At 35.3% G+C, this 65268-nt stretch overlaps 2 protein-coding genes, 1 non-coding gene and 2 pseudogenes across 5 annotated transcripts; 3 read left to right on the plus strand and 2 right to left on the minus strand.

Annotated features, from left to right (window-relative positions):
- Positions 4133 to 5080, minus strand: OR11K2P (olfactory receptor family 11 subfamily K member 2 pseudogene; annotated as a pseudogene).
- OR4Q3 (olfactory receptor family 4 subfamily Q member 3) lies at positions 14359 to 23122 on the plus strand (the record flags this gene model as incomplete). 3 transcript variants are annotated; one of them, XM_024449618.1, is made up of 4 exons in its annotated part: positions 15528 to 15602; positions 17123 to 17214; positions 18194 to 19124; positions 23114 to 23122. In XM_024449618.1, coding segments are annotated over exons 1-4 (1107 nt in total), but the record flags the coding sequence as incomplete, so codon positions are not given. The 3 variants fall into 3 exon arrangements, with proteins under 3 accessions (NP_001392892.1, XP_024305386.1, NP_751944.1); NM_001405963.1 differs by lacking the exons at positions 15528 to 15602; positions 17123 to 17214; positions 23114 to 23122 and adding an exon at positions 14359 to 14459 and having other exon boundaries at positions 18194 to 20257; NM_172194.1 differs by lacking the exons at positions 15528 to 15602; positions 17123 to 17214; positions 23114 to 23122 and having other exon boundaries at positions 18216 to 19157.
- OR4H12P (olfactory receptor family 4 subfamily H member 12 pseudogene) lies at positions 30698 to 31576 on the plus strand (annotated as a pseudogene).
- LOC124903431 (small nucleolar RNA U13) lies at positions 34695 to 34795 on the minus strand. The gene has a single exon (XR_007064412.1). It is a non-coding gene; the product is annotated as a small nucleolar RNA U13 (small nucleolar RNA).
- Positions 34796 to 44291: 9496 nt separating this feature from the next.
- On the plus strand, positions 44292 to 54484 carry OR4M1 (olfactory receptor family 4 subfamily M member 1). Its single transcript, NM_001005500.2, has 2 exons — positions 44292 to 44381; positions 51082 to 54484. Exon 2 carries the CDS (start codon positions 51111 to 51113, stop codon positions 52050 to 52052), a length of 942 nt encoding a protein of 313 aa, NP_001005500.1. The 5' UTR covers positions 44292 to 44381; positions 51082 to 51110; the 3' UTR covers positions 52053 to 54484.
- The last annotated feature ends 10784 nt before the right edge of the window (positions 54485 to 65268 follow it).

Consider the following 65268-nt stretch of genomic DNA (forward strand, 5'->3'; position numbering starts at 1 on the left):
ACAATCCTTGTGTTCTTGCACTGGTGTCTGTTCATTTGAGGAGGCAGCTACCTCTTTTTATAGGTATTAGTTGGCAGGGATAGACTTTCATTATTTAGTCTAGCCTTTGATTCTAGATTGGCCAGCTGATACCAACCCTAGGAAAGCAGATCTTTCTTTCTGCTTTCAGGTTCTCCAGATGGCTCAGCTTTTGTCTTTGCTCTGAGTTCAGCTGGGACTACTGGCTGGGTTCTGATTTTTGGTAAAACCACTAAATGAGCTCTGCACTCAGACAAAATTGCTTGCTTGGATGGTGATTGCCTCTGACTGGGCCAGGCCACAGGATGTATTTCCTGGCTAGATGGTACCACTATTTGAGTTCTGCAGTTGTATGGGGTTGCAGGCTTACTCACAAAGTTAAGTGGGGACACTGCTCAGGATGGAGAGAACAGCTAATATACTTGGTGGGAATGCACATTTGATGTTTGCCTTCTGCCTGGGTGGGACCTTGGGGTGGGCTTTGAGATTGAGCCAAATCACTGTTTGGATTCCTTGTTGGGGTATATATAGCCCTTTCACTTTGCCAAAATGCACCGCAGCAGGTATCTCCCTCTCCCAGTGGGCTTTGGGGATGATTTTGAGGCTGAGTTCAGCCACTGTTCAAGTCCCCAGGTAAGGCAGTTCTAGACCCTACACTGTGCTAAAAATGGGCTGTGGTATGCATTTCCCTGCCTGGCTGGGTCCCCGTTGTGGGTTTTGAGACTAAGCCAAACCACTGTTTGGGCTTCTGAGTGGGGCAGGTCTAGCCCTTGTATTTTACCAAAATGTGCTGTGGTCATCTCCCCCTCTGGGCAGGGCTTTGTGGTGGGATCTGGGGCTGGCATGGAGGCTGATTGTCTAGGGATTCAAGCCAGGTAGAACTTCCTATTTCCAGGGGCAACCAGCTTGACTTTGTTGGTTTGTTATACTTTTGGCTAATACCCCTAATCACATACCACTGCTGGCAGTTACATAGAGCTACCACCAAGATCTGCATGTTTGTCACTATGAGCTCTGCCTTCCTCCTCTGTTTCTACCTGATCACAGGTAGTCTAGCCATGATATTACCCCTATGCTCCTTGCAAGGTGAGACCAGAGTAGGCTTCCTGGGAAGTATCTTGGAATGCAGGGAACGTGAATGTCCACCTCTAGTTCTCTTTTCCTACTGTAGAAACTGTGGGCCTAGAAAAATTCTAAGTGGTGTTGTGCTGACTTGAGAGAAAGGGAGAGGTGATGTGGTCAGAGTGAGACTATTCTTTTTACCCTTTTCATGTGGCATTTTGTTTGGTTCTTTAGTTTACACAGGTTTCTCGGGCTTAATCCTGAGTTTTGAAGTGTTCACATAGGAGTTTTTGTCTGTGTACAGTTGTTAATTGAACATTCTATGAAGGGTAGGGAAAACTGGGACCTCCTATTCTTCAATCCTCCTGATGTCACAGAGAGCCTGCATTTTGAAAAGATCCATAGGTGATGGTGATTGATATGGACATTAAAGTTGAGAACTACTAGGTTAAACATCTATTTCATGTGAAATATGAAAAATAAGCTAGATTTTGAGTTGCAGTTATAGGGTAATACACATTTTTCAACTTTTTTGTCTTTACTCTTGTCCATAAGAGGCTGCAACTGATCCAAAAACAACTTATTCCCAGGTTATAGCAAAGGTTTTCAAACTCAAACAATGTAGAATTACAAAATGTAGAGTTCACATCTTCTCTGGTTAAGATAATGTTGACTAATGAAAATAATGGTAGATTGGAAAATCTATTTGAGTTACTATACTTTCTTGTACCTAAGATAAAATACCCATATGATGATTATTGTTAATCCTCTACAGAAACATGATGAAAAGAAGTTTTAGTCAAGCAGAGGAGATAGAAAGCAAGATCACAGGGGGTTGGGGAGTGAATATGAAATGAAGAAGTAGGGGTTGACTATACTCTTTCATGTCACTTGGCACCCTCCAAAGTAAAAGGAATTTGATGTAATCAATTTGCCACCCATTGCTGGCTGGTTTTCTCAAAGATTGGTGCCATATTGAGGGCTTAGCATTGGTTTCTCATCGAGGCTGCATCTTCAGTGGCTCAGTGATTTGTCACCAACCTTGGTAAGATAATGCCTGTATTTTTTGGCTTGTGGATATTTTCCATTTATACAACTTTCTTTGTATTCCCTTTTATAAGCTCTGAGGTGAATGAAATCAGAGCTGACTGACATTTTTAGATGACTTATTCTTTTCACCTAGGTATTGAGTGCCTCCACTCTGGAGGATACTCTCTAATGGGCACAGAGTTGAGAAACAAAGATCTGCATACTTTGTGCTTATTCTCATAGGCCCATACATAGGCCTCCACCTCAAATTTCATTAAATCTGATTTTTCTGTATTTTGGGGGGGCTTTGCTTAGTGAAGTTTTTTTACAACAATCATTATTCTACACATATCCTTATCTTGCATAGCAAGCTATTTTTCCCAACATTCAAAGTGGACAACTAAGTATATTGCTACCAAATCATTGGTTTATGAGGATTTCCTCCACCACTACATTCTATGGCTACCCTGGAGAGGCGTTAAGCTGCAGCATTAGTCAGTTTTTATCTTGTCTAAGTGTAGATTCAGACAATCCATTTGTGAGCCAAGCCTGAGGCTGTTTCTTCCTTTATTAGCTGGTTGTGTGAAATACCATGAAGCCATAGGTATGAACTGAGGAAGAGATATTGTCACAATGAAGGCATGTTTGTATCTTACGGAAATGCTTTTTACTGTATCAAATAGTTTTCAATTCTTTCTATCAAGTGCCAGCAAGCTCAATATGAGATAGAATTTAATATTGGTAAGATAAGATTGGTTAATGATCAACTTGAAGATAATTACAAATATGGGCACTGTGCACATTTATAACAGTTGAGATTATATTTTATTAAGAATTTCTATCATTTTTTCTCATATAATTAAGAAATATAAACAAAACTGGCATGGACAGGTGAAACTCAGTGCTAAATTTATCAGCACTTTAAAGAGAGCCCACCGTTGAAGTCAGTTTGAACGAAGTTCTAAATTGTTTGTATTTTCTTCCTATATAAAAGAGTTTTTCAGGCAAGTATTTAGCTACTTAATTTACATTTCACATGCGAAGTATAATAAAACAACCACTCTTTTCCCCAGAACTCACATAAATCCTTCCTTTCAAACCCAGAAAATATTCTCAACTCAGCTTCCTTGTGACACAAAAACTAATTGCAGTAGCACCTCATTTTGTGGAGCAAATAGCTATGAAGTCTTACAAATTAAAATTCTGTAAACTACATTTCATATTGTGATTCCTTTTTATTAAGTTTTTGAGAGTTGTATTTGAAAAAATGGCATAGAACAAAAGTCAAAATTAAAGCAAGATATTAGTCAAATATTTTATAAAATGGATTTTAAGAGTTTTGTTTTAGTACTGTCCAGCAGTACTCAAATAAGTCACACAGTATTAATACTAAATTAGTTATGATATCAAATCCTGTGTTTAAAGTGGGTTTACAACAAAGCAAGCTATATCCTGAGTAATGCTCACCTTTTTGTTTAGGTCTTTGCTGCACTATATTCCAGGTAACAAATCTGCTTTAAATTCCTAATTCTTGGTTGTGTACTCTCTGAAAAAACACTGAATATCAAACTAAGGCTATTAGTCTATTTACATAATGTAAAGACCACTTGCTACATTTTGACAAGCTGGACTTCTTAAAACTTGGCTCTTTTTCAGCCAGTATCTCCTAGTGGATAATGATTGGATTATAGTGTTAATTGTGAGAGCAGTCTATGATATCTGTCACATGTGTTATCAATTGCTTTAGCTCAGTAATACAAAAAGGATGTCTGTATTCTTTTTGAAAAGTTGAATTACATATACAGGTTCTGATTTTACATACTTATTATTCACTTCAACAGAAAATCTAGTTCACTGTTGAAACATACTTAAATAAGACCACAGTAATGCAGATTGTGGTGAGTGGTATTTAAGATGTTAATGGCTCATTATTATAGCAGTTGTTAAATAAAACAATAAATTTGTAGACAAATATTCATGTATAATAAAGTTACATTTGATAAATGAAAATTGTCTCTTATTTATATTTTATTAACATCTTTTCCAGTCCTGAAGATTTTCCTCAGAGAATCTTTCATCTCTTTGCTCCTGAGACTATATATTAGAGGATTACAGAGTGGTGTTATCACAGAATAGAACAAGGTAATGATTTTTTGCATTTTTACTGGGTGTGCTGATCCAGGACTAACATACATCACCATGATAGAGCCATAAAACAAGGTGACAACTGCCAAATGAGAGGCACAAGTGGAGAAAGCCTTTCGTTTGCCAGCCTCTGAAGGCATCTGTATTACAGCCAGAATCACCAGAGCATAGGAACAAAGGATAAAGAGAAAGGTGCCAATCATGAAGATAGAATTGAATGTGGAGTAAATGAGCTAGGTGATGATTATGTCTGCAGAACAGGACAGCATCACCAATGGTACAGGATCACAAACAAAATGGTTGATAATATTTGGGCCACAGTAGGATATCTGTGAAATGAGAATCAACAGAATTAGGAAGATTACAAAGACACATGACCATGCAAAGATGATAAGGCCAGTGCATACTTGCTTATTCATAATGCATGGATAACGTAGAGGGCGGCAGATGGCAAGATACCTGTCAAAGGCCATGATGCAAAGGAAGAAGCCCTCATCATACCCCAAAGATAAGAAGAAGTAGAACTGTGCAAAACAACTCATGAATGAGATGGACTTGCTTGTGGAGAGGAAGTTGGCCAGCAGTTTAGGAACAGTTGTAATAACATAACATATTTCCAGGAGAGAGAAATTTCCCAAGAGGGTGTACATGGGAGTGTGAAGGTGCTGGTCCCACCACACAGCACAGACAATGGATGCATTTCCCATCAGGGTGAGAGTATAGGCTAATGAGAAGAGACCAAAGTAGAGGAGCTGCATTTCTGGGCTTGAGGGAAAGCCCATGAGGATAAAGTAGCTAACAAAATTAATCGTTTCCATGCTGGACATATTCATTAGTCTGGAAGACATGGAGATGGCAGAGGTAATTGAAACATGAAATGGAGCATGCTGTTTCTTCTTGGAAACAACCAAAATTCTTTATCATGTATATTATAAAGTAGTAAACAGTTAGACTTTTGCTTAAACAACAATACTGTGACTTTCATGACTCAATTCCTACATATATTTATTTTGATAAATCACAACAATAGAAAGGAGGGAAAATATGAATTGTGGAGAGTTTTTTTTCTTGCTAAGAACACTAGACTTGAAACCAAGAATGCAAACTTTTGTGATTCCAATAAATTACCTATACACAATGAGTCTATTCTTTCTTCTGTTTACCTGCATTATTGATACTATATTTATCTGGGTATGTAATTCTTTCAACAGTACTATGAATACATGATTCATTATTATTTATTAGTGATATAAAAATAAAATACAAAACCAAGATATTTAAAAATACTCTTTCTCAATATAGTGCCATGCCAAGGCACAAATTCATATTTACTTTCAATTTCAGCTACTCCAGGTTACTTGTAGTGTTTTAAAGTGGAAATAAGAAAGAACTCTGTCATTAGAGGATATATGGTCTTTTATGCTGTTTCATGTATCTGTACCAATGTTTAGCATAAAAAATACATTCTTTTATTTTTAGGCAGCTGCATACACTATATGATATGAGGAAGTGTGCCATACTTTGTCTCTTAAATTGCTCTGACTAAATATTTTTATATGCTTCCGGGTGAATGTATGAACTTCATATGCCCATTATGACATTGACCTTAGGGAGAACAGCTGGTCTGCATGACTGTGGCCAAGTTCAATGTGCTTGTTATTTGTTAACCATGGTCAAGTCAGCTGCAGGAAAATAAGAAAGGCAGATAGAATTTATATTACAAAAGTTTCCATGTTTTTTATTCACTGCTTTCTTCCACATGTTCCTTTTCTTCCTTTGACCTTTGGTGTTATTTTGCATCTCACTGCGGTTGTTCTCTGAGGCCTTTCCTATCTAGGCAAATGTGAAACATGAAACTTTTCCCTTCATTACTCTCTGCTTAACTTCTAGCCCAAATAACAACAAAAACAAAAAAAAGTCATATGAGCTGAAGATTTTTGTTTCTTAAATAATAACTAATTTGTATAATACCAAGTCTTATTAATGTAATGGAACTGAAAATCAGTATTTGGGCTTGAGAAAGAAAATATTGCTGGAGAGAGAAATATGCCATATTTCTTCTGCTCACCAAATAACAAAAATTACCAAAATATACCCTTCTCCAGTAATTCATCAGTTAATGTACATCTTCACTTGAAATACTATTCTTTTTGTCTATATGGCGATTCATGTTTTAAAGGGATATGAACCATAATTGAAAAATATTTTCCAGAATTCAGGGAAACAAGAAGAAAAACTTATATTTTTCAGCTTCATTCTTTGCCAGCATTTCATTCTGAGATACATTTTTAGTTTTCTCAGAGACAAGAAAAAAACATTTTCTATGATTTTTGCAAAAAAACTGGGTGACTTACATGTTATATACTTCCCACTCACTCTTTGAGTGAATGCTGAGAAGGTCAGGGACAGGAGACAAAATATTATTCCACAGAGCCAAAGACATGTGAAGAACTTCCAAGAAATTGCATGATCCTGTTTGTTATCTCTCATGGGTTGCAAAAAGTAAACCCTAAAAGATTTTCCCCACCTTCAAAGCATATATTAATGGTCAAAATGCAAGCTCAAGTGAGTGTATTATATATATATCTATTTACTTGCATCATACCCTTTTGGGACTTGGAGCTCTGTCTCTCTTGGGATATTTTGATAGTGTTTGTTTAAAAGAAGATAACAATTTGAATTTTCACAGTCAAAAGCCAGTTCTTACTATCCCCTAAAGAATAGTGAAAATGTAGAAGCAGATCTTATCTTTTCTTTTTTCTTTCGTGTTCATGTATTGTCAAAGCTTCCTGAGGAATAATTAAGTAGTAAAAGGGATTGTCATTTAAGCTACAGTGGTAAGCTTTACCATAATACTCTCTAGATCTATTTTGAAGAAAAAGAAATCATTCTCTGGTCATCAAATATTTGTACCTGCAGAGTTATTAGAGATATTTGAGTTGAATTTTATGTAGAGCACAAGAAATTTAATTGGCATTTAGTTATTCCACAAATATTTACTGAATGCCTACTGTATACTTAAACATATACTATATATATTTTTAATTTTTTGAGGAACCTCCATATGGTTTTTCATAATGACTGTACAAATTTACATTACCACCAACAGTGTATAAACGTTCCCTTTTCTCTGCATTCTCACTAACTATTGCCATCTTTTGTCTGTTTGATCATGAACATTCCGATTGGGCTGAGGTGCTATCTCATTGTGGTTTGATTTGCATTTACCTGATGATCAGTGATGCTGAGGATTTTTTCATATGCTTTTTGGTCATTTGCACATCATATTTTAAAAAATATCTAGTCAGGTTTTTTGCCCACTTTTAAATTGAATTATTTGGTGGTTGTGTTGTTTTTTGCTATTGAGTTGCTTGAGTTCCTTATATATTTTGAATATTAACCCCTTATCAGATGTATAATTTGCAAAAATTTCCTCCTATTCTGTAGGTCATTTTTGGTTCTGTTGTTTCTTTTGAGCAGAAGCTTTTTATTTTTTTTCATTTTTTTTTCAAATACAATTTTATTTTTATTTTTTTTAGCTATTATTAACTTTTATGAACATGAATTCCAAAATTTTTATTTTATTTTTATTTATTTTTTTTTAATTTTTTTTTTAATTATACTTTAAGTTTTAGGGTACATGTGCACATTGTGCAGGTTAGTTACATATGTATACATGTGCCATGCTGGTGCGCTGCACCCACTAACGTGTCATCTAGCATTAGGTATATCTCCCAATGCTATCCCTCCCCCATCCCCCGACCCCACCACAGTCCCCAGAGTGTGATATTCCCCTTCCTGTGTCCATGTGATCTCATTGTTCAATTCCCACCTATGAGTGAGAATATGCGGTGTTTGGTTTTTTGTTCTTGCGATAGTTTACTGAGAATGATGGTTTCCAATTTCATCCATGTTGGTGGGACTGTAAACTAGTTCAACCATTGTGGAAGTCAGTGTGGCAATTCCTCAGGGATCTAGAACTAGAAATACCATTTGACCCAGCCATCCCAATACTGGGTATATACCCAAATGACTATAAATCATGCTGCTATAAAGACACATGCACACGTATGTTTATTGCGGCTCTATTCACAATAGCAAAGACTTGGAACCAACCCAAATGTCCAACAATGATAGACTGGATTAAGAAGCTTTTTATTTTGATGTAACCTCATTTGTCTATTTTTGTTTTTCTTGCCTTAGCTTTTGCCTACATCAATGTTGTGTAGTTTTTCCCTTATGTTTTCCTTTCTAGTAGTTTTACAGCTTTAGGTCTTATGTTTCAGTGTTTAAACTATTTTTAGTTGATTTTTTGTATATGGTATGAAGTAAGGGTATAAGTTCATTCTTCTGCATATAGATACCCAGTTTTCCCAATACCATTTGTTGAAAAGACTGTCCTTTCCCCATTGTGTGTTCTTGGCAGCTTCGTCAAAATATTAGGTGACTGTGTATCACCTGCGGATTTGTTTCTGGGCTCTGTATTCTATTCCATTGGTTTATGCATCTGTTTTTATGCCAGTATCATGCTGTTTTGGTTACTATAACTTTACAGTATACTTTGAGGTCAGGTAGTATGATGCCTCCAACTTTGTTCTTTTGGGTCAAGACTGCTTTGGCTATTCCAGGTCTTTTGTAGTTTCCATACGTATTTTAGGATTGTTTTTTCTATTTCTCTGAAGGATGTCATTGTTATTTTGATAAATCCATAGCTTGTTTTGGGTAGTGTGAACATTTTAACAATATTAATTATTTGAATCCACGAATGCAGGATTATCTTTCCATTTATTTCTGTCTTCAAATTTTTTCATAAATGTTTTATGGCTTCATTGTAGATATCTTCCACATCCTTGGTTAAATTAATTCTTAAGAATTATATTTTTTTATTTTGGAGCTATCATAAATAAGATTGTTATCTTGAATTCTTTTCAGACAGTTGATTATTACCACATAAAAGTGCTGCTGATTTTTGTATGCTGATTTTGTATTCTGCAACCTTACTGAATTCACTTATCACTTCTAAGAGTTGTCTTGATAATGTTTTTATGTTTTTCTCTATATAAGATCATGTCATCTGCAATGAGAAACAATTTGACTTCTTCTTTCCCAATTCAAATGCCTTTTATTTCTTTCTCTTGCTGATTCTCTGGCCAAAACTTCCAGTACTATATTAAATAGGTGTTGTGAAAGTGAGAATCCTTGTCTTTTTTCAGTTCTTAGAAGAAGGATTTTCTGTTTGTCGTATGTCAGTATGATTTTCACTGTGAGTTTCTGATATATGGCCTTTATTATGTTGAGGTATGCTCCTTCTATGCCTAAATGTGTTTAATTTTTATCATGAAGCAATGATAAATTTTATCAGATGCTTTTTTTTTGCATCTATTGAAATGATCATATACTTTTTGTCTTTTATTCTATTAGTGTAATGTATCAAACTTTTTGATTCATTTATACTGAATAACCCTTGAATTCCTGGAATAAAACCCACTTGGGTGTGGCAAACTGTCTTTTTAATGTGTTGTTGGATTCAGTTTGCTAGTATTTTGTTAAGAATTTTTGCATCTATGATCATGTTATTGCCTTGTAATTTCTCTTTCCTTCCTTCCTTCCTTCCTTCCTTCCTTCCTTCCTTCCTTCCTTTCTTTCTTTCTTTCATTTCTTTTTTCTTTCTTTCTTTTCTTTTTTCTTTCTTTCTTTCTCTCTCTCTTTCCCTTCCCTTCTTTTCTTTCTTTCTTTCTTTTTCTTTCTTTCTTTCTTTCTTTCTTTCTTTTTTTCTGACAGAGTTTCACTCTTGTTGCTCAAGCTGGAGTGCAATGGTGCCATCTCAGCTCATTGCAACCTCCGCCTCCTGGGTTCAAGTGATTCTTCTGCCTCAGCCTCCCAAGTAGCTGAGATTACAGGTGCCCACCACCATGCCCAGCTATTTTTTTTTTTGTATTATTAGTAGAGACAGTGTTTCATCATGTTGACCAGGCTGGTCTTGAACTCCTGACCTCAGTTGATCCACCTGCCTCGGCCTCCCAAAGTGCTGACATTACAGGTGTGAGCCACCATGCCTGGCCTTTTCTTTTTTTTAAATTTATGTTAAACTTTGGTATGTATGTGGTAGGTGCATATATTTATTGAGTACATGAGATACTTAGATACAGGCATGCCATGCATAATAATCACATAATGGTAAATGGGGTATCCATTCCCCTCAAGCATTTTTATCCTTTGGGTTACAAGCAATTCAATTACATTCTTTTAGTTACTTTAAAATGTACAATTAAATTATGATTGACAATAGTCATCCTCTTGTGCTATTAAATACTAGATTTTATTCATTCTTTCTAACTACTTTTTGTGCCCATTAACCATCCCTACCTGCCCTCCCATCCCCCTAACCACTATCTTTCTCAGTTTCTGGTAACTTTCCTTCTACTCTATATCTCCATGAGTTCAATTGTTTTAATTTTTAGCTCCCACAAATAAATGACAACATACAAAGTAGGATTTATCCCAGGGAGGCAAGAATGGTTCAGTATATGCAAATCAATCAATATGATAAACAATCAACAGTATGAAGCAGAATAACCATATGATCATTTCAACTGATGCTGAAAAATTTGATAAAGTTCAACATCCATTCATCATAAAAATTCTAAAAAACTGGGTATAGAAGGAGCAAACTGCAACATAATAAAAGCCATATATGACAGACCCACAGATAGAATTTTGATGAATGGAGAGAAACTGAAAACCTTTAAAATCTGGAGCACAACAAGAATGCCAACTTTTACCACTTTATTGACTATAGTACTAGAAGTCCTAGCTAAAGCAGTCAGACAAGAGAAAGAAATAAAAGGCATCCAAATTGGAAAGGAAGAAGTCAAATTATCCTTGTTTGCAGATGATGTGATCTTATATTAGGAAAGACCTAAAAACTCCACCAAAACACTATTAGAACTGATAAACAAATTTAGTAAAGTTGCAGGTTACAAAATCAACATATAAAAGTCAGTAGCATCTCCATATGTCAACAGTGAACTGTCTGAAAAACAAATCAAGAAAGTAATCCCATTTACGATAGCTACAAATAAAATTAAATACCTAGGAATTAACCAAAAAAGTGAAAATCACTACAATGAAAACTATAAAACATTGATGAAAGAAACTAAAGAAGACACAAAGAAATGGAAAGATATTCCATGTTCATGAATTGAAACAGTCATTGTTAAAATGTTATGCTACCAAAAGCAATCTACAGATTCAATCTCTATCAAAATACCAATGCCATTCTTCACAGAAATAGAAAAATCAATCCTAAAATTGATATAACCAAATGACCCAGAATACCCAGAGCTATCCTGAACAAATAAACCAAAACTGGATGAATCACATTACCTGACTTTAAACTACACTATAAAGCTATGGTAACCAAAAGAACATGGTACTGGCATAAAAAACAGACCCATAGGTCAATGGAACAGAATACAGAACCCAGAAGCAAATCCGTATATCAATAGTGAACTCATTTTCTACAAAAGTGCCAAGAACATACATTGGGGAAAGAACAGTCTCTTCAATAAATGGTGCTGGGAAAACTGGATATCCATATGCAGAAGAATGAAACAAGACCCCTATCTCTTGGCATATACAAAAATCAAATTAAAATGGATTAAAGGTTTAAATCTAAGACCTCAAAAAATTAAACTACTAAAAGGAAACATTGGGGGAAACTCTCTTAGACATTGGTCTGGGCAAAGATTTCTTGAGCAATACTCCACGAACACAGGCCACCAAAGCAAAAACGGACAAGTGGGATCACATCCAGTTAAAAAGCTTCTGCACATCCAAGGAAAAACAATCAACAATGTGAAGATTCAACCCACAGAATGGGAGAAAATATTTGCAAACTGCCCATCTGACGAGGGATTAATAACCAGGAAACAACTCTATAGGAAAACAACCTAATAATCTAATTTAAAAATGGGCAAAGGATCAGAATAGCGATTTCTCAAAAGACAATACAAATAGCAAACAGATATATAAAAAGGTGCTCAACACATTGATCATCAGAGAAATGTACCTCACAGCTACAATGAGATATCATCTCACCCCATTTAAAATGGCTTTTATCCAAACACAGGCAATAACAAATGCTGGTGAGGAAGAGGAGAAGAGGGAACTCTCATACTTTGTTGGTGGGAATGTGAATTAGTACAACCACTATGGAAAACAGTTTGGAGATTCCCCCAAAAACTAAATGTAGAGCTACTTTATGATCCTGCAACCTCATTGCCAGACGTAGACCCAAAAGAAAAAATAGCGGTATAACAAAGAGTTATCTGCATTCTCATGTTTGTTTTAGCTTTGTTCACAATAGCCAAGATTTGGAAACAACCTAAGTTTCCATCAATAGATGAATGAATAATGAAAATGTGGTACATACATATACAATAGAGTACTATTCAGCCATAAAAAGAATGAGATCATTTGCAACAACATGGACGGAAATGGGGATTACTGTGTTAAGTGAAATAAGCCAGGCACAGATAGACAAACTTCCCATATTCTCACTTATTTGTGGGAACTGAAAATTAAAACGATCGAATCATGCAGATAAAGAGTAGAATGATGGTTACCAAAAACTGAGAAGGATGGTGGAGGTGTGGTATGGGGAAAAATGGGGATAGTTATGGGTAAAAAAAAAAAAAGAATAAATAATATTTAGTATTTGATAGCACAACAGGGTGAATATAGTCAATAATGATTTAATTGTCATTTAAAAATAACCAAAAGAATATAATTGGATTGTTTGTAACACAAAAGATAAATGCTTGAGGGGACGAATACCCCATTTACCATGATGTGATTATTATGTATTATATGCCTGTACCCAAATATCTCATACTCTATAAATATATACACCCACTATGTACCCACAGAAATAAAAAATAACAAAACAAAAAAAATTGTTTAGCAAGCCCAGCTAAGGGTCATCTGACTCTCTAGCAAATGTGATTTTGTTTAACTTACTATATATGAATTATGGAATCTCAGACATTGTATAATTACATATAGCTAGATGTTATAGAAAACTGCTACATTGTATCTTTTTAGCGTGGTAGAAAAGATAATCCCAAAGATTAAGGTCGTATTGCCCCTTTTTAGAGCTGTATGAAAGAATATGAATATTTTTGTGATGTTGATATTTTTTAACTTTTAAGTTCAGAGGTACACATGCAGGTTTGTTATATAGGTAAATCTGTGTCATGAGACATTAACTGGATTACATCAAATTTAACAATTTTATTTTAGTGTTCATTTTTTGCTCTGATTATGTAAAATCACACTTTTCATATTCTTTTTGGAATGGACTTTGTTATCTTGCTATCCCTCATTAATTAGTTAAATACAGTTTTTGATGCATTCATTATGTATTTGTTTGAGAATTATGTTTTATGATATTTAAAAAATAGACTTTGACAGTCTATAGAAAATTAAATTACTAATGACAACAGATGTGTTTTCTGGATACGATCCATGAATAAATGCCAGTAGGTAAGCTGCTTGAGGTTTCAAGAAATCAGGTGTTGTATCAAGACTCTATATTACCTTAAAGGATAAATACCAAGCTATCCCTGGAATTATCCCAGAGATAAATACCTTAGCTTGGTATTTATCCTTCAGCTTCTGCTACTTCAAGGAGCATGATTGAGATAAAAACCAGTGAGAGTCTTCTTCAGATACAGACTGAGGCATGGAAAATGGATGGCATATACAAATAAATCAATGACAAATTACAAATTAATCAATCCAAAGTAAGTAAAATAAGTGGGTTCTGATATGCAACATGTCTAATTGCTTCAGAGCCTGCAGGTCCAAAGGTCAACTTCCTAGCAAGAACTAAATTTAACACAACTCAAACAGCAGCAGCCTAGGGAATCCCAGGGCTCATTAAGCTAAGTAGTGTTGTAAGAACCACAGAAACCTGATACAGCTAGAGTCCTAGGGATAGGAGATATTTCCAGTTCATACAGCCAGCCCTCAACTAGGGCTTGGCTTATAAGGAAGCAGTTAAGACATGTGCTGGGCAGCTGCGATGATCATCTGAGGATAGCCCATTTTGCTGGCCTGAGGCTGAAGAGAGGGTTGATAGGATGAATGGCAGGATAAAATCTTCCTTCCTTGAAACCACATAGCTTCTGACAAGCAAAGATGTAGGTTTCTCAGATATGTTTATTCAAAACTCCCCTCCCCTTCCTGCTCCTCTGTTTGATGCTATTTTTATGTTTACTGTTGTCCTCACTCTTTTTCTCTATATACTCTGGCATTGATCATTTTTAAATTTAAGAGATCATTTGAGTTTTTTGTTTTAAATTTACTCTTAGAAACATTCACAGAACAGTGAAATTCCTATAGCATCAAGGAATTCTAGGGCTAGTGGCATCTTAGAAGACAGTTGCAATATTTGGATAAGATAGGCCCAAATTCACATAATGGAAGGCATGGGTTTCATGGCAATATTTTCTTAAGACTACCTAATTCTGCTATAGTCCCTTCTAGATTCTGTTTTCCATTTCTTTAATTATTAAAGTTTCTTTTTACTAAAATCCTCTTTATGTTCCACAGGTACAATATAGAATGCAATGTTTCAAACAAGGCCAAAGAAGTTTAGAGCAGAAAGATTGTTTCTTTCTCAATAGAGAATACCACTGTAGGTACCATCTTCAACTAATGGTGTGTCCACTTCTTGGTTTTCAGGAGAAATTTAAAAATGCATCAAATGTGTCTAAAAGGAATTCATATGCAATTGAAACTCCAGCTAGCCAATCATTTTCTATTGTTGAGGTAGTCAAATTTCCTCCTCTAATAATGCATTTAGCTCCACACAGACCAAAATAAATACAAGACAAACATAATAGCAAAATATGGTATACTGTTATGCTTAAAACACACACATGCACAAGTACCAGGAGAAAAATTTTACTCCTTTTCTTCATATTTTCCTCATAAACATCTCCGGTTCCCTGTTTAGAAAGAAGAGAGACCAGCTGCTTAGCTGTACACAAGTAGCCTTTGATATTTAAGGTGTTTTGGTTTGTCCTCTTCTCTCCAAGCAGGACCCTTCCATGAAGACTTTCATTTTGCATTAAGCATTCTCAATTTTTTTGGCTCATTTTGTGTACTTAAAAATATTTTTATTGACTTTTTCACATTCTTAGGTTATTTTTAGGATATGAAACATGAAATGCTTGATAAGGTCTCATCTTACTGCTAATGGGATAATGAAGCTGGTGTTTTTGAATGTGGCTTTCCAAGCCCTGCAGGGCTTTGGCAAGGGAAATTATGTTGTGACTGGGGTTAGTTTTGGGGTGTAGACATTCCTTCATGTTGATGGGTGTATTGTTCTTTTCATTCTTCACGGAACAGTCACAGGCTTAATTTCTTATTGTGATCAGACTTCAGAAACACAGAAGCTGGGAGATGACTCTACCAAATGTGGAAATGTTACTAAACCTAAAAGGGAGCTTTCTATATTGTTTAGTATTATGTTTCATATTGTCTGAGGATTGCAAATTTATTGTCATTAAAAAAATCCAAGAATAACCAGAATCCAGCCCTTACCTTGATTAAAACTCAAATAACTGACATACAGGGCTGCCTATTTTTATCTTATGTGATTGTAAAGATTTTTATATCATTATTAATCCAAATCTTATCAGAGTAATCACCTAGGAACTGTCCAGAATATTTATAGTACTGAAATTTCCTAATATTAAATCTTACTTTAAACAAGTAGGCAATAAACTCAGGCTTATAAATAGTTTGTAGTAATTTGGGTTAAAATATATTTTACATATTCTTCCCTTATTTAATCTATCCTTCTGATTTATTTAATTTTAATATTGTCTGTTTTAGTATAATCTTTTCTTTCTCAGCATATGTTCGGTGGAAAAAACAAGTGTACCATACACCTTTGGTATACTATGCCTTCACATTAGGAAATAATCACTTTGTTTCTCAGCCATATTCTGAGACTAAATTATAACATTGTGTAGGATTATGTGTTCCCATTGTTTTCTGGCTTCTAGAAACCTTTTTTAATTAAAAAAATAACTTTGGTTTCTCTTTCTCAGACTTTTCCAGTTTTCCCAAGATTATTTTAAAAATTAGATCAATAATTTTAATGAGACTTGACCCCTGTTAATTATACATTTTAGATAACTGAAAAGAACATCAAAATGAGATTTTCTTATGGAAATTTACAATCCTTGGTGCATCCAAAAAAGATTAGAGAATTTTCAATATAGCAGAGCTCAAGTGAGGCTGTACATGTAACAGCAAATCGTTCCCTAACTTGTATTTCTTTCTTTGTTTTATTTTCCAATTGACTCTAGAAAGTGAGGTGATTCCTTCTATCAGTTATGAGATTATAGATTTAGATACACCTGTGCACTCGGCTATATAGGCAGATGAAGAGGATGGTCACAATCATGGTGTGACAGAGGCATCCAAAGGTGGCTTGAGTCCCAAATCTCTCTCTCACTGGCTTATCTTGGAATAACATCCTAGAGAAAGTTTTGTTGTCATTAGAGGTTTTCATTTTTAGAATTTAAGTACTTTTCTGCATTGTCTATGTAAATACCTGATATCTAGTATGAAGGATTTTATTGGATAACATTCTCTGAATGACTTGATAGAACCCAGTGCAACATGGATTACAAAGCTTGGGACACAAAATAAAATTTTGTCTTATTTCATATTTTGTCTATAGCTGGTTTTAGATAAAAAAATATTCTAGACAGGCATCTACTAATTTTTAACTACTTCAATGGAAGAAATGTATCAATGTTCTCTGATTTTCTGTTTGTAATCCAAGGTACTGTCATCAAATGTTGGGGATGAATATGAGTGTAGAGCAGGGGAAAATGGATCTAACAATATCTTAGCAAATCTTCTTTATTTTCTTATGTATCTATGGTTGTTGAAAAGTCCAGAAGCAACACAACTCTGGTTTCTCTTATTACTCTGTCCTGTAAAGGGTCATGGTGGGCTTTTGTGCATGCCTCCGTGATATGGGTCATGGCTCTTGGTCTCTTCTCTTGGTGATTAGTGTCTTTTAATCATTATCCTACTCATCCCGAGTCTGACGCTTCCCTAAATCTTAAAGATTGAGACTATTGCTTCTTACCTCATTTTTACAAACTTCCTAATTTCTGTGACCTGGGATAGTAAAGACAAAAAATATGAGCTCTGTTTCAATCCTTCCTAAATGATTTGTTTCCTAATATATTTATTCATAGTAACTACTAACCTTTGTACAACATAGCAATTTGTTGTTTACAAAACATTCTTCCTTCGATTTGATAAATTATTGAGCTTCTGCTATGCAGTAAGTATTGTGTTGCGGATACAAAGATGAGTAAGATATTTCCTCATCTTGAGAGATTTAGTTTTTTTTATGGTGCACATAGGCATTACATTTGATTCTCAAAACAATCTTGGGAGATATTATTAACTGTGCATTAAATTGAATAACCAAGGAATAAAATTCAGAGAGGTTTATTTTCTTGCCTGAGAGTACTCCATTGATAATGGTGGAGCTAGGCATTCAATCTAGATACTCCATTCCAGAACTTTTGTCCTTAGAGGACATTATTCTGTCTATTAAAAGAAATGGAAAGATTAGCACTTATCACCTAATGTCCACGTCATTGTGTTTCTTTCTTGTTTATTGTGAATGCAATTTAAAAGCACTACAGGAATAAAGAGTTGGAAGAAATGAACAAAATTCCTCATTCTATCAATATAAGAGTGTACTGCCTATATTACCCGATAAAACTTGCTAAAATAATTTTTATGTAATTTATATATTATATACTATATGTATATAGTGTACACATATATATCTACCTTAAATCTCCCTTGTTCTGATTTAATTCTTCTTTAGGTCACTTGATATTCTTGGCTTGATGAAAAAAGAACAAGATTCTAATGTGACAGAATTTGTTCTTCTGGGCCTATCATCTTCTTGGGAGCTGCAGCTATTTCTCTTCTTACTATTTTTGTTTTTTTACATTGCTATTGTCCTGGGAAACCTCTTGATAGTGGTAACAGTGCAAGCCCATGCTCACCTGCTCCAATCTCCTATGTATTATTTTTTAGGTCATCTCTCTTTCATTGACCTATGCCTGAGCTGTGTTACTGTGCCAAAGATGTTAGGGGATTTCCTACAGCAGGGCAAGAGCATCTCTTTTTCAGGATGCCTGGCCCAGATCTACTTCCTCCACTTTCTAGGAGCCAGTGAGATGTTTTTGCTGACAGTCATGGCCTATGACAGGTATGTTGCCATCTGTAACCCTTTGCGCTACCTTACAGTCATGAACCCCCAGCTATGCCTTTGGTTGGTTCTTGCCTGCTGGTGTGGGGGTTTTATCCACTCTATCATGCAGGTCATACTAGTCATCCAGCTGCCTTTCTGTGGGCCCAATGAACTGGACAACTTCTACTGTGATGTCCCACAAGTCATCAAGCTGGCCTGCATGGACACCTATGTGGTAGAGGTGCTGGTGATAGCCAACAGTGGTCTGCTGTCTCTTGTCTGCTTCTTGGTCTTACTATTCTCTTATGCTATCATCCTGATCACCCTGAGAACACACTTCTGCCAGGGCCAGAACAAGGTCTTCTCTACCTGTGCTTCTCACCTGACAGTGGTCAGCCTGATCTTCGTGCCATGCGTATTCATCTATTTGAGGCCTTTCTGCAGCTTCTCTGTGGATAAGATATTCTCCTTGTTTTACACAGTGATTACACCTATGTTGAACCCCCTCATCTACACACTCAGAAATACTGATATGAAGACAGCTATGAAGAAGCTGAGGATAAAACCATGTGGCATTCCATTGCCTTGTTAAGGAATGAGCAGAAGAGGTGATTTGAAAAACACACTCTTTCTTGGAAGACTCTTAACTCATCTTGTACATGGGTAAAAACCACTTTGATGACGTTGGTATAAAAGAGGAGATAGCATAAAGATTATAATGGATCACTCTTGATTACAATTTAAAAGCATAGGTGGCACTCTAGAAAGCCACCTATGCCTTTTGACCATAATCAAGAGAACTCAGGAACTCAGTAGAATTTACTGGCCACAAACGATAACAAGCATTAATTGAAAGATCAACTTTTCTATCTTTATGTCTCTAAGTACTGTTCATTTATTCAATTTTTTCCACTTTTTAATCTATTCAAATGAAAGAAGATATATCTCTTTTTGTGTTCAGTTCCTCCAGCATTTAATGATTCCTAGTGTTAGGAAGTTCCTTCTGATGTCTCATCAGATCCTTTTCTGAAGTAGTGTGAATTTCTTTGTTCTGTTATAACAAAGCCTGAGAACAGTAACAACCACCTATGTGTAGTATTTACCTCAGAACTGTGTTCCACAGTGTCCCAAGTTTTAGAAATGTAGTCAGGCATCAGTCTAATGAACATATGCTCTTAACAAAGTTTATGCGTGAGAGAAAGGAAGTCCAGGAGTGCAGGGGTGATGGAAGCTGTTAGTATTCTGTTGTAGAGGCTTCTCAAGAAGAGGTACCTAGTTTCACACTGAGTTTTTCTTTGATTGGAATTACAGTGGGGGTGAATAGATAAGCTGGCTCTTCAACTGACCATAATGTTTAAGAGTTTTAACCTCTAAAGGAACAGAGGAAGAAATGAACTGTGATTGAAAGCACTCATTTTTGAGATGCTCACAGTTATTACCTCTGAGTCTCAAACATGCTTTGAGGAATAAATTTACTTAACTTCATTTTTGAGAATGAACTCAGAGTTAAGTGACTTGCCCATGACCACTTAGAAGAAATGCAATCAATCAAGAAAGCTCTTTGTAATCCCAGCACTTTGGGAGGCCAGGGCAGGCAGATCATCTGAAGTCAGGAGTTTGAGACCAGCTTGAGCAATATGGAGAAACCCCGTCTCTACTAAAAATACAAAATTAGCCGGACGTGGTGTTGCATGCCTGTAATCCCAGCTACTCAGGAAGGCTGAGGCAGGAGAATCACTTGAACCCAGGAGGCACAGGTTGCAGTGAGCTGACATCGCACCACTGCACTCCAGCCTGGGCAACAAAAGCAAAACTCGGTCTCAAAGCAAAAAAAAAAAAAAAAAAAAAAAAAAAAAAGAAAGCAAGCTAATAATTATATAATTAAGTTAATATTTTATTTCTCCTCAGAAAGAGTATTTATCCCAATTATACAGATTGCTTCTTTCTTTCTTTTTCTTTCTTTCTCTCTCTCTTTCTTCTTTCTCTCTTTTTCTCTTTTTCTTTCTCTTTCTTTCTTTCTCTCTCTTTCTCTCTATTTCTTAGAGTATTTATCCCAATTATACAGATTACTTCTTTCTTTCTTTCTTTCTTTCTTTCTTTCTTTCTTTCTTTCTTTCTTTCTTTCTTTCTTTTTTCTTTCTTTCTTTCTCTCTCTCTTTCTTCTTTTTTCTCTTTTTCTTTCTCTCTCTTTCTCTCTTTCTTTCTTTCTTCTTCTTTTTTTTTTGAGACAGAGTCTCACTCTTGTCTCCCAGGCTGGAGTGCAGTGGCACAATCTTGGCTCACTGCAACCTCCGCCTCCCAGGTTCAAGTGATCCTCTTGCCTCAGCCTCCCAAGTAGCTGGGATTACAGGTGCTGGCCACCATGCCTGGCTAATTTTTGTATTTTTAGTAAAGACGGGGTTTCTCCATGTTGGCCAGACTGGTCTTGAACTCCTGACCTCAGGTGATCTGCCTGCCTCAGCCTCTCAAAGTGCTGGGATTACAGGCATGAGCCACGACACCCGGCCAGATTACTTAATTTCTATAATACCTGTATAGGAGCTTCAGAGCTGGAAAATCCCTAAAAAGGTTAACTTAAGCATTTATATTTAAGATTATCCATCTCTGACATAGGATCCTTGCAATATTTTATGGCTATGAAAATGTGTTTATTCTATTTACTATATAATAAGATAATGACAAACTTTTACAATGTTTTTTATATTTTGTCACTTTATCTCCTAATGAATTGCCATAGAGAGGCTTTTATGATTACTTAGCTGAAAAATATACCTGTGAAAAAAATGTCTGAAACTCCATCTAATACTAGGATATACTGGAAAATTGCAATAACCCTGGTCGTGTAAGAGCTTTCTTGATATAGGGACAAAATATGTATTTTTATTTTTGTGTTGGGAGTTAATGACTTTATATTTAAGAAGCCATATATATGTATGTGTATATGTATATATTGCTATAGAAGGACTCCTCACAGACTAGGAACTAGGCTGCCATTTGGGAGATTTCTAAATAGTGTGGGTGAGGGTGAGAATGACATACCTGGAACATCATGTTCTTCTCTTTAGCTTCACTCTACTCAACATTTTCAGGGTTTTTTGCATACGATGAATATCCTGAAGAGCAGTATGATATCCCGAAGATAATATGTTGGATATCCTGAAGTGCAGGAAACTGCCCAAGAGTACTGCGTGAGTTACAGAAAGATTTGAGTGGTGCTAGGGATTACCAGGCATGTTTCAAGGACATAGAGCTCCAGGCTTTCTCTTGGTATAAGCCAGCTGCAACATCCCTTTTTTCTGATGTTCTCTTTCATAGCAAAATGTATAGTCTTGGCAAATCATTTTAAATGTCCAGTTGATAGCTGGAATTGGTAGCATTATTTTAAGAAAAGCAAGAGCTTTTTATATTCCCTTTTGCATTTTCAAGTCTCTGTTTGTTTCCAGGAACAAAGCCTACTTGATCGTGGTGAATTAACTTATTGATGTGCCGCTGAATTTGGTTTGCTAGTATTGTGTTGAGGATTTTTGCATCTATGTTCATCAGGATATTGGCCTGATGTTTTCTTTCTTTGTTTTGTCTCTGCCAGATTTTGGTATTAAGCTGATGCTAGCTTCATAGAATGAGTTAGGGAGGAGCCCTTCCTTTTTTATTTTTTTGGGAATAGTTTCAGTAGGATTGGTACCATTTCTTCTTTATATGTCTGGTAGAATTCAACTGTGAATCCCTCTGGTCCTGGGCTTTTTTTGGTTAGTAGAGTTTTTTTTTTTTAAATTACTGATTCAATTTCAGAGCTTGATATTGACTTATTAAGGATTACAATCTCTTCCTAATTCAATCTTAGAAGATTGTGTTGTTCCAGGAATTTATCAGTTTCTTCCAGATTTTCTAATTTGTGTGCATAGAGTTGTTCATAGTATTCTCTGAGGATCTTTCGTATTTCTGTGGGATCAGTTGTAATGTCATTTTTGTCCTTTTTGACTGTACTCATTTGGATCTTTTTTTTTATTTTTTAATCTAACTAGCAGTCTAACAATCTTATTTTTTCAAAAGACTAACTCTTGGTTTCATTGACCTTTTGTATAGATTTTTGCACCTCAATTTCATTAAGTTGTTCTCTAATTTTTGTTATTTCTTTTCTTCTGCTAGCTCTGGAGTTGGTTTGTCCTTTGGTTTCTAATTCCTTGAGGTGCAAAGTGCAGGAAGATGAAGCTAGACCCTTGCTTTTCAGCATATAAGAAAATTAACAGGATAGATTAAAGATTTAAATATAAGACCACAAACTATGAAAATCCTAGACCAAAATCTAGGACATATTTTTCTTGACATTGGCCTTGGGAAAAAAATTAGCTAAGTCCCCCAAAGAAATTGCAACAAAACCAAAAATTGACAAGTGGGACCTAGGTAAATGAAAGTGCTTCTGTACAGAAAAAGAAACTATCAAGAGGGGAAACAGACAACTTACCGAATGGGAGAAAATATTTGCAAACTATGCATCTGACAAAGGTCTAATATCCCAAATGTAAATAGAACTTAAATAATACAACAGACAAAAAACAAATAGCCTTATTAATAACTGGAAAAGGACATGAATAGATCCTTCTGAATAAAAAGACATACAAGCAGCCAACAAACATATGAAAAAATGCTTATCATCACTAATCATCAGAGAAATTCATACCAAAACCACAATGAGATACCATCTCATGCCAATCATAGTGGCTACTCTGAAAAAGTCCAAAAACAACAGATGCTGGTGAGCCTGTAGAAAAAAGGGAGTGCTTGTACAGAGTTGTTGGGAATGTAAATTAGTTCAGCCCCTGTGGGCAGAACTTTGGAGACTTCTCAAATCACTTAGAACAAAGCTACTATTTGATCCAGCAATCCTATTTCTCTCTCTCTCTCTCACTGTATATATATATAATATTTTATGTATATATAATAGATTATGCCAAATAGATTATGCCAAAAAGACCAAAAAGACACATACACTTGTATGTTCTTCTCAGCACTATTCGGCAAAGACAGAATCAACCTAGGTGCCCATAAATGGTAGACTAGATAAAGAAAATATGGTACATACTATCAGATACTATGCAACCAAAAAAAAGAATGAAATCATGTCTTTTGCAGCAACATGAATGAAGCTTCAGGCAATAATCCTAAGCAAATTAATGCAAGAACAGAAATCCAAATACTACATGTTCTCACTTACCAGTGGGAGCTAAACATTAAGCACACATGGACATGTACATGGGAACAATAGACACTGCGGACTACGAGAGGTGTGAGGAAGGGTGGAGGGGATGGGTTGGGAAACTACCTGTTGGGTACTATACTTACTACCTTGGTGCAATAAACCCACGTAACAAACCTGCACATGTACCCTCCGTATCTAAAATAAAAGTTGAAATTAAAAAAAGAATGAAAGGGAACGAATAAAGCTGATGTTTATAGGCCCTCCCAAAATTTCTGGCTTATAACATGCTTTCAAAGATTTTATAAAATCATTTTTAAATTCAATAATTTTTAAAATTTGGAATGTTTATAGATTTACAGAAATGTCGAATATCACAGAATATAATTATACCTCATGCTATTTTCCTTATTGTTATATTACTATGGTACATTTGTCAAACAAATAAACTAATATTGATGCATTATTACTAACTACATTGCAACTTTAATTCAGATTTCATTAGTTCTTCCTTAATGAAATGGCTTACTCAAGTTGTCTATTTTTTCATGGCAGCTATTTAATTTATTGCCGTTATGTTCTTTATGTTCCCAAAAAGCTCTTTGTAATTACTCTGTAAATAAATACTTGAAAATACCTGGTGAGCTTCCATTACTTAGAGGAAATGGTGAAATCTATAACATAAATAAAGTGCAGTTCTAGTTTTTATCTCTTTAAGTGAACATTGACTCCCCCCCACTCTGTTCACATCTGTGCATGGTTTCTTATTTATTTATTTGACATGTAAAACTTTTATATATTTGTCATGTACAACATGATGTTTTGAAATAAATATGTCTACATAGTAAAATGGCTCAGTTGAGTCCATTAGCATATACATCCTAACCCTACCAGTCTCTCCCTCTTATTTCATCAAACCTATACTTTCTTGTTTGCATGTTCTATCCTACCTCAGATTCTGGTACACATATGAGATTCTGTAGGCGTGTAGGGTCTGCATGGTGATAAGAAAATCTAGGATAATAACTAAGATTTCTCATACTACAACACCACTCTACACCTTAGGCCTTGTTCTAGTAGAAAAACTTGTTCTAAGATCAATTATCAATACTAATTCCAATTTCTGTCCAGTCCTGTTCCACTGTTTGAACCTCTGAACCATGTGCAGCTTCCTCATATTTCTATGTCTCTGAACATGCTGCTACTTCTGCTGGAATTATTGACCAACTTTTCACTTTCAATACTCTAATTAAAAGTCTTATTTTCAGCCAGCTTTCAGCATGGTTTTACAAGGAGTTATTTAGTAGAGACTACACTTGCACTTTCTCTGCCTAATCATATTCTCCAGCTGCTTACCCAATCACTTGTCCAGCATTTCCCTCAGGGTTTTGATGATGCATAAAGATTGCTGAGAGTTTCTTCCCCTTGGCAGCCAGGAACGTAGAAATCTTTTGCATACCAAGGTTAGAAGCTATGGCATGGTTGTAATCTCATAAAATACTATCTTTCTGAGGGAGAGAGAGAGAGAGAGAGAAAGAAGAGAGAGAAAGAGAAAACAAACTCAAGACCGCTTTTTAGGCTGTACAAGAGGAAATGTGGCATGTATATAAAAGAAGTATCATTATATAAATCTCAGTCTTTTAGTGTGCGTATCTTGGTATCAATCACATTTTTATTTCAAAGGCTTTTCTGATCCAAGATCTCGGATTGTTCAAATCCATGCAGTGGGACCACACTCAAGAAAAAGTCCAGGGTAAGCTTTCCATCTAGAATGATACCTTAACCACCAGTGAAAGAGGCAAGGTCAATTTTCATTGATTCAAATTATATTCAAAGGTAAATTATTTACTTCTGTAAATTCTTCACCTGCTTTACAACATCTGTTCTAGTAATTAATTTAAGAAATAGTATATTACAATTTAACGTGTGTATCAATATAATTTCAATTGGAATTTACTCCTAGGTTTACTAGGTTTACCACCATCAGTAAACTTATATAATTTAATTCCCTCTCTGTACCTTATTTGTTTCCCAATGGTTAGATGAGTGTGAAAAGATCAAACAATCTTTAAAATCCTTTACACATAGATAAGTATAGGACTTAACATAAATTATGCTTCAGTCTAAGATGATTTAGGGAGCTCATTTAAAACTGCTGCTCTAAAATAAATGGTTTTATGTCAGGTATTGGGTCACACTCCTCTTTTTGTATTCACAGTGCAGTACCAGACACAGATAATATGTTTAGTAAATATTAAGTGAAAGGATACATTAATATTGGTGCTTATGAAATATAAATCAAATAGATGATACTTTAAGCAATCTATACATTGTGCTATGCTAACTCATTTGCAGATTTTTTTCAATATTTTTTCCTTATCTTTCAGCTCCACAAGACTAGTAATTGTTTCCTCAGTTGGGGCCAATTAGAGGAACAGGATAGGATTAATAAGTAATAAAGTAATGTCAGGTAACAAGAGACATAAAAACATGCACATGTGTGACAATGTCTCTATGAGGGATATTGAAGTCAAGAACACTATTGCACGAAAAGTTTTCCGTGAGATAGAACTTGCTGTGAGGAAAGAGATCCAGAATAGTATATGGCTGCCCTTTGTAAATCCCTCATGAGAGGAACTAAGACAATCTCTTTCCCAGAAGATTCCAAGAGTTGCATTCTTTGAAATTGTTCTATTGGAAATAATTTATGTAGGCTCATGGAGTTAAACAAAGGAGGAAACATTTTTCTTTAACTACACAAATCCTATATCAACTAATATATATTCTTTAGCATTGTCTTAGAGAGATCGAGTTTAACCTAAGAACCTGGGTAGACCAGTAGAAACAATCCACCCCATAGAGGCTCTGGTTCATAGAGTTCAGATGTCTAATACTGGTGTTCCTGAAATTCTACCCCCAAAATGATCAAGAGTTAGTTTGGCAGATTGTTTATTGCTTTTTTGTCCATTATCTAATTTGAGTCTTACCATGGGTAGCATTATCTCACAGGGGAGGTTAATAGATGTTAGAAAAAATATTTTAATGTTACACAGCCTGAAGAGGCAGAGCTGTGAGTTGTTCTATCTTTAAATCCTGTGCTGTTTCTCCCAGCAAAGATAGCAAAAAGATCTTGGGTCCTAGACTTTGATTAATTTGATGAACTCCTCAGGAGGAGTCTAGATAAAGTTGAGTTGTCACCACTCAGGGTGAATAGAGCAGCTACCCAAACATCTTTGGGCATCCATGCTTGAACTCTTTAATACGTCTATGCAAGGACATAGAATGTACTCTGTTGCTGCTCCAGTCAAAGGAGTATATTTGAGAGGGTAGGTGTGAGCAGTAGATACAGTCTAAGATTTGGACAAGCATGAGCATACATATAGGTGAGAATCAGGAGATTAACATAGTAAGGAGGTTAGTGTTCTAAGATGACTCCTATCCAGGCTTCTGTCTCTCCTTCCAATCAACATTTTCTCTGATAGCTAAGATGGATAATGATAATTATATATTCACTTAAAGTATGTTATGCACATAAGTGCTTTATATGTAATATATATTTAATATGTATAACACTCTATATAAATGTACTATTCTTATCCACGTTTTACACTTGGGAAAACTGAGGCAAAGGGAAGTGAAGTAACTTGCCTAAAGTCATAAAGTTAGCAAATGGTGAAGCCGAAATTTGAACGTAGACAAGTTGGGGTTCCAGGCATCTTCTTTTTCACAACTTCTCTCCCCCACCTTCCATCGCAGCTACTCTCCTCCTGTGACTGGATCTTTCTTTATGGCACCCCAATTAATTCAATTGCTAACTTTTAAGCTTAACACACGAGCCTCTGTAATCTAGACTTGCCTTCTTTTCAGCCTCATCTCCTGACACTTTCCTATGTGGGTTCTGTGCTGAATCATATTCAACTTGCTGGCACTCCCCAAAGAGGATGGTGTAATGATTTTTACCTTCACATATTCTATTTGCTAGGCCTGGAAAGTTCTTCCTGCCCTGTCTATTCTTTTGTGCCCACACCCTGCAATCCTCATCATCATCAGGTTAACTCTAACTCATCTATCAGAATTCCACTCAGTGACAACGTTTGAAAAGGCAGTCCTGTCTCTCCTGGTCTTCCTTCCTGAGCCCTTTCACAGAGAACTGTCACAGTTTACATGTGGACCTCCTCCACTTGATTGACAATACTTGCCAAATCAAATAATGACTGAATTGATGATCAGTATCACATCACTTGTTATTACATCCCCACTGTAAATTTAATTTGAGAAAAGTTGGCACAGACTCTATGCTGTGATGATCTTGCCAGTTGCAGCTATAGTCTTTGTCTCTAAATAGTGTCTATAATTTAAAAAAAACTTTTCATGATTAGAAGAAAAGGAGTCTTTTGATTATTGTAGAAGGTTTAAGGCTTTCAAATGAGAAAGATATTTGGTGGCTCTGATGCCATCAGACCCAGGATATGCATAGTAGTTAGGAAAATAGATCCTGAAGACCCATTATGTAGGTTCAAACACCAACTCTGCCAATCACTAGATCTATAACCTTGGGCAAGTTACTTACTCTTTCTGTGCTGCAGTTTCCTCATTTCTGAAGTGGTAATAGTAGTGATAGACTACTTTATAAGATCATTATGGGAGTTAAATGAGCTATATGTAAAACATCTAGAATCAAACTTGGTGTATAGTAAGTACAATATAAGTGTTTTCTGTTTACCTAAACATTTTTTCAGCCCTTATGATTTTGTCAACTGGGGATGACTGAGCACAATTTGGCTTTGCTGGTATAGGGCACAGACTACTAAAAGATTTTAGGAATGTGAAACATATTCTCCAATTGAAGGACTTTGCACGATAAGAAAGCAATTGTTTAAATTCAGTTCTTTTTGTGGTGGCAGGTGCCTGTAATCCCAGCTACTTGGGAGGCTGAGGCAGGAGAATCACTTGAACCCAGGGGGCGAAGATTGCAGTGGGCCGAGATCGCACCGTTGCACTCCAGCCTGGGCGACAGAGTGAGACTTCCTCTCCAAAAAATAATATTAATAAAAAAATAAAATAAATAATAAATTCAGTTCTTTTTATGGGAAATTATTTATCTATCATCTATCTAGCTATCTATCTATCTATCTAATCTTTCTATCTACTTATGATTTATTTAAGGATATGTAAGTTATATGTGTTCTGGAAAAAGAATACCACAATTATACCAGTCCTTTCACTGAAAATTATATTGGGCAATTTGCCTCTTTAATCTTTAGTGCTCTGCTCAGTAAAATGGAGATAATAAAAATTATGATATTGTTGTGAGGATGGAATTAAGTAACATATGCAGAGTTTAGCACACGATTCTGCACATGGTAAAATACTCAGTAAATGTTAACTACTATTAATGATATTTCTTTAATGGAGATTGGCACATATTATAGCTATTATCTCAGAAATAAAATTGTATATATTTTTAATATTTTCTAGTAGTTACATTATATAGCTTTTATATAATAATTAAATGCACCAAATTTCAAATTGTGCTTACTAGAGAGATTCCACTTGATAGATTCAAATTGAAAGGAAACACCTCATAAATTCAAAACATGTTCTATAGATCTCATTTGAATTCTGAAACAGCTTTGTGCGGTAAAAAATTTTATCATTCATCTTCTATAGATGAGAAAACTGAGATCCAGGGAAGATAAACAGATTTACCCAAAGTTATAAAGCTGATGAGGGCACTCAAACTTACACCACTCAGCTTCTGGTCAGTGCTCTTTCTGCTATCCATGCAGAAAAGAGGTATTCTGAGTAACGACGGAAAATAGCTAGTAATTTTCATATTTCAGAAAAGCCATTTTTATTTCAAGAAACTTCAGATCTTGTCTAATATTAATCTCCTTTAAGAATTTTTTCCTGATTATTTTTATCCATTATTTTTCTCTGTATGATGCAAGCATTCCTATTACAGTTTATAAAATGGCTTCAGACACTTATTTTTAAACTATCATTTATAACATTATCTGTATGATAAATTTCATTCCTAATTTTTCCTGTGATCACAAGGACAGAGAGTTATCTGGGTCTTTTTCAAGGCAAAGGGATTGAGGATGACAGGGAACTCAATAACTTTTAAATGTTTCAACTCTTCAGAGCAACATAGAAAAAAGTATTTCTCCGTATAAGTTGATCACTTCTCATGTATTCCTTATTGGCAAGCAAAATGGAATTTTCAACCAGCAGGTCCAGGCTTATGATTCAAACTTCCTCAATGTTGATTTATAAGCACTAAAAATGACTTGATTTTTAATTGAATTGAGACTTTTAATCTAATTGAGAAATTGGAAACTGAGTATTCCTCTCTTGATTAAATAAAATGTTACTTTTCTATAAGTGAGTAGTATATATTATATTTGAAGGATTCTGAAATTTTATACATCAGATCTTATACTCTGACTTCATGCTTTTATTTACAGCCTCAAAAAATTAAGTAATTAAATAAACAAAGTTTTCACTCCAAAGTAAATTTCTGACAAAAGAAGTTGGAGGTGGGGGGAGAGAGAGCACTGATTAAGGAAAAACATTAAATTCAATAAAAAAGACGCAGATTCTCTAGATTCTTGTATGGAAAAAAGGAACTATAAGACTAATCATGAAATAAATTCAAATGTGAGTCAATAATGTGGAAATCAAGCTAATGACAAGAAAAATATTCATGAACTATTTTCAAGAAATATGAAGAACTTTCTCTACCATATTTAACATCATGTAGGTATTTTCACAAGACTCTTACTGATAGACTTTATCGTGCTTATAATGGTTTATAACATGTGTTTATTTTTGCGGAGGACCAGAGTCACTGCACCAGTCCTGCCTGGGGACCCACGAAAGTGGCCAACAATGTCACTGAGTTTATATTCCTGGGACTTTCCCAAGATTCTGGAATGCGATGGATATTCTTTGTCTTATTTCTCCTCTTCTACATCGTGATCATGGTGGGAAATTTGCTCATTTTTCTTATGGTCTTTTCTGACCCCCAACTACACACACCCATGTATTTCTTCCTCAGTAACCTGTCTTTTGTGGACATTGCCTATTCCTCGGCCACAGCACCCAAGATGATTGCAGACTTTGTTTCTGAGAAAAAGACTATTTCCTACTGGGGCTGTATAACTCAGATGTTTACCTTCCACTTTTTTGGTTGTGCTGAGATTTTTGTTTTGACTGTCATGGCTTTTGATCGCTATGCTGCTATCTGCCAACCCCTCCGTTACACTGTCATCATGAGTGCTAATGCTTGTACTGTGCTGGCATCACTGTCCTGGTTGGGGGCCCTGGGTCATTCCTTTGTTCAGACCCTCCTGACCTTCCAGCTGCCCTTCTGTAATGCTCAGGTTATAGACCATTACTTTTGTGATGTCCACCCAGTCCTAAAACTTGCCTGTGCTGATACAACTCTGATAAATATGTTGGTAGTTGCCAACAGTGGTCTCATCTCCCTGGGTTGTTTCCTCATTCTTTTGGCCTCCTACAAAGTCATTCTGCTTAGTCTTCAAAAACAGTCTGCAGAGAGCCGACGCAAAGCTCTCTCTACCTGTGGATCTCATCTGACTGTAGTAACTTTCTTCTTTGTTCCGTGTATCTTTATTTATCTCCGTCCATCCACTACTTTCCCATTGGATAAAGCTGTGTCTGTGTTCTATACCACCATCACCCCAATGTTGAACCCACTCATCTATACTCTGAGGAATGAGGATGTAAAGAATGCCATGAGGCAGCTATGGAGTAGCAAGATCTCCTTGAAGGAAAAACAGAGAGGATAGTTTGTCAGAATTGCAAAATCAGAGAATTAGTGGATACCTTCAATGATCCCTAATTTATTAATAATTAAAAAAATAGTTCCTAAAAATGCAGCTTTTATAGGTTGTCTAAACAGGAAATAATTTGAGGCTATTTTAGACAGGCTAAACTTAAAACTTTCCATACTTGGCAAGGTTTATCCTCTCTTACTTCTAGAGTAAACGAGTTAACACTCCTACTCAATATCTCATTTAACCTCGTTAGATCCCTTCTATTCACGTCAAACTCTCTTAAGCTACCATTCAATGATTTAGAGTGGGGTTATAAGAGAAAGATATCCCTGATCATATCTTCTCACCATATCATGTCTCTTCAAAAAAGAAGTCTAATTTACCAGAAGCTGCACCTTGTTCCCTCCTTCTTTCCTTCCTTCTTTTGTTTTCTTTTTCTTCCTTCTCTAGTCTTTTCCTATAAATATTGCAAAATCTAGTCAGGGAAACAGATTTGCAAGGAGACAATTATAATACAATACAACAAATGCAGACATAGAAATATACACTTCCTACAATGAAGGGGGTTAGTATAAATCAACAAATTGCCCAAAGGATGGTTTCTGTGCAGGAAAAAAAAAATAGAACTTTACATATTTTGAAGTGGACAGCAATTTCTTTAAAGACTCTCTTGGAGAATTTGAATACTCTTCTACCCATTACTGTAATACTATCTTTACTGAAAGAAATCTTACTTTTTTTGGCAATAAAAACACAGACTAGATTAATGCAACTAAAATGAGTTGATATTTGTACCATTGAAATGACTAAGGAGATGTAATTCTATTATAAATTTTTAGTTGAACTTGTCCTCAGTTCCTTAAAACAACAAAATGGAATAAGCACATTTTCTTTTTGTGGTATTCTTAGTAAAGTTGAGAAATAGATAAGTATTCTCAGTATTCTGGAAAAGGCATTTTTCTTCTGAGAAATTTTCTTAGATCTTGTCTCATGGCTCATATTGTTCAAGAATTCTGCCCTGATTATTTTTATTCAACATTTATTTTCTATATGCCTTAAGCAATCCTGTATGCAATTTATAAAATATCACTTACCTTTTTCTCTTTTTTAGTGGATTTTTATCTGAGATCTACAACTTAAGAAGAATATAAGTGATGTATATTCTCTTCTACTCTTCATGTATGGAATAGAGGGGCTTGCACAGTAGGTACTTGTCAAAATCTGTTGATTGTAACTCCAATTTCTATTTTTTTCCTTAGTAATGGGGACCTGACATTATTTATGGTGGCCCAACTAAAATATTGCATTGACTTGCCTCAGGCTCTTTTAAACTTCAATTCAATAATTTAGAATGACCTTATAAGAAAAAGATATTCCTTTTGAAGCCCAGTGGACAATCTGATGTTAATAGTAGTTGGTTGGTGGGACTTTTGAAAAGTCTTTAAAATGGTTTGTCCACTCCAGCCCTCTCATACATGATCACCATTAACATTTTGATGATTAAAATTTCCTTATAGTTATTGCATGTCCTTACAGTTATTTTCATATTACTTGCCCTTTGCAAAAGGGTCATTCTATCCTTTTCTTAACTCCTGATTTTTTAAGATAAACAACAAACACACAAATTATATTAAAAAATGATAGACTATATTAGGTTTCCTTTTCCCTCCTAAGAGCAAAGTATTAACAATAACAATAACAACACTTGCAGTAAGAAAAAAATGGCTTAGACCCACAGGAACAAAGAAACAAGACAGGAGTTAGATGCAGAGGAGAGATTTCAACAAAAGTTTGGAAAAGGTAAGACAAAAAAGTAGTAACTGATTTGGCGGGGTCTGGAAGTCTAAGTCTAAATTACCAACAAGAGGAATAGTGCGGAAAAGGGAAGAGATTCGCTTCCTGGAATCCCTGCAATGATTGGGATGCAGGATGCCAGGTCAGGGGGAGGTGAGTTTCAGGGCTGCTAATGAAGATTAAGAGAAAGGAACAGTTCAATCTTCTATCCTCTCTTTCTGCTCCCAGATGCTAACGGTAGCATATGAGTCACAGACAGAATATTGGCACCTTTGTTTAAGAAACTGAATGTTAATGTCACATCTGCCTTCGGAGATTACAAATGAAATGGTTACCTCTCTACTGGAACCCTGACCAGAAGCCTGCCAATTAGTAAGCTGGCTTAAGAGATCAATCTAAAATTTACATAAGGCTTTTGAAAAAAAGAGAAAAGTCAGCCTTTAAAAAAGCCAAAAGGAAACTGGTGGAATTAGAGGTAATTCAGGGGGAAAAAAACTGTAAAAAACTTTATCTTCTCATTGATGAAAGAAAATATTTGTAATCTTTAAATAAGAATATGACGCATTGAAAAAATATAGAAAAATTATTTTTGGAAGGTAAATAAAATCAAAAAGAACAATAAACAAAATTAAAACAAATTAGTATGGCATTAAAAGAAATAAAACAAGTAGTCACAGAAGTCATAAAAGTACAGTCTCTGTGAAAGTAGAATGAAAATGTCAAAGAAATAGAAAACATGAAAGATAAAAACAAGAAACACAAGGAATCAAGTTAGGGGCAAACCATTCAACTCACACATATTCCAGGAGGACAAATTAAAGAGAAGGATGGATTTAAAAGAAACAATGAAAATACATTTCTTAGAATAGAAAAGCTTAATTTTCCGGATATGAAAGATTTACTGAATGCCCAGCACAAGATTTAAAAAAAAATCCCAAGGCACGTTATTATGAAATTTTATCACCTTAATGATTGAAAATATTGTAAAATTATTAAGAAAAAACCACATAGCTCACAAATGAACAGAAATTCAAATGGCATGAGTATGCTCTGTAGCAAACTCATCCTTGGAATACAGTGGAAAAGTTTCTCACACTGATTTTCAGCCTAGAATTCTATACAGAACAAACCTATCAGGAAGATAGAATAAAGCATGTTTAATCATGCAAAAATTTGTAAAGTTTGCTTTGTAAGTACTCTTTTTTTTTTTGAAAGTGTGGGATAATGTATCCCAGCAAAACAAGAGGAAGAAATGAGATCAATAAATTAATATATGCAATGCAGGGTGGCTAAAACCACTTTAAAAAAAAATCCCAATCTCTTTTTTCTTTCTTCATGTGAATCAGGTAATGTGTATATGTCATAAGGTTTGAGGGAGGTACATCTCACACAGGAGTGCAAAAACTCAGTCATCACACTTATGAACCACAAAGGGATCAAAAGCCACTTTTAAGATGACAGATGTATAGTAGGCATAGGAGACAACAGAAATGGATGAAAGCAGAAGATGGAAGCCCTCCAGGTTCATAAAACAGAAAGGAAAGGGTGAAAATTTATATTGTCTAATATATTGAAGCATCTTAGTTGTAAAGGTACAGCCAATAGGATGAAACAAGTTGATGCACTCAAGGAAGGATACATTTATAGAAAATGATATCATTTAGAGTTCCAACAGGAAGTTAATGACACACTTATTATAAGATAATTTGATAAAGATTTATTTAAAGAGATGCTGTCTATGAGTTTATAGGTATAGAGTACCACAGAGGCCAGTGCTATAATCAGGGGTAAGATGCAGTGGAGCTGTTTACACCATTGTGCCTGAAGGGACTGAGAGAGGGAGGAAATACAGAAACCCCAAAAAGATATTTATGATAGCCATTTGAAAGGAGGAATGACCTTCAGTGGGAGGTCAACCAGCATGTGGCCACATGGTCTAGCTTATTCTCCTTCATTCCCCTTTTTCAGTTTTATTGAAGTATAATTGACAAATAAGAATCATACATATTTAAGTGTGCAACTTGATGTTTTGAAATATGTATACACTGTGAAATGGTCATCACATTTAAGATAATTAACATATCCATTACCTCACAGGGTTATGTTTTTGTGTGTATGGTGTGAACCCTTAAGATCTACTCCCTTAGTACATTTCAGTTGTCCAATATAGTATTGCATTGTAATACAGACACCATGTTGTGCATTAACTCTCCAGAACTCATTCATTTTTGCATAACTGAAACTTTGTAACCTTTAGTCCATATCTCCTCATTTCTCCCTTTCCTTTCCATTCCTGGCAGCCACCATTCTACCTTCAGTTTGAGTATTTTAGATTCCACATATAAGTGAGATCATGCAGTATTTGTCCTTCTGTATCGTGCTTTTTAAAGGCTGAATAATACTCCATTGCATATATATAGTACAATTTTTTTCAGGCTTTATTGAGGTATGATTTACAAATAAAATTTGCATATATTTAGGGTATATGCATACTTATGAAATGATTACCACAACCAAGCTAATTAACATATTCATCATGTTACATCATTACCATTTGTGTATAATGTGTGTATGTGTATGTTAACACTTGAGATCTACTTTCTTAGCAAATTTGAAGCTACTGTACATTTGGTCTCCAGTACTTACTCATCTTGTAGCTGAAGGTTTGTACCCTTTGACCAACATCTTCTTTTTCCTGGCATTTGCCAGCCTCTGCTAACCACCACTCTACTGTCCATTGCTATGAGTTTGATTTTTTTAAATATTCCACCTGTATGGGATATCGTGTAGTATTTGTTGTTATGTGTCTGGCTTATTGCACTTAGCATAATGTCCTCCAGGTTTATCCATGTTGTGGCAAATGGCAGTATTTCCTTCTTTTTAAGGATGAATAATCCATTGTGTGTGTTTGTACCACATTTTAAAAATCTATGCATCTGTAGATGAACACTTAAGTTGTTTCTGTATCTTGGCTAGTATTACAATGCTGCAGTGAATTTGAGAGTGCAGATATCTCTTTAAGATAGTGGTTTTATTTCTTTTGCATACATACCTAGAAGTGGGATTGCTGTATTATATGAGAGGTTTATTTATTTTTTTTTTGAGGAGCCTACATACTGCCTTCAATAATGGTTGCACTAATTTATATCTCTACCAAAAGTTTACAAGGGTTTTGTATTAGTCCGTTCTCACCCTGCTAATAAAGACATATCTGAGACTGGGTAATTTATAAAGGAAAGAGATTTAATTGACCCACATTTCAGCATGGCTGGGAAGGCCTCAGGAAACTTACAGTCACAGTCATGGTGGAAGAGGAAGCAAACATGTCTTTCTTCACATGGTGGCAAGAGAGAGAAGACTGAGAACTGAGTAAAGGATAAAGCCCCATGTAAAGTCATCAGATCTTGTGAGAACTTACTATCACAAGAATAGCATGAGAAAACTGCCCCCATGATTCAATTATCTTTCACTGCATCTCTCCCATGACATGTGAGGACTACAGGAACTATAATTCAAGATGGGATTTGAGTGGAGACACAGCCAAACCATATCAGATTTCCTTTACACCCTTGCCAACACATGTTATCACTGGACTTTTTGATAAAAGGCAATCTAACAGGTGGTTGGTGATATCTCAGTGAGGTTTTGATTTGCCTTTATGATTTCTGATTTTGAGCATTTTTTCCATATACCTTTTGGCCATTTGTGTGTCTTCTTTGGAAAAATATCTATTCAGATCCTTTGCCCATTTTATGAAATCATTTTTAAAATATCTTTTGCCCATTTACAAGCTTGTTTGTTTGCTATTTGGTAGTATAAGTTCTGTATATATTTTGGATATTAACTCCTTATTGGATGTATGGTATACAAATATTTTCTCCCTTTCTGTAGATTTCCCTTTCTACAAATAAAGATGAGACCAATGTCCAGGAACTTTCCCCATGTTTCCTCCTAGGAGTTTATGGGACCAGGTCTTATGTTAAGTCTATAATCCACTTTGAATTAACTTTTGTGATTGGAATAAGAGAAGCATGGATTCTTTGCATGTGGATATCCAATTTCCCAACATCATTTGTAGAAGAGTCTGTCCTTTACATTGTAAATTCTTGGTACCTTAGTTGAAAAAATTAGCTGACTGGATGTATGTGAGTTTAGTTCTGAGCTTTCTATTCTGTTCTATTTGTCTATATGTTTTTATGCCAGCAACATCTGTTTTGATTATTACAGTTTTGTAATGGAGTTGAAATCAGGAAGTTTAATACCTCTAGCTTTGTACTTATACTCAAGATTGCTTAAGATTTTCATGCTCTTTTGTGGTTGCATATGAATTTCAGAATTATTTTTTCCATTGCTGTGAAAAATGTTCATTGCCATTTTGATAGGGATTGCATTGAATCTACAGATCATTTTCAGTAGTATGGACTTTTTAACAATATTAATTCTTCCAGTTCATGAATATGGGATATGTTTCACTTATTTGTGTCTTCCACAATTTATTTCATTAATGTTTTACACTTTTCCATGTACAGGTATTCTACCTCTTTAGTTAAATTTATTTGTAAGTATTTTATTCTTTTTGATGTGCTCATAATGATAATTTTTCTTGACTTTTTCTTTCTATAGATCATTATTGGTGTAAAGAAATGCAACTGAATTTTTCTGTTGATTTTGTAGTCTGCAAAATTACTGAATTTGCTTATTAGTTCTAACAGTTTTTTAGTGGAGTCTTCGGGATTCTTTCTACATAGGATCATGCCATCTTCTAACAGAGACACTAACTTTTTTATTTGGATGCACTTTATTTCTTTTTCCTAATTACTTTGGTTATGACGCCCAGTACTATGTTGAATGGAAGTGGGGAGAGTGGTCTTGTTCTTGATCTTAGAGGGAAACATTTCAATTTCTCATCATTGAGTACAATGTTTATCATAGGCTTGTGATATACAGGCTTTATTGTGTTGAGGTACATTCCTATAATTAATTTGTTGAAAATTTTGTATTGTGAAAGAATGTTGAATTTTGTCAAATGATTTTTCTGCATTTGTTTAGATTATCTCATGGTTTTTATTTCTTATTCTGTTAATGTGGTGTAGCACATTTGTTGATTGTGTATGTTGGATAATTCTTACATCCCAGGAATAAATCCTACTTTGTCATGATGCAAAATCTTTTTAATGTCCTGGTATATTTGGTTTGCCAGTAGTTTGTTGAGGATTTTTGGACCTTTGTTCACAAGGGATATTGGCCTATAATCTATTTTTCTTGTTGGTGTCCTTATCTGGGTTTGGTATGAAGGCAATGTTGGCATTGTAAAATGAGTTTTAAAGTATCCCCTCCTCTTCAACTTTTTGGAAGGATTTTAGAAGGATAGGTGTTAGTTCTTTTCAAAATATTTGGTAGAATTCAACTATGAAGCCATCAGGTCCTAGGATTTTCTTTGATAGGAGATTTTATTATTGATTCAATCTCCTTACTCATTACTGTTAAGATTTTCTATCTCTTCATGATTCAGTCTTGCAGGCTGTATGTGTCTAGGAATTTATCCATTTATTCTAGGTTATCCAATCTTTTGACTTGTAATGGTTCATAGTATTATCTTATAATTCTTTATATTTTTGTAGCATCAGTTGTAATGTCTCCTTTTTCATTTTGGCTTTTATTTATTTAAGTCTTCTATTTTTTCTCAGTGTAGATCAAGTATTGTTGATTTTATTTATATTTCCAAAAATCAATCTTAGTTTCATGATCTTTTCTACTGTTTCTCTAGTCTCACTTTCATTGATTTCTTTTCTAATCTTTGTTATTTCCTTTTTTTCTAACTTTGGGCTTAGTTTGTTCTTTTTTTAGTTCATTGAGCTGTAATTTTAGGTTGTTAATTTGAGACCTTTCCTCTTTTTTTGTAAACATTTATTACTATACATTTCTCCCTTAAAACTACTTTTGCTGCATCCCATACCTTTTTGTATGTCATGTCCATTTTCATTTGTCTCAAGATATTTTTACATTTACCTTTTGATTTCTTTTTTTGGCCCATTGGTTGTTGTTTAATTTCCATATGTACATGAATTTTCCAGTTTTCCTGTTATTATTGATTTTAGTTTTACACCACTATGGTCAGAAAATATATCTGATATGATTTCAGTCTTCTGAAATTTGTTAAGACTTGTTTGTGGCTTAACATACAATCTGTCCAGGAGAATATTCTGTGTAAGCTTGAGAAGAATGTGTGTTCTGCTGTTGGATTGAATATTCTGTGTATGTCTATTAGATTCATTTAGTCTGAAGTAGTTCAAGACAATGTTTTCTTAATAATATTCTTTCTGGATGATTTATCCATTGTTGAAAATTGGATATTAAAGTTCTCTATTAATATTGCATTGCAGTCTATCTCTTGCTTTAGATTTGTTAATATTTGCTTTATATATTTAGGTGCTCTGATGTTGGGTGTATTCATATTTATAACTGTTCTATTATCTCAATGAATTGACTTTCTTATCAATATCTAATGACCTTCTTTGTCTCTTGTGACAGTATTTAAAGTCTATTTTGTCTGATACACATGTAACTGCTACTGCTCTTTTTTGATTTTCATTTTCATGGAATATTTTTGTTTTTTACCCCTTTACTTTTAGTCTGTGTGTGTTATTAAAGGTGAAGTGAGTTTCTTGTAGGCAGCATTAAGTTGGATTTTATTTTTATAAATCAATTCAGCCACTCTTTGTCTTTTGATTAACAAAATTTGCTTATTTATAGTTGGTAAGTAAAGATTTATTATTGTCAATTTATTAATTGTTTTCTGGTTGCTTTGTAGATCCTTTATCCCTTTATTACTCCTTTGTTGTTTTCCTTTGTGATTTGATCATTTTATTTGGTGGTATGCTTTGATTCTTTTCTGTTTATCTTTTGTGTATTTACTATAGATTTTTAATTTGTGGTTGCCATGAGGCTTACATAAATATTCTTATTGTTTAACCAATTCATTTAAAGACGATAACATCTTAACTTTGATTGCTAAAGAAGCTCTGTACTTTTACTTCCCTTCTCTTACATTGTGCTTTTGATGTTACAGTTTACATTTTTTGTATGTCTTAAGAATTTATTATAGCTATAGTCATTTTGCATACATTCATCTTATAACTTTATAATGATGGTGTGATTCACACCACCACCATTATAGTGTTTGAATATTCTAAATTTAACCATATATATACTTTACCAGTTAGTTTTACATTTTTGTATGTTTTAATGTTACTAATTAGCTGCCTTTTATTTAATCTTAAAAATCCCCCTTTAGCATTTCTTGTAAGGCAAGCAATAGTGAAGACTCACTCAACTTTTTTTGTTTTTCTAAAAAAGTCTTTATCTTCTTCATTTCTGAAGGACAGCTTTGCTGGCAAAATATTGCTGGTTGGCAGTTTTATTTTTCTTCCATCACTTTGAATATATTATTTCATTCTCTCCTGATCCTCAAGGTTCCTGCTGAGAAATCCACTGATAGCTTTATTTGGGTCCTTTTTTATATGACATGATTCTTTTCTCTTGCTGCTTACAAGCTTCTCTGTTTTTGATTTTTGCCAGGCTGATGTTAACGTATGTTTGTGGATTCTTTTTTTGGTTGAATTGACTGGAGAACTTTAGGCTTCGTGCATGTGGATGCTCATTTCTTTCCGGATATTTGCTAAGTTTCCCATGATTATTTCCTTAAATAAGCTTTCTATCTAATGCTCTCTCTATTTTTCTTCTGAACCTACGATAATTCTAATGTTAGCTCTCTTGATAGTATTCCATGGCTTCTGTAGGTTTTATTCTTTTTTTTCTTTTATCTCCACTTACTGGATGATTTAAAATGCTCGGTCTTTGAGTTCACTTATTTTTTTATTCTGCTTCATTTAGTCTGATGTTCAAGCCTCTATTACATTTTTTTTTAGTTTAGCTGTTGTATTTTTCAGCTCCAACATTTCTGTTTGGTTCTTTTTAAAATATTTTCTCTCTTTATTGAGCTTCTCATTTTGTTCTTGGATTGTCTTCCTGATTTCATTAAACTATTTATTTGTGTTCTCTTGTAGTTCCCCAAGATTCCTTATGTAATTATTTTGATTTTTTCCAGGCAATTTATAGATCTCCAATTCTTTGGGGTTGGTTACTAGAAATTAATTTTGTTCCTTTGGTGGTGTCATGTTTTCCTGCTTCTTTGTGATCTTTGGGTGTTGATTTTGTCAGTGACTAAACCTGCTGGAGTCCTCTGTGGAGTTAAGTACTATAGTTTGCGCAGTGATCATTGTGGGTTCCTTGGTAGTGAAAGCAGTGTGGTATGTGCAGCTGATAATGGCAGGAGACAGACAGATTCCTAGGCAGACAGGTATAAGTCCCTGGTGAATCCCAACCTTCAAGCCAAAGACAACATGAAGCCTGAAAACCAAGCCACCAGTTCCAGGTGCAGTCCACGACCCAACTGAGAACTTCCTCAGTGCCTTTTAGTCAATTAAATGGTGCTTTTTCCAGGCCTGCCCATGAACCAGTCAGCACACATTCCTCCATTCTGAGCCCATAAAAACCCCAGACTCAGCCTCACAGATGGCTCTCTGCTTTCAGTCCCACTCTTACACAGAGGGCTACCCACTTTGGCTACTCTCTTGTTGTCATGAGTTTTTCTGCCGCTCAGTAAAAATCTCATCAGCCTTGCTCACTCTGCGGTGTCTATATGCTTCATTCCTGTTGGTTGTGGGACAAGAATCCGGAATCCACTGAACAGTGGGTGCGAAAAGAGTTGTAAGACACGCTCCTGTTCACCAAGCTACAGGAGTGAAAAAAAAAATGCTGGGTGCCACACGTCCCCAGTTGCTGAGCTGTGGGCAGCAGGACTGAATGAGCTGTGACATACCCCCATTTGCTGAAGCTGTCGGCAGTGAGAACGAACAAGAGCTGTAACACTTCCTGGGGGCTCAGACCTTGACTCCCAGAGGAAAAGCTGTAACACCTCTTTGGGCTCCACAGTTGCTGGCATCTCTGAGTTTTTGGGCACTGCTGCATCCCCCTTATCCAGATGTCGGTGTTCAAGGCAGAAGTCAGTCATAGCATGCCCAAAGCAACCATGGGCTGAGCACTGAGCTACAGTGGGTGTCATGGGATCTGGGTGAGTGAGCATGAGTGGAGCACAGCCTGCCAGGCCAAATGAGCAGAACGAGTTCAGAGGGCCTCAGTGAAGCCTCAGCAGAGGCTCTGCTGGCCATCGAGATTTCCACTTGGCAAAGTGGCCCTCAAAGAATCCTGTGTCACATCCATGAGGGCTGTTGAGGTCCTTGGTATAGAAGGCTACTGGAATTCTGCTCAGATCAGGCTACTGGGGACTGCATTGATTTCTACCACATGACTGATACTGATAGACCTCATCATTTCTCTTTGTTACCAGCAGTTTACAGATTTCTCAGCTATGTTGGTCTCCCTAGCAATCTGGGATGGGTGAAACTTAAGCTGGTTGTTTGGGCAATGCTCCAGTAGGCTGGGTAAGAGAAAAGTTCCCCTTTCTCTGCAAGGGGAACTTGCAAGCTGAGCAGTGACCTCTCCATACTGAGCACTGCCAGCCTGAAGGAGATGAAGCAGGCAAAATGAAACTGTTTTTTCTACCATTTTTTGTTGTTATTCTTGAAGTTTTTCTGTCTGCTCTATTGTTTTAACTCCTTAAGTAGATTCCTGATCTCTGCTAGTTATTTTCATTTGTGGATATTTTCCCAATTGTTGTTCCTTGTAGGAGGAATAAAGACTGAGATGACCTACTCTGCCATTTTAGCTGATGTCTAACACATTTTCTTTGTTCATCTGTCTATGGACTTTTAAGCTGTTTCCGTATCTTGGCTTTTGTGTATATGCTGCAGTAAACATGGGTGTGAAGGTATCTCTTTGAGGTTCTGATTTCAATTCTTTTGGACATATTCCTAAAATTGGGATTGCTGAAACGTATAATAATTCTGTTTTTAATGTTTTGAGGAACTGACACATTATTTTTCATAGTGACTGCACCATTTTCTGTTTCCACCGACAGTGTATAGGAGTTTCAATTCCCTAAATTCTAGCCAACATTTCTTTTGTTTTTTGATAATAGCCATGCTAATAGGCATGAGGCAATATCTCATTGGTGTTTGGATATGCATTTCCTTGACAACTAGTGATGCTGAACATATTTGCTGTTGGCCATTTGTATATTTCCTTTAGAGAAATGTCTTCAAGTTTTTCACCCACTTTGAAATTGCATTATTATCATTATTATTTTTGCCATAGTATGACTGATTTTTAAGTGCTTCTTATATAATGGAGTTATTTAAATTTATTTTTTCTGTTTATTATTTGCCTGTTAAATTTGTCTTTATTTTCTAGTGATTTTAAATTGTTTTAATTTCTAACATTTTCCCTATATATGTGTTTGCCATTGATAAGTTTTAAATTTCATTATCAAATATGCTATAACTCTTTTTGTATTGTTTTTCCTTCATAGGGGCAGGATATACTTAAAAGTTTTTATTTATTCCAAAATAATTTAAATAGTCTCTCTATATTTCTAGTAATTAAAAAAATTACTCCTTTGCAATTTATGTTAAGTATAAGTTATAAAATATAATTCTTTTTAAAAATCTGGTTAACCAGTTGTTCCAGCACAACTTATTGTGTCCTCTGGGACAATAGAATTGAAAATGCACATTTTCCACCCCTAATCCTGGGAAATTCGCCATTTTTCTTACTTCTTCTGTGAAACTCAAAAGTTGTGTTTCTATGCTCTTTGGATGAAGTGCAAATCAACTTTTAAATTATCCCCTCAAGGCTTATGTTCCTACCTGGCTTCCCCTGGCCTCCAGAGGATTGATTTTTGTAGTTACAACCCATGCTGCTAGTTAGTTTACTGTTACATCAGGGCAGAAACTGATGGATACCAACATGTAGAGGATAAAGTCCTCCACTGTGGGTGGTGGAAGAGGCTTCTTCTACCTCCTCCCCATAGTTCCTGAAGGCACCAAGACTGTCACAGTAATTGGTAGGTGGAAAGTTGTTATAACCTTTACATAAACTATCCTATTTTTGAGACAGTAGGATAGATATAATGATGGGAATAACTATGTAAAATGCTCAGAGACCAGTGGTTAGAAACAGAAAGCAGCATGTAAGGAAATGTCTTAGGGAACTGTGATGATAGTGTAGAGCAGGTCATAGCTGTAGAGTGGGTGGACAAATTGTTTCTTCTCGGCCTTGATCTCAATAATTAAAGCATTTTAAAGTCAGGATTGAACAGGGCATTGAAGAGACAGCTTGGTCATTTTATACTCATAGGATGAATCATTTGTAAATAAGCTCAGAGAAGGCTGTTTTGATTTATGGGTCTTCAGAGCATGACAGATTGTTAAAATAAACTTCCAAAATTTTGAATCCCTTTACTCCTGAAAGAAAGTCAGGAAAACCCCAAGATCTTTAGTTACTTCTTCTTATAGTTCTTCAAGATGATCTCTGTGAAGAGGATGGGAAAGGTGAGGCTTGAAATATTTCATTTCAAAGGGATTAGTGTTAGTAGTAGTAAAAGCTTTGAAAATAAATAGAAAAGCAAAAAAGAAACTTAAAAGCAAAGAGACTCTTACTTGAAATAAATGTGGGTGAAATATGTATTTTAACAAAAAGGATTCCAAAAAGCAAAATTAGGAATTATGTAACAGGGTAGGGAAAGACTAAATGAATTAATAAAAACAATTAGATGTTGTGGTGTTTAATTTTTGTCAAAGTCTATTGATTTATTTATTCAATAAAAAATCCATGTAATCATCCCATCCATCCATCCATCTATCCATTTAACAAACACATATTGAAGACCATAGTATGCTAGGAACTACTTTAGGCAGTAGATATATAAATGAGACATACTCCATGACCTCAAGGAGCTCAGAGTTTCTGTTATATTTTGCAAAATACAAACTGAAAAATTACAATGTAATGAGTTAAAATTTGTACTGGAGGTGTAAACAGAGTACTATTATGGGAGCCATAGAAATGTGACATTTTTATGGAACTTATATATACAAAACTCATACAAAATTTCAGGCATTTTAGAAAACAAGCTTCTGAGAATAGATGAAGGATTTAAAAATAGGGATACATCAACAATGTAACAGGACTGTGGGTCTGGGAAAAATGTGGGGACCATTATATGCATTAATCACTACAATACCTATGAAGTAGGTACTGTTATTATTTCCATTGCACTGATGAGGCACATTGAGGCAGAGGTATGTGAGTTGCCCAGGATTACATAGCTAGTAAGTGTTCAGCTGTGGTTAGAATGAAGGCACTGAGAAATAAAATAAAAATGAAACCCTTAGCTCCCCAACCTACGGAATGGACCCTCTCTTGGCCAAGGGCACCCCAGAGTAACCTTAAAAGCTGAGTTTTCATCCATGACAAGATGGGCGGTCAGAGGTGCCTTCTTACATCCCCGCCCTCGCTTAACTGCCATTAGACTTTCCTACCTAAGTGCTAAATAGAAACCAGCTCTTTTGAAAGACTCCACTGCTGATATCAACCAACCACTGAAGCTGTCCCTCTTTTTTTGTGGTTTTAACACGGCAATTAACCAGCATTGCTTCCTGATAAGAGACCAACTATATGCTACTCATGAAGGGGCATGAAGCACAATTGTGCATGTGCACGGTTGTCCTTTCATAAATATTCATGACTCCTCCTATAGCTTATTGAGCATATGTATTTGGCCACCTCACTCAGTATATATTCCTTCTGACACTGTCTCGAAATATTTGTTTGTGGCTCCTGGCCAGAGGCTATATTTCCCAGCCTGTCATAATAGCCACCCTGCAGGCTGCAACTCTATGAGAAATAAAGGTCCTCCTTTCCAAATTTATGAACCTCATCATTCTTCAGTTGACAGCACTAACACCCCATATCTAAGTATATTAAAAGAGAAATAAGCAGCAAATATATATATAATATAATATATATTATAATATATAAATATGTAATATATGTAAATATATAATTATAATATATAAGTATATATAATTTATATTATATATAAAATATATTTTAATATACTTCAATATATTCAAGTAAATTAAAAGAATATATTAAATATATATTAGTTGTATATAAAATATTTTAATATACTTTAATAATATATTAATGTATATTACTATATATTAATTTTAATATACTTTAATAACATATTAAAGTATATTATTAAATATAATATAATAATAATAATAAAGTATATTAAAAGAGAAATAAGCAGCAAATGATCTTCAAGATAGTATAATATTGAGATCAGCCCTTCTCTGATCCTAATGGTTTCTTCTTGCCTAGTTTACTGTGGGCAACGATGCACACAGAAAATCAATGTAATAACTACATCATGATATTTTCTGCTACTGGTTTATTTATGACACTCGAGGTCCCTGGGTTTCCTATACCCGTCTATATGGTGAAGATGCTTCTGTATACTCCTTCCTCACCATCCCACAGAATAAGTGAGCTCAATATCCTAAAAATAGGAAAATTAATTCGCATTATTTCTAAGAAGTGTTGTATATATCCACAATGGTGATTACATCACTGTTTCTCCCTATTGCTACCCAAATCATTCTTAATTTACCTTTCTGAGAATTTTACTCTTCATAGGATTTTAGAGGTAGAACATTTCTTAAAACTCTAGTTAAAAATCCCTCCTTTTGCTATGAAGAAACTGTCATAGAGGAAGATTTCATGACCTCAACATCACGCAGATTCTTGTTTTCCCCCAAAGCATTGCTTCTCTTGAGGAGATTTCACAGTTCACTCACCTACAGAGAATGTACCTGTACTCCTGGGTATTTCCATAGTCACCCTCTAGGTACTACGTCCCTGTAGATTAAGAATGGGAATTTTCTAGATGTGGTTAAAAGAGAAGCAGAAGCTTAGGAGAAGTAGGTGGGTGGATGTAAGACGAAGTAAATCTTTTTAAGCAACTTATCCAACCACTGGTCTAAGAGTAAGCACTGATTTGGAATAGACATCCCCTCCTCAATGGCAACCTTAGAAAAAAATGCCCTAAGTCAATCTTCATGAGTGGCTTATCTCCCCCAAGAATTTCCCATAAACATAATTGCTTTGGGTTTTCTTGGCACAATTCCCAGCCTTTCTTGGGGTGTTACAGTGCATACCCAAGTATGTATAGTTTATTTAGCCCAATTTTATTAAGGTCGTGGTATGTGCTGGATGAACCTCATTTTAGACACAGAAGATAGGAAAACAATATTTTTAAATTGCCATTGTGGAGTTCAAATTCCAGCTGCCTTTGGTAGTATGACAATAACAACATATGATCCACTGATAAATCCTGCCAGTTGCATCTCCTAAATATTTTCTAAACAAATTATTCTTCTCTCCAAATAGTTATTGCTGTATTGTTTAAGCCATATATATATATATATATATATATATATATATATATATATATTGTTTGTTTGTTTTTCCTGTAATGTTGTCTTACTCCAGTTTATTCACATAGCAGCCAGGGTGATATTTCTAAATTGCAAATTGTATTAAGCTATTCTGTCGAGTTTTATTTTAAAACATATTGAAAGAAAATTGGAAATCCAATTTTATTATTGTGGGCTACATTACTTGGTCTTTGACTAACTCTTTATTTTGTTCTTATGCTTCTACTAGTTGTGGGTCTTCTACAGTTCTTAGAAAGTCTTTCATGACACAAGGCCTTTTCATTTACTATTCTGTATTCTTAAAATGCTTTTCTTCAAACTTTCAAAGTTAGAAAAATGTCACCAACTCAGAACCTTTTCTAAAATACTCCATCACACACATACCACACCCATCATCATTTACTCTACCATTGCCTTCTTTTTATTTCCTGCTTGTCTTTTAGAACCAGTAGCAATTATTTTATTTTACTTATTTATATTTTATTTTATTTTTATTTGCTTGTTTACTTATTTATTGTCTATATTTTCAGAATGGAAGTTTGATGAGGCAGATATTGATTCTTCCTTGTTCATTGTTGTGTCTCAGCAGGTAGCATATAGTAGATACTCTCTAAATGTTTGTGGGATAAACAAATGAATAGTTTATAGAAGTGACACAGAAGCTATATATTTAGGAATAGACTTTTTAATATCACAGGTAGATAGCTTTGTTTTGACATGCATTAAATGACAAGTGCTGGACAGAATAGGAATTGTTGCATCATTTATGGTATTTTAGGTAATGGTTATGTTAATGTAGGGAAACTAGGTGTTTGTTCTTCCTTGAGGAAGTGACATGGTGTAGTGGTATGTGTGTGTGTGTGTGTGTTATGAGTAGTGGCTGAGCATTACTAGCTTTGGGAGTAGGGAGTTTGATTGGCTGCCTGACTATTGGATTAAGATGCTCCAGCAAAATATTTCTTTTCCACTTGACACTTGTGAAGGGTGGAGGACAGAGACACTCATCAAGAAGTGTGGAGGGATGAATCCTTTGTATTTTTGTCCTAAGGAATAAATGTGATTGATTTTGGTTCTTAATGCAAAGTATATACATCATTAGTTTCTAATTTTATGTTGTATCTTGAACACTGAGGTACAAAAGAAAATCTCTTTGACACTTTTTTCTGGTAAAATCACCCTTTCTATTCCATAATACCTGATGTATGTTTGTCTTTTCAAGACATCAACACTCATTCACCTAAATTCTTTCTAGATTAGTGCCATTTTCTACTTCTGTTTTGGTGGAATGGGTATGGAGTAGAGCAGAGGAGGAAGGGGTGATTTGTGTGACGACACTCAGAATCATTGCATCATGTCCCCATAATAATAAAAAAAGCATATGATCTTGTAATGGTATTTACCGCTTTAAAATATTCACCTCCTTTCAATAATAAAGGGACAATTATTTACTTAGGAAAAAATAATCACTTCCATCTGGTCAAAAACTACATGGCATAATAGCAAAATATGTAAATGAGCTGAGTAAATCATAATATTTCAGATGCTTTTGGTAGAAATTTATTTGATTGTTGGAACCTCATAGTTGACTTATCAGTGAATGTAAATGAGTTAGTATATAACTAGCTCAAGCCCTCATAACTAATAACACAAGTATATATTTATAAGCTATACCTGTTGCGTTATTAGTTATGGGGGCTATGAGCTGCTTCCTTCAGGTAAGTACAGTAAGATCATTGTTTTTTGGAATCTTAGGAAATATGTCATTCTGGATAACCTTATTATCTTTCTTTTGATTAAATCTTCCTAAACCAAATTTTAAATTTTTCAATCTTATTAAATATGCTTAATTAACTCACTGAAGTCCATACTGGGCAATTTATGGACATGGGGAAATTGATCCCTTTTCTAAATAGTCCCACATTACTCAATTTCTGAGTATTTTTACCTTTCTTCCACTTGCTACCAGATTCCTGGAAAACACTGTTTTTGTGCGTGTGTGTGTCTGCTTGTAGTAAGCCATCCCTTCTTCAAAATACAATGCTTCTATAAGATACTGAAAGCCATTTATCTATGTTTGTTAAAATTATGTATAAATTGAGTCAGTAGGTTCCAAAAATGGCGCATTTAATTTCTTTTCTCAGTAGTATACATAGTGCCCATAAGTGTTTGGACACAGCCACATCTGTTTGGTTTTACAGAACCTTAACTTTTTAAAAATTCCTTTTAATATTTAATTTTTTAAGCAATAGGAGAGGCAATATCATAAAATATCACATCAACAGAAAAGAAACAACTCTCTTGTATTTGCTGTTGGTTACAACAAAACTTACCTTGGTGTGGCAGTTTTTAACCTTACTTAAAGAAAAGCATATTTGGTAACGTGAACTGTTATTTCATTTTTATTTGACAAGTTTTGTTCTACTTAGTGGTGTCAGGTTCAATACAGGGCAGTAAGCAAAATTTTAAAAATAATATTATTCCCATTGTCACCTTGAAACAGCAGAGCGGATCAGCTCAGAATCAAATTGGGTAGCAAGCATACTCATTTCCCAGATCACTACACCTACTTAAGTTCCTGCAATGGTGAGCAAATTTCATACTCAATGTAGTATCAGGTATTGATGAATCTGGTCACAGCTAGAAGAATTTTTTATATAGGGCCTTGCATAGCTGTATGTTGTGGCTGGTTACCTGTTACCAAGGATTAAGCTATACAGGTTTTGGTTACGCTTATGGAAAAATATGTCCATTCAGTACTTATGAAGCCTTGGGATCTCTTTTCTGTATCACAACTAAAATACTGCTAGATCTGTATGTGTGCTATTAGAATGCAAGCCTAAGTTTCCAGGTTGGCATGATTTTGCAACAAAAAATAAGATCTAGAAAAAAGAGGCCACATCTCTGATTGCCAGTCTAAAATTTGGCTACACTCAGAAGTAGCTTCACATATTGCTTACTAATGTAGATGTTTGGGGGAAGAAGTAGTGCATTGCCGAATTTCAGAAAAAGTAAGATTTTTAACATTAACAAGCCGAGATTTGAGTTTCAAATATATGCCACACTTCATATAGTTTTAGTGTTCCCAATTTATAAGTTCATCACATACTTTCTCTTTCTTGGTTTATCAAATATAAAATGGGCAACCAAATGTATCCTCATGTAATCTGTTAGTGACAGAAAACGTATGACAATTTTGAAAGCAGTGATATAACTCTAGATAAATGCTATGTGGACTAATTATAGTTTCTTTAATTTTCATAGTTATATTATGAAAAGAGTAAATTGAAGAAATGGAAACTGCAAATTACACCAAGGTGACAGAATTTGTTCTCACTGGCCTATCCCAGACTCGGGAGGTCCAACTAGTCCTATTTGTTATATTTCTATCCTTCTATTTGTTCATCCTACCAGGAAATATCCTTATCATTTGCACCATCAGGCTAGACCCTCATCTGACTTCTCCTATGTATTTCCTGTTGGCTAATCTGGCCCTCCTTGATATTTGGTACTCTTCCATTACAGCCCCTAAAATGCTCATAGACTTCTTTGTGGAGAGGAAGATAATTTCCTTTGGTGGATGCATTGCACAGCTCTTCTTCTTACACTTTGTTGGGGCTTCGGAGATGTTCTTGCTCACAGTGATGGCCTATGACCGCTATGCTGCTATCTGCCGACCCCTCCACTATGCTACCATCATGAATCGACGTCTCTGCTGTATCCTGGTGGCTCTCTCCTGGATGGGGGGCTTCATTCATTCTATAATACAGGTGGCTCTCATTGTTCGACTTCCTTTCTGTGGGCCCAATGAGTTAGACAGTTACTTCTGTGACATCACACAGGTTGTCCGGATTGCCTGTGCCAACACCTTCCCAGAGGAGTTAGTGATGATCTGTAGTAGTGGTCTGATCTCTGTGGTGTGTTTCATTGCTCTGTTAATGTCCTATGCCTTCCTTCTGGCCTTGCTCAAGAAACATTCAGGCTCAGGTGAGAATACCAACAGGGCCATGTCCACCTGCTATTCCCACATTACCATTGTGGTGCTAATGTTTGGGCCATCCATCTACATTTATGCTCGCCCATTTGACTCATTTTCCCTAGATAAAGTGGTGTCTGTGTTTCATACTGTAATATTCCCTTTACTTAATCCCATTATTTACACATTGAGAAACAAGGAAGTAAAGGCAGCCATGAGGAAGGTGGTCACCAAATATATTTTGTGTGAAGAGAAGTGAAAGATAAATTATACATTTTATAGTCCTCCTGAGGATCATTGTCCTAAAGCAGGAAGTATTTGCAGTAATAATGCTGCATTCACTTCCTCCGTTCATTTGTGTTCTTAAAATTTTACTATAATTTTTCTCTATTAATTCCTCTTTATATTGAAAAAATAGAGGCATTAAGATGAAAATAAATTTACTCACACCTACCCTGAAATTCCAGGCAGATCATTATTAGAATTTGAGATATAATAATAATCTGCTAAAGTACATTTTAACTAATTGTTTATTGAGTAACTACTCTGCAGAGGCTCTGGCTTTGAGGGGAACATGTTGATAAAAATAAATAAGACATGGAGACGTGTCCATTACAAATATGAAGTAAATGGCAAGCATATGGATGCAGCTAGCTTCAAGTTAGCAAATAAATATTGTCAAGTTTCAGTGTTGGCTCAGTGGAATGGTATCTGGTAAACATCTTGCTGGGTCTGGAAAAACAGATTATTTGTCCTTTATCTCCTCTTATTTCCAGAGTTGATGGAAAATGAGGATTCATTTATAGAAGGTATTTCAGTTTATATTTCAGGTGGTGTCCATTCAACAGTTGGAGACAGAACTCAAAATTTTATCACATTATGAAAACAAATTTTATGAATTCAAAGCAGAGTATAATTTGGCTGATACATGAGATTCATGTCATTCCAGATGAAGCCTCCAGGCAACTAGCAATTTTTATAGCCAGTCCCTACTTACATCCTTCAGAGTGAAAGCAGGCTTGGGGAGAAAGCTTCTAGGTTGACTGGAATTGGTAGACATCTAGCCGTGTAGTTTTTTTCTAAACTATCATCTCCTTTGCCACTTTTGTATGTTTTCCGTAATTGCTAATCCTGCCTCTCATGTTAAACTTAAATTGGTTAGGTGCTGTTTTTGTTAGCGCTTAATTCAGAGTTATTTCCCATTGAGAGACCTGGATGTGTTGGTTCCCATGATCCCTTAGAGAATTATTAGGGACTGATTTCCTATTTTCAAGCACTAAAAACTCACTCTCCAAGCTTCTGAATGTAAGAGGTAGATTAGAACATTTGATTTTATAGGTTATGTTTTTTACTTAAATTTATTAGTTTTTCATTTCAAAACTAGGAAATATTTTCATTGAAGGGCAAGAATGCATTGGGTGTATTAAGCTTTAGTCTTCTTTTTTAAATTTGATAATGTAATATGGACTAAATTTTAAGTGAATTAGATCCTTGTCAACATTAGGAATGAATATATAAAAATAAATCGTATAACTATTCCTAGAGTTACTATTTATTTACAGAGATTTATTTATTAATTGAGGAGGTAATTTATGCCAGACCCAGTGTACCTCGGATGCACAGGATGGAATGGTGGTACACAAAGCTTGTTTTTTGCTTTGGGAATTTTTCCTTATGGTGACCTTCTTCGATCTTCAATGCTACGTTACTTCTCTTCTAGGAACCCAAAGGCATGGATTGATGTTATGAGTCCTGATTTTTGAGTTGACTTCTCATCACCTGGAAGTGAATAAAGCAGTAGACTTCTCTAACATTTTGTAACACAGCATGAAAAAATATAAAGTACAAAAGATATATATATATAATATGATAAAATGATGAGTTATGTTTCTAAATCTTTTATCATCTTACTGTCATTTCTCTGTATTTGATCTAGCCAGACTTCTATTCATTTTGTCACTTATCTTTCATCAAACTAGGGCTGATGTTCTTTGGAAAGGGACCACTGATTTGATATGCTCTTCAAACACCAGCACACTGTACTACAGAAGGATATTTACTGAAAATACTGAAGCTAGTAATACAAAGGAAAAAGGCATAAAAACAGTAGTGTGATAACTAATTGCTTACTTGGGAATATTATCTGAAATTAGAAACTAATATCAATGAAGAAAAAGGGGAACTTTTGGCAAACTCTAGTAAGTAATAACTGAGCCTGATTCATGGAGGACATAATTGGAATAAGGACTGAGAGCAATTTCACCCCTTGGAGGACATTTGGAAGTGCCCAGAGACATTTGTGGTGGTCACAACTGAGGACGTATATTGGCATCTTGTACTATTTAGACATCTTACAATGCACAGGACAGCCCCCAGCCCCTGACTCCCACATGAATTATCTGGCCCAAAATGTCAATAGTGCCGAGAATGAAGAACTCCATCAGGTTGAGAAACTCTGACTTAAATAATGGGCAGGGATAAGGCAGGTTAGTGTAGAAGAAATAGGTGTTAACCTCATATGCAATGTTGTGTCATTGAATATTGTTTCCAAATAGCTCAGTATCCTCAGCAATCACATACAAAATATGCCTCAGGACTCCTTTTCCCTATATAACTCCTACATTTTCTTTCAGTTACTTTTAAATGTCTTTTAATCTCTTTTTTTCTTTCAGTCTCTCCTAGTCCTCCTTCTTTCAAAACTGCTGCTGAGCTACTATGTTTAAAATCAGCAATATCTCAATTGAGTAAATTATCTTTAGCTCAGTATTGTGATTATACTTTCAATTATACACTGACTTGTGTGAGACTTTAGAACCCAAGTCCCATTCATCTTCTGGCTTTTTGCTAATCTCAGTATTAACCAGAATTTTATTATTACATCTGGTTAAAAAAGAGCTTTATTGCTCAAACAAAATTAAAGTTTTTTTGTTTTTTTAATTACTAAAAGAATATATATTCATTGAAAGTTAAAAACATATGAATATATAAAGAACAAAACAAGTATCACTGGCAATCGCTTTTCTCAGGGATTTTCTTTAACAAGGTTTATAAAGTCTCACCCCTCCAGCTCCATTGGAAGCAGGCCAGTTGGCCTATCATGCATTGTTCCAAAATATAATTACCATTAAATAGAGGTCCAGGTGAAGACAAGCTACAACATGCTTTACATAAATAAGTGTAACCCTCAGATTTTATATCCCACAAAACTGGCATTTAAATAAAAAGGCCACAAAGTTTTAAATATGCAACAAAAATCTGAGAATGTTGTTTTTAAGACCTCTTTTGATGAAATTATCAGAGAACAAGTTACAGTCAAACATATGACTAGGACAAAAGGCTGGGTACACACACACACACACACACACACACATATATATATATACACAGTAGTCCTCTTTTATCCATAGGAGATATGTTCCAAGACACCTGTGAATGCCTGAAACCATGGATAGTACCAAACCCTATATATACTGTGTTTTTCTTATACACACATGCCTATGATAAAGTTTAATTTATAAATTAGGCACAGTAACAGATTTATAACAACTAATAATAAAATAGAACAATTATAACAATATGGCAACATTACTACTTTTGCACTTTGGGCCATTATTAAATAGAATAAGGATTACTTGAACAGAAGCACTGTGATGCTGTGTCTAACTGATAACCAAGGTGGCTACTAAGTGACTAATGTGCAGGTGGCATGTATAACATGGATACACTGGCCAAAGGGATGGCTCATGTCCCTGGAAGGATGGAGAAAGAGAGCTTGAGATTTCATCATGCTACTTAGAATGCGGCATAATTTAAAACTTATGAATTGTTTGCTGCTGGAATGTTCCATTTAACATTTTTTGGACTGAAGTTGACCATGGACAGCAGAAACTACAGAAAGCAGACATTGTGGATAAGAGGGGGCTACTGTATTTAATCTAATATTAGGCTTATTAAACTATAAACCTAAGACTAATTGGCTGGGTGCGGTGGCTCACGCCTGTAATCCCAGCACTTTGGGAGGCCGAGACGGGAGGATCATCTGAGGTCAGGAGTTCAAGACCAGCCTCAACATGGAGAAACTCCGTCTCTACTAAAAATACAAAATTAGCCGGGTGTGATGGTGCATGCCTGTAATTCCAGCTACTCGGGAGGCTGAGGCAGCAGAATTGCTTGAACCTGGGAGGTGGAGGTTGCGGTGAGCCGAGATCGTGCCATTGCACTCCAGCGTGGGCAACAAGAGTAAAACTCCGTCTCAAAAAAAAATAAAAATAAAAATAAAAAATAAATAAATAAATAAATAAAGACTAAAACTAAGGTAAGCAAGGTAGAACTGTACGAAATACTATCTGCTGTGACAATGCAGAAACCATAGAACTCTACTCCATTTCCATCCTGTGGATCTCTCACTAAAAAAAGAAGAAAAGATATGTTTTGGATAAACATCTTTAAAAATATAAAATTCGGAAGCCAGAGAAATAAATGAACAGAAATCAGCTTTTACTGTGAAGACTTACATTCTGTTTTCAAGACTGGTGGTGGGGCTGCAGATGGATAGCAGACAGAGCCCAGGATTCACACCATGGTATATTCACCCAATGATATATTCCAAAACTACCTAAGGTCCCAAAGGATATATATTCTTAGGGTAGTATAAAATAACTTTTTAAAAAATCCCACCACCTCAAAAATGCAAAAGAGATAAAAGAAAAATTAATGAAACACAAATGGGATCACACATTTTTTGAGTTTGAAATTCCTTGCAAGTTGATAATTTTGTTCACTGCATGCTAATAATTTTGTTCAAAGTTTCTGGTTCCAGACTTGTAATGCCTCTTTACAGAAGGAAACACCAATATCTTCTGGAGGTTCTTATGTTTATTCCAGGACTCAAAATATTCTGTAGATAGACTTTCAAGGAATAAGAGCTGGCCGGGCACAGTGGCTCACGCCTGTAATCCCAGCACTTTTGGGAGGTCGAGGCCGGCGGATCACGAGGTCAGGAGATAGAGACCACCCTGGCTAACACGGTGAAACCCCGTCTCCACTAAAAACTACAAAAAATTAGCCGGGAGTGGTGGCGGGTGCCTGTAGTGCCAGCTACTCGGGAGGCTGAGGCAGGAGAAGGTCGTGAACCCGGGAGGCGGAGGTTGCAGTGAGCGGAGATCGCACCACTGCACTCCAGGCTGGGAGGCAGAGAAAGACTCTGTCTCAAAAAAAAAAAAAAAAAAGCAGAAGAGCTTACAGTCAGACATGAGTGAATATGCAATAAAGCAAGGCTCTGTGAGGGAGAATCAGAAGAACAACACAGAGAAAGACCAAAACCACAAAAGAGATATAGAATGTAAATTAAGTAGATTTGGTATGTTTAAAAAAACAAAGAAAGGAATGAAAATATGAAGAGGGATAAAGACGCTGTAAAAATAAACAGAAAATATTAAGAAAAAGAGAAATTCAGATTCAGATTAAAAATTCAACAAATGTATTTAGTTGTAAATTAGAATCAGTAACTTAGCATATACAGCTAAGGAACTGAATTATGCAGGGAAGAAACATACTGGTAGGAAGAGACTAAAAGACATTGAAAATAGAACAAAACGATCTAAATATATCTCATTAATTTCAAAGGAAAGGGTAGATAAAATGTAGTGGAGGCTATATTAAAGAAATATTGCTGACATTTTTCCAAACCTAATAAAAGACACCAAACTTCATAATCAGGAATCCCACCAAAATATTAATAGGATAAATGTTTTAAAATACACATTTAGGGGGCAGGTGTGGTGACTCGTACCTATAATCCCAACACTTTGGGAGGCCAAGGCGGGCAGATCACTTGAGCACAGGAGTTTGAGAGCAACTGAACTACATGGCGAAACCCGGTCTCTACAAAAAAACAAAAAAAAATTAGCTGGGGTGGTGATGCCTAATTGTAGTCCCAGCTACTCTGGAGGCTGAGGTGAGAGATCAATGGAGCCTGGGAGTTTGAGGCTGCAGTGAGCTATGATCCCAACAGTGCACTGTGTGTCACCCTAAGTGACAGAACCAGACTCTGCGACAAGAAAAAAACAAAAAGCAAAACAAAACAAAACAAAAAAAGATGCACATTTGGGCACATAATAGTAGAACTGCAGATCAACAAAGACAACTAAGCAGACGTTGAAAGCAGAGATCATCTTCAAGGGAAAGGCAGTCAGGATAGTATCTCACTGGTTTCCTTCCTTCCTTCCTTCCTTCCTTCCTTCCTTCCTTCTTGTTTTCCTTTTTTTTTTTTTTTTTTTTTTTTGTTTGTAGCAGAGTCTCACTCTGTATCTCATGCTCCAGGGCAGTGGCTCGATCTCGGTTCACTAAAGCCTTTGCCTCCCAGGTTCAAGCAGTTCTCCTGCCTCAGCCTCCTGAGTAGCTGGGATTACAGGCCTGTGCCACCATGCTCGAGTAATTTTTGTATTTTTAGTAGAGAAGAGGTTTCATTATGTTGGCCAGGCTGGTCTTGAACTCCTGGCCTCAAATGATCCACCCGCCTCTGCCTCCCAAAGTGCTGGGACAGGCATGAGCCACCGCACCCGGCTGATCTCACTTCTTTAACAACAAAAATGTAAACCAGTGAAGAGTTATATTATGACAAGAGGAAATAGTTTTCATCTCAGTGAAAATATAATCAAATAATAGCTTCTTCAGAGCTGGATTATACTCCTAAATGTAGTAACTAGAAATATAAGTATCTAGAAGAAAACATAGAAGAATATATTTGCTTACAAAATTGGAATAAGTAATGATTTCTTAAGCAGCATAAAAGCAGCTGTAATCATAAAAAGTGATCAAATGAACCTCAAAAAATTAAAAATTACTGCTCATCAAGATATACTATCATCAAAATAATAAGAAAACCATACACTGGGAGGAAAATTTGGTCTCTCTTAATCTCCCTGTTTCTCTCTGTCTTCAAGTAAAGAAAAATCAGCAAAAAATTTGAACAGACATTCCAGAAAAGAAGATACAGAAGTGATTAGCAAGTTCATGAAAAGATGCATGTCATTACTCAGCAGGGAATGGTCCATAGCACACAATCAAGTGTTCAGGCAGAGCACGCTCCCACTACTCTGAGAAACAGGACAAACTAGCTTAGAAGGAAAAGAGGAAGGAGTTTATCTAGTGCCCCAGGATCATATAACATATTGGAGACTAGACACGTCCATAAAAATGACTCAGTTTCCCCATTGCTTGTTAGTGCTGCCTGGTCAGTGGACCAGATTCCTCTTTGGCACTAGGAAGGCAGTCAGTTCTCATCCCCTTCGGAGGAATCTTTCTAGAAGCTTATATAGCCAATTACCAATACGTCGTCACCCTCACGTGCTCTCTCCTGGACCCCGGATGCTCTACCAACATGGAGAAATATAGTGAGTGCCTCCAGGTACTCAGTCCCAGGCACTTGACACTCTAGACTATGCAGCAGCTCTGGGAGGACTCAGCTTTCCGAGCTCCACAATTTTATGTTGGGAGCCTGTGGCAACTACTGACAAAAACAATGTAGCTGCCATCAAGATGTAGACCTTTTCTGCTGCACCAATTGTTTTAAAGGTGCCTGGTATTTATTTTAATCAGGAATGGTAAGACACACTGTCATGGAAATGACTGTCATGAAAGGAAGAAGTTTTTAGACTCACAAATCCCTAGAAATAGGAGGTTGGTTAGGTGATTGGGGAAATGGGAAAAATGTGGGTAAGAGCCTTTATCATAGTTTCTGTGGAAATAAATGGATGGGGCAGGATAAGCAGGTTTAGGATTGGCTAGATTGAATAATTCCAGTGGGCTCTGGAGGATAGGGGCTGTCTCTAAGTGTCTGGTACTTGGCCCTAGGGTGATTAAGGAAGGGAAATAGTGGCCTGGAGTGTAATAGCGCTATAGGTGCCTGATAAAAGAAGTGGCTGGAGTATGGGTTCTGGATTGGTTGCAAGTGAGGCTTTTACCATCTCTAGGAATTGGCTAGCCATAGGAGGGACAGTTCTTCCAGGGTTAGGAAGGCACAAGATATCAAAGTATTAGAAATGCAGAAAATATAATGGCATAAGTAAAACACAACACCAAATGTTGGTGAATTAATTGTTGGAGTAACTTGAACTCTCATACATTGATGTTGGGAATTTACAATGGCTAACCACTCTGAAAAACTTAATAGAAACTTCAGGTAATTTCAGGTAGATGTAAACAAACAGCTACCTTATGACCTGATAATCCCACTCGTGTTTAGCCAAGACATGTCTATGAAATGATTTAAATTAGCATGCTAATGAAAACCTTATTGGTGGCCTAAGATTTGAAACAACCCAAATGTCCATAAAAGGATAAAATGATAATAAACAAACTTAGGGTTAACTATATAATGAAACATTAGTCCGCAGTAAAAAGAAACAACTACAGAAAATGCAACAACACACATGAATCTCTAAATCATAATGCTGAGTTTAAAAGCCAGATACAAAATAACACATCATATACTTCTGTTTTTATAAAATCCAAGAAAAGGCAAAACTAACCTATGCTATTAGGAATTAGAAGATGAAAGCTCATTAAGGTGATAGATGGGTGGGGTGGATGGCAAAGATCACAAGAAACCTTTCTGGAGTGATGGAAATATTCTTTATCTTGTTTGGAATAGTAGTTTCTAAAGTGCATATATTTAAGAGAAGTTACCAAGTTGGACACTTAGATATGTGTATTCTAATGTATATAAATTATATTCTAAGAAATACAACCAAGAATTTATTTTCATGCTTGCTTGTAAATGCACATAAATTTCTTGAAGGACACAAAAATTAATATTAGCTTCCAAATTTTGAGGTATGGGGTGAAATGGGCATATAGGGGACAGATATAAGAAGGACATTTCTCACTGTATGAAGTATTTTTTATTTAAAAATGTGAATATGTTACCTATTAAAAAATTTAATACATTTTTAAAGTCAAGTATGTTTAAAGCACACTGCCTAATTTCCAACCTTATGGCTATACCATTAAAAATTCTGAGTTATGCTTGCTTCCACACCTCTCATATGCAGTCCTTCAATAAGTCCCATTGATTATCTCTCCAAAGGTTATCTTTGGTATAAATACTTTCTTCTGTCTTCTTTTTTACCTCTTAACCTAACCTACCATCATCTCTTATTTATATGAATAGTACTTCAAATGCTCCCTACTGTTCCCCTTGCCTCCACTTCTTGCATTCTATAGCCCGTTTTTCACTCAGTAATCAGCACAACATTTTAAATATGTAAATCAGATAGGAACACTCCTCTGCCTGTTACATCTCACACATAGTATGTTGACCGATTGCCATTTGGCCTATGTCGGCTCTACCTCTCTAATTTCCCTTACACTTTTTTCCATTTGCTCACTACTGTCTTGCCACACTAGCCTTCTTTCTGCTTCTCAATGCGCTAGTCTCTTCCTTCATGAGCTTTCAACAAGTCTATCTTCAGATCTTCATAGAGATGGTGTAGTTTTGTCATTCAGATCTTAGCTGAAATGTTGTCACCTTGTCAGAAAGGCCCTCCCTGGCCAGCTCACTTGGAATAGTAGTCTCTTCCCCTATCTCTTACACTTTTATCATAGCACTCATTACAATCAATTGTTTTCTCTCTGGTGTGTTTGTCTGTTGTCTGTTTCCATGCATTAGGATGTAAAATCCCCAGGAACAGGGACATTTTTCTGTCTTGTTCGGTGCTGCATTGTAGACACTACAATACAGCCTGGTTCATGGTTTTAGCTTCTAAGATAGTCTAGGGAGACAAATCTTTCCTAGCAGGAATAACAAGCCTCCATTCTAAGGATTAATTTAGATCATGAGACTGCCTTCATTTTAAGTATTGTGGAAAACATTAGGAAGCAAAGTCCCTAATTATGTCTATAATTATGAAAAAATCATATTTTAAAAAGTCTTTGGTAGCAAGAAAGACTGTAATATACTCTAAGATGGGAATGTTTTTCCACATATGTTTCTTTACTTACATCACTTGTTTTCTGTTTCTTTTAAGAAAGTAAACACTGTGTTTTTTAGTTTATTTGGTACATATAGTTTTGCAAAATATGCATTTTCATGCCTCTCTGTCTTTTCATTTCCTATTATTCCATTACTGTCTTTGCATTTGTTCCTGTTCTTGCATTTCTCCCCGCTCTTTTTTTACCTTTATGATTTTGTGTATCTCTTTCTCCCTTTTTCTCTTTTCCCCATTTTCCATTTTTCCCACTTTTTTTCTGAATTGGACATAAATTAGAACAAAATATTTTTGAGTATGCATTATATTTGTTGAAAAATTGTTTAGTATTTTAATTTTTAAAATAAAAAATCTTTTTAAATAAAAATAAATCTACTGAAATTTAATTATATTGTGTTCTACTATATGATTCTTAATTACTTTTCTTCTGTTTAGTAATATTTAGCTTAAAAACATAGTTGATATTGCTTTAGTGGAACATAGGAGACACTTATTCCTAAAATGAAAACAACAAAGGTCAAGACCACAATAAGGTGTATTTAAGAATACATCTCTTTGTGAGGAATTAGTCCTTCAACATGCAGTTCTCCTCTCCAAGAAGGATTATGCCAAAGAGTCTTTGTGAACATCGTTTATTTTTCTTTGCCTGTTTCTTTGTCACCAGAAAGATACTGAATTTAACATACTACCTACCTGACCACATTACTTCCTTTCTTGTTATATCAATGATTTCCTATTATATACTTTTTTAAAAAAAAATAGTAATGTAAGAAATAAAATAACCTCTTTCGGCTTTCTGCCCACATGGACCTAATAAACATGCTGGCTATTCTGTAATGTCTGTCACTGATAGAATGTTGATTTTAAAACTTAGAAGTGACATAGTGACTTTTAAATCATATATACTTCACTATTTATATATAACATGTTTCTAGTCTCATTCTTTGACTGTATTTTGATGGCATTTCCACAATTGAAAGTGTTTTGCAGCTTTTTTAGCCTTCAAATTCCCAAAGTGTATTATTCTCCATTGCATCACAAATTGATTGCAGATTTCAAAGTGTAAGATATTCCTCTTTGAGAAGAGATATTTAAGAATGAAGTCAGGAAAAATCAGTTATTGTTCCTTCTATTAGAAGGAGGTTATATCTGCCGTATGAGAAGAGCTTTAGATTACTAGAGACGTAAATGTTTTTGTCATTCTCCGTATTTATAAGGAACATAAAGAAGGAAGAAATGGAAACAGATATTGTAACACCTCAGGTGGGACATCTGCTGCTTTGAAATGCAAAGATCAAAATTATAACAGACATAGATTAATATGTTGAATCTGAATTCGGTAACACAGTAGCACCTTTTACCTGTTCTTAATAATATAGCTCCAGTTTCTCCTAATATTTAGAATTAATTTATTAGGAATATATAAAGCCTTTATTAACATTGCCTTGGGAATGTTTATACTTGGTCCTAAACCTATATCTATTAACTGAAAGGCATGAGGGAACAGAAATCATATCCAATGCAGAAATGCCAGAGTGCAGAGAAAATCTTCACCAACTTCACGATTTTGCAGGAGACTAGCTCTGTCTAGTTCCCACACCTGCAGGGATGAGAGGTTCTTTTACAAATAGTCTTACCATATACCAATCTGGGACTTTGAGAGCTGGCTGAAGTGAAGCCTCCATAAATTCTTTTCTTGTAATCTCTAAAATTTATGTAGCTACCATTACCCTAGTGACTCATTTCAAAGGCAGGGACAGAGGATCTATATTATATATTTACTTCTTAGAAACTAAAGGCCCTCTTAATATCTACATTTTTTCCTTGTTTATTTTTGGTTTAGTCGGACTTCAATATGCTAATTATTGCTATCATTCTCATCTTATTATATTCATAAATCAAGACAGTGAGATAAAATAGCTCACGCTAGGGAGATGACCTTCCCAAGATCTCAGGGTTAAAAAAATTGCAGGATGAAGAATTTAAACCCAGATAGACAGATGCCCAAATGAGGGCTTTTTAAATGGCATCCATTACTTTGCCTAGAAATCATGGCATTATAAACATTGGTATCAGTTAATGATTTGATAATACTCTTTAACTTTATCCACATTTTTCAGAACACACAAAAAATTAGTGATTATTTAGGTTATGGGTTACAAACCAGATAGCACATATTAATAGACATCACATTCTTATTCTTATTTCGGGGACATTTATAAAATGTGTTTTTGCTGGTAGGGTGGATTAATGAGAAATTTCTTTCAAGCATAAAGGTGAATAGTGCCACTTTTACTAAGATCAGTTATAAACAGACAAAATATTTGAGGTAATGGGAAATAATTTAAAAGTATTTACAAAGTATATTTTAAGGAGGATACTATTCAAGGAAAGTAATTTAGTACTGAAAGGTGGGTTAGTTATTTTTAACTCTTAGAAAAATTGGAGTGAAGAAACTTCATGTGCTGTCTTTACTATTGTTTCAAAAGAAAACAATAGTGATGCTTCTCAGAATTAATGGGAAGGCAAATATGCGATCTAATAAAGGAGAAATGAATAGAGAAGACAAGAAGAGAGAGTGGAAAAATATTGGAAACTGCAAGGACATTGAGAAATAAAAGTAACAGAGGAGAAAAAATAGAAGAGAAACAAGAGAAAAGCAAGGGGAATCATTAGAGGACAAATACGAGAGAGAAAAAGGGAGAAGATAAAAATAGAGAAAAAGAAATCAACTTAAGTAAAAGTGTAACTTAAAAAATGAAGTGTAGAAATATTTAGTGAGATGGGAGTGGAAGGCCATAAAATAAATATTTTAAAAGGAGGTATGAGGAAATATAAAGAAAAATGAGTGAATTAGTGCCTGTGAATGGGAATCAAGTCTCCAAACACCTGCTCCATGAATTTTCTAACAAGAGCCTAGACTCTAAGCATGAACAGTGCACAGGGCAGCCTTTAGCTGGAATGCGTGTGTGCCCCCACCCATTACTCTTTCCTCTTCTGCGCTGCTCCAGCATTGTCAGGAGCAGATGAAAGTTTGTTTCTGTTGAAATTGAAATATAAGATAGAGGGAATGGCAGTCATTCAGATTTCTATTTCAGCTTCCACTGACAGTGATCCTTCTAATATAGTTATGTTCTTCTAATATAGTTAGACAAGACCAAGCTTGTCTTTGCAGGAATTTCTGTGCTTTTATTTTGCTGGGACTTAATTCATTTTACCTAGAGGAATGTCCACCTTATGAATATATATATTTGGTCTCTGGATCCATAATGAGCATGATGTGAGCACTGCTGGTATAACAAAAGAGCTTAGCGGGAAGTACACAACGGGAACACAGTGAATCAAAGATATTTGATGGTAGTGGGTTCCAGATGTTACAGAGTCAATAGGAGAACAGAAGTGGATGATAGGGAATAAAATGCAAGGTACAGTGCAAGAACCTAAAACTCCCAATCTCAGAGATACTTGAAAGTTTCTCCTATGACC

This window comes from Homo sapiens, chromosome 14 (assembly GCF_000001405.40).
Source record: "Homo sapiens chromosome 14, GRCh38.p14 Primary Assembly".
NCBI lineage: Eukaryota > Metazoa > Chordata > Mammalia > Primates > Hominidae > Homo > Homo sapiens.

Coding starts and splice junctions, on each gene's coding strand:
- OR4M1 (NM_001005500.2), top strand. CDS start 51,111: ATGGAAACTGCAAATTACACCAAGGTGACAGAATTTGTTCTCACTGGC.